The sequence below is a fragment of the Melanostigma gelatinosum genome (assembly GCF_949748355.1).
Source record: "Melanostigma gelatinosum genome assembly, chromosome: 1".
In the NCBI taxonomy this organism is placed as follows: Eukaryota; Metazoa; Chordata; class Actinopteri; order Perciformes; family Zoarcidae; genus Melanostigma; species Melanostigma gelatinosum.
In genome coordinates this window covers 1757486-1828112 of record NC_136634.1, presented here as the reverse complement: position 1 = coordinate 1828112, position 70627 = coordinate 1757486, and the positions used below count along the sequence as shown (strand labels likewise).

The 70627-nt window shown below is 44.9% G+C and overlaps 6 protein-coding genes across 6 annotated transcripts in view; all 6 read right to left on the bottom strand.

The window, feature by feature from the left end:
* Positions 1–17153: 17153 nt before the first annotated feature.
* LOC306796144 (transmembrane emp24 domain-containing protein 6-like) lies at positions 17154–18692 on the bottom strand (the record flags this gene model as incomplete). Its single annotated transcript, XM_079294924.1, has 4 exons — positions 17154–17494; positions 17822–17976; positions 18068–18194; positions 18489–18692. The coding sequence occupies 4 exons, from the start codon at positions 18690–18692 to the stop codon at positions 17273–17275; spliced, it is 708 nt and encodes a 235-aa protein (XP_079151050.1). The 3' UTR covers positions 17154–17272.
* A 2238-nt stretch (positions 18693–20930) lies between these two features.
* Positions 20931–23263, bottom strand: LOC306796218 (transmembrane emp24 domain-containing protein 6-like; the record flags this gene model as incomplete). Its single annotated transcript, XM_079295047.1, has 4 exons — positions 20931–21167; positions 21379–21554; positions 22240–22366; positions 23054–23263. The coding sequence occupies 4 exons, from the start codon at positions 23261–23263 to the stop codon at positions 20931–20933; spliced, it is 750 nt and encodes a 249-aa protein (XP_079151173.1).
* Positions 23264–23998: 735 nt separating this feature from the next.
* LOC306781043 (uncharacterized protein) lies at positions 23999–27707 on the bottom strand. Its single transcript, XM_079273680.1, has 2 exons — positions 27139–27707; positions 23999–26386 (listed from the first exon to the last, which is right to left on the bottom strand). The coding sequence occupies exons 1-2, from the start codon at positions 27329–27331 to the stop codon at positions 25443–25445; spliced, it is 1137 nt and encodes a 378-aa protein (XP_079129806.1). The 5' UTR covers positions 27332–27707; the 3' UTR covers positions 23999–25442.
* Positions 27708–29447: 1740 nt separating this feature from the next.
* LOC306792369 (palmitoyltransferase ZDHHC7-like) lies at positions 29448–35983 on the bottom strand. The gene is made up of 8 exons (XM_079289442.1): positions 35934–35983; positions 34856–34921; positions 34356–34694; positions 34136–34260; positions 33248–33344; positions 32482–32563; positions 32278–32408; positions 29448–31541 (listed from the first exon to the last, which is right to left on the bottom strand). Exons 3-8 carry the CDS (start codon positions 34686–34688, stop codon positions 31362–31364), a joined length of 948 nt encoding a protein of 315 aa, XP_079145568.1. The 5' UTR covers positions 34689–34694; positions 34856–34921; positions 35934–35983; the 3' UTR covers positions 29448–31361.
* A 406-nt stretch (positions 35984–36389) lies between these two features.
* ankrd27 (ankyrin repeat domain 27 (VPS9 domain)) lies at positions 36390–60186 on the bottom strand. The gene is made up of 28 exons (XM_079266771.1): positions 60071–60186; positions 55726–55848; positions 54135–54245; positions 51865–52173; positions 51531–51590; positions 50226–50279; positions 49885–49950; positions 49141–49217; positions 48639–48760; positions 47235–47313; positions 46538–46670; positions 46361–46453; positions 45434–45555; positions 44873–44955; positions 44656–44771; positions 44019–44111; positions 43600–43797; positions 42162–42215; positions 41668–41784; positions 41487–41531; positions 41291–41407; positions 41016–41210; positions 40616–40735; positions 40136–40309; positions 39861–39954; positions 39621–39699; positions 39479–39542; positions 36390–39149 (listed from the first exon to the last, which is right to left on the bottom strand). The coding sequence occupies exons 2-28, from the start codon at positions 55825–55827 to the stop codon at positions 38640–38642; spliced, it is 3387 nt and encodes a 1128-aa protein (XP_079122897.1). The 5' UTR covers positions 55828–55848; positions 60071–60186; the 3' UTR covers positions 36390–38639.
* A 3502-nt stretch (positions 60187–63688) lies between these two features.
* The window catches only part of tdrd12 (tudor domain containing 12), a gene marked incomplete at its 5' end in the record, with an annotated part of 19971 nt that continues 13032 nt past the window's right edge, over positions 63689–70627 (bottom strand). The window contains 8 exons of the mRNA XM_079276003.1: positions 63689–63931; positions 64050–64110; positions 64193–64346; positions 68160–68273; positions 68814–68862; positions 69070–69131; positions 70196–70423; positions 70500–70627. The exon at positions 70500–70627 is cut by the window's right edge and continues 30 nt beyond it. Of these exons, the coding sequence (XP_079132129.1) occupies positions 63858–63931; positions 64050–64110; positions 64193–64346; positions 68160–68273; positions 68814–68862; positions 69070–69131; positions 70196–70423; positions 70500–70627 (870 nt within the window). The 3' untranslated portion in view covers positions 63689–63857. The remainder of the gene's footprint in view (positions 63932–64049; positions 64111–64192; positions 64347–68159; positions 68274–68813; positions 68863–69069; positions 69132–70195; positions 70424–70499) is intronic.

The window sequence follows — 70627 nt, the reverse complement described above, 5'->3', positions numbered from 1 at the left end:
ATGGCTTTGTGACCTGACAGGGTTTGATGAGGGTTTGAGGGTTTGAGGCTCCCTCGTGGCCTTCGGTTGCCAGCGTCGTGCTGGAGGTAGGAGGCTGGTGTGTCTTCATATGTCCAAGGACGGGTCCCAGGGCGAAGAGAGCGTTTGCGTGCCTCCTGCTACCCCGGAGGGATTGGTGGAAAAAGCAAGGAGGTGTGATCTGCAGGCAGTTGTGTTGGACAGTGGTTGAACCACAGGGGTCCTGGGGTCTCTTGGCCCTCGGCCAATGAGATTGCAGCGGTGCATTCAGGTGACTTCAGGAACCATAGTTTTTTTGGGGGGGAAATTCACACCCTAGTGTGAAATTCCTTCAGAGGAGGTTTGCTCTCATCAAACTACAAATCAGGATGAAACCTTTGCTTGAAAAAGTGAAGGCCTGATTCTCTTTGTTCACAGCACATGTTGAAGCCATATGGTCAGACCCCAACACTGCATCGAGGTGGGTGGAGCTTATTGACCTGATGTCTTAAAACGTGGGCCGGCTGGGTTATTTAGGATGACTCATTCGGTCTGTCGCGCCCAGTCACGTTGACAGCAGCTCATTTTCAATAACCAGTGTAGCATTACAATCACAGTACAGTGCAAGTCTTTTCTCTCTTTTCAATGTACTTGAAATGAAGCCATCAGTACATTAAAAAATCTGGTTTATTAGTGTTAATGACAGATTTTCTAGTGATAGCAATGTGCTTTTGCCAGATAAACACAAACACTTTAAAACACAAAAATGTTTTTTAGCTGAAAAAAGTGGTTCGGGGTTTAGTTACTATTTAATGTGTGAAATGTAAAAGTACCATTCAGATTGTTATATGGACGAAGAACAAATTGGAATATTATAAATGATGTAATGACATGTAAAGGCATTTAAATGTTGTCACGGTATAGCTTATTTTAACAACTTTTTAAATTATTTGGGTCAATCTTCTATAACAATGCATCATATTTTCGTAACTCATCTTCATCTAAAATTTAACCAGTAAGCTTAGCTGTGAAAAAAATGTAGTGGAGTAAAAACCTACTTTAATTTTCTTGGACTGATCTTTGTAATTTCCCAGAATTGATTCTCTGTCACTTCAGGAATATGACGGAGATCTTTTCTGAGAGAGTGGGTGGAGTTTAAAATGAGCAAATGCAAATATTAATAACCTCCCCTGTACTTTTGTTAACTGACTTTACAAGATCTCCATGAAAAATTTAAAGTGAAAAAAAAGGTTTTCAAGTTAAGCCACATCTGAACACCGTGTCAACACAAAATGTTATATGTTAGCACAACAACCTCCAACATAATTCTTGTCGGTGCAATATGAGTTTTTATTACTAAAACCTCTTTGTGTAACTGTCACCCGATTGCAGCTCAACACAGAAACATGAGTCAATTTTGTACTAGAAAGATTGTAACTTTGGGAGGAAAATGACACATATTATGTCCTTTAAATGCTCCTTTATGTTTTTAAAAAAAGATCCTACTCCATCAGCAAAACAAACAATTAAAAAACCAACTGGATTATCTGGTGAATTTGTTTTTAAATAATACATTTATTGAAAAATAAATAAATTGTAAGAAAGCTAAAACTGTCAGTTGTTTTTTAAGCCCATAAAAATCGACACTTTAAAAATTGCCACAAGACAGCAGTGATAATGTAAGAGCTCATAAAGGAGCTTTTAGGAGTTTTAAAATATTATTTACCTGTTGACAAGCGCTCGTCTGAATCCAAGTGCGCAAGTTAAGGAAATGAAAGTATTTGTCGTTAAGCAGGAGTTTCTTCTCAGTTGCTTCACTGAAACATTCTTGGCCTCTATGATGTGCCAACACAGTGCCACATACAGAACCTTCTATTTCTTTGTTAAACCTGCTGATCCCGTTTCAAGGCTGTGAGAGTTAGAGTTAGTTAACATGTACTTAAATCAACTTACCAACACAACAAGTTAAAAATACTCCATGACAAGTAAAAGTCCTGCATTTACAATCCTACTAAGTAAAAGCACAAAAGAATCATTCAGAAAATGTACTTAAAAGTACTACTTCTGCAGAAAAATAGCCCTTGATTGGTTAATAACTATTATGTATTAGGTAATAGATTATAGGTTGTGGATTAGTTGATTAGGTTGAAGCATTAGTGCTTCTCTATGTTGTTAGGGTTCAAGAGTATGTGGATGATTTACGTCTAGATGTAAGTAGTAAGGAAATATCTGTTCTAATCTTATAATTTTTTTATATTTCTATGATCCTGCCCATCCCTCTTTGTCCTCTCATTCCAGATCATGTTTTCACTTTTTACAGCACGTTATTCTTGTTTTAGGGGAAAAACCCATAGTTTGGTGCAGATGTAGTTTGGGTTGAAAAACTCATTGGGGCCATCATGCCCATGGAGGAATTGGGGAAAGGGATGGAGGACAGGGGGCGAATGGAGTTAAACATTGCAATGGTGGGCATGGGGCTTTGTGAAGGATAAGGGGTTACTGGGGAATAAGTGGGCATGTTGCTGGGTTGGGGCATAGGGGCTGTGGTGTTGTACATGAAGGGGGGCATGCTGCTGGGTTGAGGGATAGACGCTCTGGGGTCATACACCATGGGAGGCATGCTGCTGGGTTGAGGCATAGAGGCTGTGGGGTTATACATCATGGGGGGCATGCCGCTGGGTTGAGGGATAGACGCTCTGGGGTCATACACCATGGGAGGCATGCTGCTGGGTTGAGGCATAGAGGCTGTGGGGTCATACATCATGGGGGGCATGCTGCTGGGTTGAGGCATAGAGGCTGTGGGGTTATACATCATGGGGGGCATGCTGCTGGGTTGAGGCATAGAGGCTGTGGGGTTATACATCATGGGGGGCATGCTGCTGGGTTGAGGCATAGAGGCTGTGGGGTTATACACCATGGGGGGCATGCTGCTGGGTTGAGGCATAGAGGCTGTGGGGTTATACACCATGGGGGGCATGCTGCTGGGTTGAGGCATAGAGGCTGTGGGGTCATACACCATGGGGGGCATGCTGCTGGGTTGAGGCATAGAGGCTGTGGGGTTATACATCATGGGGGGCATGCTGCTGGGTTGAGGCATAGAGGCTGTGGGGTTATACATCATGGGGGGCATGCTGCTGGGTTGAGGCATAGAGGCTGTGGGGTTATACATCATGGGGGGCATGCTGCTGGGTTGAGGCATAGAGGCTGTGGGGTTATACATCATGGGGGGCATGCTGCTGGGTTGAGGCATAGAGGCTGTGGGGTTATACACCATGGGGGGCATGCTGCTGGGTTGAGGCATAGAGGCTGTGGGGTCATACACCATGGGGGGCATGCTGCTGGGTTGAGGCATAGAGGCTGTGGGGTTATACATCATGGGGGGCATGCTGCTGGGTTGAGGCATAGAGGCTGTGGGGTTATACATCATGGGGGGCATGCTGCTGGGTTGAGGCATAGAGGCTGTGGGGTTATACATCATGGGGGGCATGCTGCTGGGTTGAGGCATAGAGGCTGTGGGGTTATACATCATGGGGGGCATGCTGCTGGGTTGAGGCATAGAGGCTGTGGGGTTATACACCATGGGGGGCATGCTGCTGGGGTTCTTCCCATGGTCAATCAGAAAAACTCCAGACAGTACCTGGAAGTTATCAATGAGCCTTTCGTCTACATTGGAGAAGTGGTCCTCATCTTTGCCGGACTTCATCAATCCCCGAAGAGTGTTATTTTGGGATAATTTCTTCATCAGCGTCTTGGCAGATTTCAGAGTGCTGCAGAGGTCCTTCAGAGCGTTCTCCACAGTGGGAGAGAATCCGTCCTGCTCTTTTCTTTTGAGGGTGAGAACCAGTCCCTCCAGTACTTTGACTCTCTGGGTGACTTGTTGGCAGTTCCTCTTGTTGGTCTTCACATTGTCAGCCATCTGGTAGATTGTTGAACATAGGCTCAAGGCCATGTCCAGTGGGGACTGGTATAGATCCCTGTTGTCCATGATTAGCTGTAGAGACAGAGAGACTGTTAGCTTAGATTGAACCGGTGCAACAGTGAAGTGAACCTAACCAGACTGACTAACTGCAAATATCACCAATTGAACTGACCTGAAGTGAATTAATGAATAAAAAAGGAAGTAAGTCTGATGAATTGGAGCTGAGGTGTGTGACTCACTACTTTGGTGTTTGACTGCAGGTAGAGGTGGGTGGAGCTCTCTGAGCTGATCTCTTGCACCTGGATAGGCTGACTTATTTAGCCTGACTCCTTTAGTCTCGTCTCTCTTACCACCTTCATCTACCTTTTTATAAATTAGTTTTCCTTTTATTTTTACCCTCACAACAACAAATACATTTGTCAAAATGAATAATTTGCTCACTATTTGATACAAACAAAGAAATATCTAGAACTCTAAAGGTGCATTCAGATTGAAAGTGAAGTAATTTTTGTTCTGCTTTGTATTATTTCTGCTTAATTAACCAGAGAGTATATTTGGAAGTGACAGATAGAGCTAATGAGTTTTCCTTCATTATTCAGCCTGACATTATTAGCGTACATGGAAGTTGTGATAGTGGTTGCTAGATAACTTAAACCTGCAACACCAGATTTTTTTGGGCTGCTTCGAGCCAACTGAAACCCAAATGCTTTGATCACAGAGTCTTCGTGTTTGTGTCACCTGATGAATGCAAGTCCAATATTCTCTCGCTCCTATCTCTGTTTTTGGTCTCCACCAACTAAGACACGCCAAGTTGATCATTTTATCGGTTCATTTTCTGCAACCAGTGTAGCATTAAAATCACAGGACAGCAGGCCTCCTCTCTCTTTTCTGTGTACTTAAAATCAAACCATCAGCACAAATCTGGTGAGTCAGCATTAATGACTGATCTGGTACAAGAGTGTGTACATGAAGCATTTCGTTGATCTTTATGGTAGTTTCAAATGAGCAAAGGCAAATATTAACAACCTCCCTTTACTGTTGTTTTGTGACTTTATAAGATCTCCGTGAACATTTTAAGTGAAAACAAAATCTGTTTTCACCTCTAACCTCTTTGTTTGCACCGTGTTGATACAAAATGGCATTTGTTTGCACAACAACCTCCAACATCTGTTTTTAACACCTGTCTACAACTGATTTATTGTACGTGTAATATAGGTCTACCTATATGTGCATTGTTTCTGTAAAACAGTCCATGACATGTATCATAGCTGTCCACAGAAAAATACATACAGTGTCTCCAAATCTGGGCATTTTAAAGGATTAAAGGAAGGCTCACATTTGATCATGACAGGTGCCCATATGGACATCCTGTAATCAATCCTCCTGTTCATAGTGGCCATTAAAAGGTCCATTCAAATCAGTTAATATGAGGCTGCAGCAGTCTGAATTACACAAATCATGTGGATATCTTCCAAAGTTACAGTCATTTTAGTCCTAAAACCTCTCTGTGTTAATGTCACTTCATCACAGCTCAACACGGAAACACAACGAGGGAATTCTGGACTAAAAAGATTGTAACTTTGGGAGGAAAAATCTTCAGATTAACTTTGGAATGTAATGCACAGAAGGAGGACTGTGTATTTTGTCCCCCATCACTTACATTATAAAGAGATCTTTAGATGTCCACCGGAGAAATAATGAAAGCAAGCATAACTAGTTTAACGTTCATATGGCCACCGGAATATTACATTACAGTCATTTAGCAGACACTTTTATCCAAAGCGACTTACAATAAGTGATTTCAAGACAGGGATTCAAGAGAACTACTCGTCACCAGAAGTCATAAGTGCGTGTCCTTTTTTAAACAAGCATCTAAGAGCATAAACCAGAGCCAACATACAGAAACAAACTAGTATGAATACAATAAGTGTTGAGTGGAAGGCTCAGGGTAGTACTTCTTGAAGAGGTGAGTTTTCAGCCGGCGCTGAAAGATAAGCAGCAACTGAAACAGAATATTGTTGACGGAGGTCAAAAGCAGTAAATCTATCCTTTATGGTTTGAGAAAATTCTACTCCCGTCAGCAAAATGAACAATTAAAAACCTACTGGATGACCTGTTAAATTGTAATATATTATTGTCTTTAGATATGACAGCAGTGACAATGTAAGAGATTATTTACCTGTTGTCGAACGGCTCGTCTGAATCCAAGTGTGCAAGTTGGTGAAAGTGAAAGTATTTGTGGTTTAGCATCAGTTCCTTCTCAGTTGTTTTACTGAAACATTCTTGGCCTCTATGATGTTGTGCCAACGCAGTGCCGCATACAGAACATTATATTTGTTTGTTGAACCTGATTGTCCCGTTCAAGGCTGTGAGAGTTGTTAATCACAGGGGAAAACTGCATTTCGGGGAATCGACTTGTTAGCTTCCTGGTGAAGAATCAGCCGAGCAGATTAATATCACTCGTATGTCTGTTCGGTAAAAACTGAAGGCAGTTAGCCTAGCTTAGCATAAAGACTGCAGTGTTGTAAAAAATATTCAAAGCCTTTCCTTAAAACAAAGTACCCGTCCAGCAATTTAAAATCACTTAAATACTTCGATACATAATAAGTAAAAAATTCTTATTGAAGTATGAAAGTATCATAAAGAAAATATACTTAACCTTTCAAAATAAAAGTACTGCCTCTGCAGAAAAACATACGAATCTTTATTCATATAGCACTTCTCTAAAAACTGTGTTTACAGAAGTGAACAAATACAATACAATCACAACAACAAACAGAGATACAATTAAGAATAGATAAAACATTACAAACACTTAGAAGTGGAACGAGAGGGATTCACATAAAAGTCTGTTTTTTTAAAAAGTGTGTATTTAGAAGGGATCTCAAAGATGAAACTCATTTGGCTCTCCTCACGTAGTTCGTTCCAAAGTTCAGGCTCCCTAATAGGGAGAGAACAGTCACCTTCAGTCTTGAGCCTGGCTTGTGGCATGACCATCAGAGCTTTGCATGAGGACCTAAGGCCGCGTTCTGGCTCATGATGAGTCAGCAATACAGCTGGATTCAATTAAATTAGAAAAATCTCACAATCGCGTGAAGTGTTAAAAGAGTTGTTGACCACATAATTTCCCACCACAGAGTTATTCTGTGGTGGGAAAGTCAGTTGGCATGACGTGTAGGACAGGCCATGACGTGTAGGACAGGCATGGGGGCCATGGTGGAGAAGAAAGGCCTGGAGGCCATGGTGGAGGAGAAAGGCCTGGAGGCCATGGTGGAGGAGAAAGGCATGGAGGCCATGGTGGAGAAGAAAGGCATGGAGGCCATGGTGGAGAAGAAAGGCCTGGAGGCCATGGTGGAGGAGAAAGGCATGGAGGCCATGGTGGAGAAGAAAGGCCTGGAGGCCATGGTGGAGGAGAAAGGCATGGAGGCCATGGTTCCTGGTAGAGGCATCAGAGCTGTGGGGGGCATGATGCTGGAGAGAGGCATAGAAGGTCTGTGGCTAGACATCGACCTGGTGCTGGAGAGAGGCATAGGTGTTGTGGGGCTAGACATTGGAGGCATAGTGCCAGTAAGAGTCTGTCCATTGAAATCTACTCCAGTCGGACTCCTTCCTGAAGAAGCTTCATAGACTGTGTGCACCATGTACAACTGCTCGATCTGCAGGGCCCCAGACAGGACCTGTAAGTTCTCAGAGAGTCTTTCGTTCAGCTCGCAAAACTTGTCTTTGTGACTTCTGGACTTCAGGAAGTTCTTAACCTTTTTAGTTTGGGAATATTTAATCAACACACCCTTGGCAAAGGTCAGAGTGCTGCAAAGTTCCCTCAGAGCATTCTCCAGAACCGCAGAGATTTGGCCCGGCCCTCTTTGTTTGATGGTGAGAACCAGTTCCTCCAGCGTTCTCACTCTGTTAGCGACTCGTTGGCAGCGCTCCTTGTTGGCCTTCATATTCTCGGCCATCTGGTGGATGCCCATGCAGAGGGACAAGATCGGGTCTACGAAATCCATGATTAAAGCTGCAGAGACAGGCAGACAACAACTTAAATGAACAAAGCTGAAACTCATTTGTGGAGAAACTGTCTTGTGAAAGCACCTCTTCAAATCTCTGTAGAGAGCCGAGTATTGTTTTCATGAGACAAGAATCAAATCGCTCAAGAAATCATTTTGGCGGCAAGCCATTTGAGTTCAAGTCATTGCCAAGTAGGCTTTCATATCCTCAATAACGAATTTACTTTGGTGTTTGGTGCACAACAATAAACAGGAGAAAATTAAAGAACAGCTAGTACTGCAAAAGTTGAAAAAACTTTTATAAAATAGAAAAGAAATTGAATTAAAAAGATATCTGTTTTTGCTCTACACCGTGTACGTAAGTCACGTGGATTCCAGTCAGATGTCTGAAGGTGTGTTCACACTGAACAGGAAGCATATTTAATAGAGATACGTGATTACATACAACGTTAACAGAAAGATAAGACTCATGCTGGTGGCATGAACTCAGGGGAATATGTGCCGATGCAAGATTAAAATGCATCTTGCACTGGTGTGGTATTTTTTCATTTCCAGATAAACCAAAGGATTAAATGGAGCTTACATTATTTTTTAAAACAACAGTCAGGTGACACTAACATCAAACCGGTTTTGTCTCTTGTAATCAGTCCTCCTGTTCATCGTGGCCATTAAGAGATTTCTTCTTAAGGCACTTCTAAATGTAATAATTATCTATAATATGAGACTTCAGCAGTCTGAATTAGACAAATCATGTAAATATCTTACAAAATTCCCTTGTGTTTCCATGTTGAGCTGCCGTGAAGTGACAGTAACACAAAGAGAGAATCTGTAACTAAAAAGGCTAATATTAGAAGACATTCCTATAAAGTCACATATTAGCTTCAGTTGTGTACAGAATGGGGGATGTGGATCTTATCATCCCGTCTTGACATTAAATTTGAAAGCATTAAGAGGAATGATTAAAGCAAGCAAAACCAGTTTCATACCTTTAAACCTATTACCTTTCTTAAATAATATATTCAATGCTCCTTAATGAAAATGATTGTACTTTAGCAAAATAAAACATCAAACCAAATTGATTTGCTGATCAATATATTAATTGTCACAAAGCCAAGAACTGTAGAGAAATAATCAAAAAAGATTATTTACCTGAACTGCTTCCTGTCTGACTCAAATCCGGAGTTTGTGAAAGAACATTTGTGTTTTAGCACGCCGTAACTTCCCTGTTCTCCTCAAGTCATTTATCTGAAACATTCATGGTATCCATGAGGCGGTGCACACACCGTGATACAGACACGCCTGTTTGATGAACCTGCTCCTCCCGTTCAGCGCTGTAGGAGTTAGAGTCCACTAGAACCAATCACGTAGATGGTTTGGAGTTTGGGCATCCCTGAGGAATGTGAGAACCCAAAACCCCACTGTGGAGGCGAGAATATCATCCGCACAAACATATGAACGTATGAAGCGCATTATTTTGGTCAGTATTTTAACAAGTAAAGGGAGTTAAAGGATATCATCACTATACTATGGTATAGTAATAATAGTATGCCGAAAAAGTGATATTATAGTATGTTGAGATTTTCTTTTTTTTTAAGTGACAGTGTAATAAGTGGAAAAAAAGTTTTAAAAAAAGTCATGCTATAGTATGCTGAAAAAAGTAATGAAACAGTCGTAGTACGGTATGTCGGAAAAAGCAACGTAGCACAAGTACAGGAAACATCACAAACATCACTCAAAGTAACTCAACACGTTGGGACACTAACGCCGGTCTCCTGGTTGAAAGTCCTGTTTGTTTTCCACCTCCTCTCTCACACGCCATGAGTAGTCTTCTCATTCTTCTTACTACGTTACTTGCTCTTAGCGTAGCATAGTCACGCAAATCGTTTACATTCCAGTCAGTGCAGACTCCATGGCACCAAACTAACGTTAATAAAACCAACACCTTTTGTTCAGCAATTTAATCTTCACAAAACAATTTTAAGCTTGAACGCAATCGGCAGAAGTAAAAAATGTAAAAAAGTTATAAACAAACTACACCACGGTCACGAGTGTGCAAGTACAGAGAACGAAGCTGTGATGTGTCATAATCTCAAATATATCACAGAATAAAACGTACGCTTGTGTTAACCACTGGCCTCATTTCAGGCGTCTAAACAGAAACCAACTCGCTTCAAGACGAGGGAACTGGAAGTGCAAAAATGCTGACTCATTAATCGGGTTTTAGAACTCCTCCAGTAGTAATCCTCCAAAGTAAAAATATTTGAACGTCCTCCTTGGCATAATTTACAACCAGATGTTACGTAGCTCTCACACAAGGAGAAAGTTGTTTAAGCTTGCAAGAGAATATTGAGAGAAAGCAGCATTTCATAGCTCCATGCATTATTAGAAGAATTACTTAAAATAGTGGACACTAATACATAGGGGTGTCACGGTACGCGTATTCGTATTGAACCGTTCAGTACGAGGCTCACAGTTCGGTACGCATGACGAACCGAACAATAAGTTTGAATTTTTTTTTTAATGTTGTTTTTTTTAAACCTTTATTTAACCAGGTAGTCCCATTGAGATTAAAATCTCTTTTGCAAGATGTAAGTAACAATACTACATAACATGAAGGAGCAGTTTTTGTTTTTATGCTGATGTGTTGCTAAGAAGACACCCCAGAAGATGAGTCACTCAGGTATAGTTCCATCATTGTTCAAAGTCAAAGAATAACTTCATGATGTTAGTTGTAATGAATAAATATATTTTAAAATCAAGTACATTTCTCTGCATTTATAGTTTTCTACTGTACCGAACCGTGGCTCCACTGTATCGTACCCAACCGTGAGTTTTGTGAACCGTTACACCCCTACTAATACACAATTATTCTTAAGTTAATAATCATTTTCAGCTATGAAACTTGAATGAATTTTATTTATATCGCGCTTTTCACAGACAGCAGTATCACAAAGTGCTTAACAGAGCAGACATTTAAAAGCATAAAAAACGAAAGTTACGGACGTAACTACGGTTCTATGAATCCTGGATGACCGCCAGAGGCAGTGCTTAACACTGGATGTATCCCGTCTCGCGCATGCGCAGGTCGAATATTTATATCAACAAAGTCACGTGTGACCTCGGATGACCACCGTCATCTATAAGTTCCGGTGTCATCCTGAGCTCAGTCCTATGGAATCTTCTCGCGAGTTCACGGGATTCCGAGTGACCAAGAACTCTGGCGGTCATCCAGGATTCATAGAACCGTAGTTACGTCCGTAACTTTCGTTCTATTTCATCCTTACTGACCGCCAGAGGCAGTGCTTAACACTGGATGACTTATACCAAAAGAGTCACGAGGAAGCACAGTAACTACCCCTTATAGCTCCGGCAGAGAAAAATTGGCCAAGAACCCTCCCCAGTGGGTGAGGGCCGGCAACGTTAACTCTGTAGTGTTTGGTGAATGTGCTCGGCGATGCCCATGAGGCCGCCGCACATGTATCCCCCACAGGCACACCACTCAGGCTTGCCCTCGGTGTGGAGACACTCTTGGTAGTGACCCTTCACCCCGGATGGCCGAGCGCAGCCGCTCGCCTTGTATGTATCGGCAATGGCCTCCACTATCCAGTGGGACAGGTGCCGTTTTTCCTTTTTCCCTTAAAAAGGAGCACAGCCCTTCTTAGGCTCACCATAACTGACTATGCAGGCGGTGGCTGCCATATAAGCTCTGAGGGCCCACACTGGGCACAGCAGCCTTGACCTCTCCTCTCCCGATGGGGGAGGGGGGGGGGTCCACTTTGCCAGCTGGATAGGCTGGTTTCTATGTGACCGTATCCACCCCCTTGGGAGAAACACTGCCTTAGGCCAGAAAGTGACACCCAAGCCATCTGAGTTCCACCTCAGACATGATTCTTCCACTGATAGGGCATGCAGCTCGCCCCCACATTGAGCTGAATTGACAGCAAGGAGAAAACCGTCTTGCTGATAGCCATCTAGGCTCCGCCTGTGCCAGGGGTTCAAAAGGACAAGCATAAGCTGTCCAGTACCAAGGGTAGGTCCCCTGCAGGGGAGACCGGCCCTTATCCAGGAGAGACTGTAGAAACTCAGTACAGCAGGCACGGGGCGCTGTCCTGGGACCTTGTTCTGAGCCGCACACTAGTCGGAGAACAGCTTCCACCTGTTTCTTGTACTGCAGGCAGGTAGACCGCGCACTGGCATTCAGAATAGTCCGTCAGACTGGTTCTATGCAGCCACTCAGCATCCGGTCGGGCCCTCCCGTGACCCCTAATTGAAGGCGGCAGGGATTGGAATGCCAAATCCGACCCTCTAGTTGCGACAGGAGATCCCTCCTGTCGGGGAAGAACTCTGACAAGCTTACAGCAAAAGCAGAGGGAATGGTGGAAAGGCATAAAGAAGATCCTCTGGCCACGTGTGAGCCAGGGCATCTTGACCCAGAGGGCTGGTCCTCCGTCAGGGAGACCCAGTGGGGGCAGTGGGTCGACACGTCTGGCTGCAGCCGCCACTCTCCCGGTGGAGGCTTGTAACGGAACAGGAAAACCACAACCTTGTTCCATTCTCCTGGTGGGTACATTGCCCACAGGCTGGTCAGGCGAGGGGCCTCCCAAGTCAGAAGGCCACGGTGATCCCCGTAGCAACTTCTGCAGATCTGGTGCCCCATCGATAGTTCATGGGAAATCACAGCAGAGGTGCTGTCCACCGGACAAGCACATGCTTTCCCTTCAACATGGAAGGAAGTGCTCGAGCGCTAGCTCTAGAACCTGGACCTGCGGTCTTTCAGCAGACAACTGCCCCCAGGCTGTCCCGTTCTGTCACCCTGCACCCGCCTTGAGAGGCAGGTAACTGTTGTGACAATCTCCTGGTGGAATGGAACCGAGCCCCTGGGGCTCGGTTCCTGGGACACTGTTCGCCAGATATGCACTCCCTCCATGGGGATAGTGAATAGATGAATAGACACTGTTTCGATAATATTATTGCCCTGTATCTGTGCCACTTGGCATCCAAGTGAAGGCTGTTCAGCCATCCGCACTGGGGCGACAGACAGGCCCTCATAGGGCCACCCTAATGAAGGTTATGCTCTGAGAAGGGCTCAGGTAGCTCCTCTCCATGTACACCTTGAGGCCTACCGGGCCACGTGAGAGAAGGCGAGCAGTGTCCTGTGGCGCCTGAAGCCGGGACGGCGCCTAGGTCAGCCAGTCGTCTAAGTACGGCAGTATGTTCACGCCCTGCGATTGCAGGGGGAAAGGACAGCAGTAACACACTGTGGACACCCATGGGGAGATGGGAGAGTCCGAATGGAAGCACCCAGGACTGAAAGTTGTGGTGACGCACCATGGGAACAGGCGTCGATAGACGTGCACCACTCTCCCTTGGAAATCCGCTGATGGGAGAAAGAACCCTGACAGCCGGCCTGGAGACATCTCCTGGCACCCCTGCCGGGGGGGACGGGGACGTAAGTAGGGTTGTATAGGTAGCGGTCCGGCCTCTCAGCAGGACGCCGAGGCCTGTTGCGCTACTAGGGTAAGCTGGAGGCTGAGAAACGGCCTTGTGGGCCAAAAATGGGACCCCTAGGTCTGGGGGTGCAGGCATGTCCCTGCAAAGACCAGAGAACTGCTGCCAGGTCTGGCTAGCTCTAACAGTCCGCTGAAGCGCCTGTACAGCAGCTGACTCGAACAGCTCACCAGGCTCCACTGGGACAGTATGGAGGGTCCTCCTACATGTCTCAGATAGGGGTGACTGCGCCAGCCAAACCTGGCGGCGAGTCTGAATCAGGGTGGACATCATCCATCCACGTTCCCTCGATATGAGCGCAAACGCCTGCAATGAAGCATCACTGAGCAGAAGCGTCGAAGTAGCCCGCTGCAGAGAATCTGCGAGGGAAAGCATAAGCATAGGCTTAGGACACAGCGCTGCTGTGTCCTAAGCCCTGGATAGCAGGTCATCTTTGACCCGACATTGGGTCGAGGGCACCTGGCATCGGGCCTCAGAGTCTCCTCAGGGGAAACTGATGGACGCCATAGTCGTCGAACTGGCTGGCATACGTGCAAGGCCAGATTTGCCACCTCCTGCATGGTCTGATGTAAGGCGGGAGAGAGCCCTGGTGTCTCCACCATGCACGCAACTCCCTCAGATATTCCTCGGAGGGAGGAACAGAAAAGGTGGTGAGGGCGGGAAGGTGCCTGAAGAAGGCACTCACAGGTGGATGCTCCAGCTGCTGTGTATGCCCGGCGTGCAAGCGCCATACCAATGACCAGGGTAGGTTGGTCTGGATTCAGCTGCCCTGACAGGGGGAGGTAGACCTCCCGCATCAGGTGTTCCACTTCGGCCAGCCTAGCAGACCTTACTGCTCAAGGCGTGATGCCGCAGGTCCTGCCTGGGTTCTCCCTGCTAGGGCAAGAGGTCAGGGCCGTCCTCCGGCTGAAGAGGAGCTATACAGGTCCTACAGCCGGGAGAGTTGAACATGGCCGCGATTCTGGTGGAACCCTTGTCCCACTAGTTTATGCGGAATTCCCAATCAGTCCGAGCGAGAGCGCTCTGCTGAAGGTTGAGAGAACAGGCAGGGGGCAGTCAGTGGCGAGTGATCCTTCGGACACTCTTCCCTTAGCCAGCCGCTGCGGATATTGGTGACCCACCAGTTAGCCTGAGCGAGAGCACTCTGCAACTGCGGAAACAGGTCAGGCAAAGTCCTTATAGTGAGAGGGGCGAGGACACTCTCTAAGCCCACTCTCTTCACTAAGATAGTTGCTGCAGATATTAGTGTCCCCCCAGTTAGCTTGAGCGAGAGCACTCTGTTACCGTAAAAACGGACAAAACAGACCACAGTCCGTACAGTGAGAGGGGAGCGAGGACACTCTTCACTAAGATAGTTGCTGCCGATATTGGTGTCCCACCAGTTAGCTTGAGCGAGAGCACTCTGCTACTGTGAAAAACGGACAAAAAGAACACAGTCCTTACAGTGAGAGGGGAGCGAGGACACTCTTCACTAAGACAGCTGCTGCAGATATTGGTGTCCCACCAGTTAGCTCGAGCGAGCGAGAGCACTCTGCTACTGTGGAACAGGTCAGGAAAACAGTTCTCCTAGTGAGAGGGGAGCGAGGACACTCTCTTCACTCGGATAGTTGCTGCAGATATTGGTGCCCCACCAGTTAGCTTGAGCGAGAGCACTCTGCTACTGTGAAAACGGACAAAAAAACCCACAGTCCTTACAGTGCGAGGACACTCTCCACTTGGACAGGTGCTGTAACTCTTGGTGTGCTACCAGTTAGCCTGAGCGAGGGCACTCTGCTAACTGATATCCGCTACCGATATGTCCATAATGTTTACAACAATCAATGGACACACAGAGTATTAGCTTAGTCTAGTTAGCCGGAGCGAACTCGACAGCCGTAATGCGTCAAAACCATCAATGGGCACAACCTCAATGTTGATTTAGTATAACTAGCATTCACCGAGTTAGCCTGAGCGAGCACATTCCGCTAACTGTGATCGTTGTAATGCTACAAAGTTGATGGCCACAGCCCCAGTACCAGCTTTGTTTATCTAGTTTCCCACTGAGTTAACCTGAGCGAGGACGCTCTGTTAACTGTGACAGCCGTAAGGATACAAAGTTGCTGGACGCAGTCCCAGTCTCAGCTTTTGTTTAGCTAGTTTCCCACTGAGTTAACCTGAGCGAGGACGCTCTGTTAACTGTGACAGCTGTAAGGATACAAAGTTGATGGCTACAGCCCCAGTATCAGCTTTGTTTAGCTAGTTTTCCACTGAGTTAACCTGAGCGAGGACGCTCTGTTAACTGTGACAGCCGTAAGGATACAAAGTTGATGGACGCAGTCCCAGTATCAGCTCTGTTTAGCTAGTTTCCCACTGAGTTAACCTGAGCGAGGACGCTCTGTTAACTGTGACAGCTCTGTTAACTGTGACAGCCGTAAGGATACAAAGTTGATGGACGCAGTCCCAGTATCAGCTTTTGTTTTAGCTAGTTTCCCACTGAGTTAACCTGAGCGAGGACGCTCTGTTAACTGTGACAGCTGTAAGGATACAAAGTTGATGGCTACAGCCCCAGTATCAGCTTTGTTTAGCTAGCCAGCTAGCATCCAAGTTAGCCTGAGTGAAGACACTGCTAACTGCGAATTACGTCAGATGTAAAGATTAAATCTCCATGTACACAACGCCAATGCGGACTAGTGTCTCACAAAGTTTGCCTGAGCAGGAACACTCTGCTAACTGTGATAGCCGTAACACTGTGAAGGGCGGGCCGACAGCGTAATTCTACGCTCTCGTTAGCGCGCCACTCGATTACTAGAGCGGAAGCGCTCTGCCAACCGTGGAACAAACAACTGTTATAGAAAACAATGTTAATCGATCTTACCGATTGCTGTCATCACGACTTAGCTGACCCTTATCAGACTGGTGACGACCGATGATAGGGGCGGCCACCAGTCCGGGGCTCGATGTCCGAACGGCGAACACACCGTTCCCTCCGAAGAGGGACAGCTCGTCGCAGCCTTTGGAGGGCGAGAGAACCGCAACTCCGACCGGTAGTCACAAGGCTACAGCGACGAGCTCTAATATGTCTTGATCGTAGACACATCCTTGTTTAAGCTACCATGGTAGCTAACCTGCGACGCGAGAAGAAAAAAAGGACTGAGCTCAGGATGACACCGGAACTTATAGATGACGGTGGTCATCCGAGGTCACACGTGACTTTGTTGATATAAATATTCGACCTGCGCATGCGCGAGACGGGATACATCCAGTGTTAAGCACTGCCTCTGGCGGTCAGTAAGGATGAAATAGAACACAATGTGACCCTAAGGTCAATAAATTATCTCCACAGAGAAAATTAAAAAATTTCATTAAAAAAAAAAAACTAAAATAAAAATAAAAATGTAAAACATATTTTAAGAGCAGGTCTAGGACATGGGTAGAACTTGACCTTGTCTAAGAAGAAGGATACGCAGTTTGTTGGCAAGTGGCCACGATATAAGTGGGATGATAATTGAATGCCTTATAACGTGTTACGCTCAGTGACAATTAGCAGTGAGTAGGACGGCATCGTCTGCAAACTGCAGAAATGATGTCTGACTTCAATGAAATCCTCCCTTTACAGCTGTTTTTTGAACACTTCCACCAGTGATATCAACAAGTAAATGTGGAGAAGGGTTTATTTTATGATTGGCATCAAAAGACATTATTTAAAACCATTATTTAAGAGCGGTTTAGTCTCTAGCTTCAGATAGTGTGCAGGATCTTTTGTCTTTTACACACAAACGTATCAATAAAAATCGAATGTGAGAAAGCAGAAATCACGTAAAAGGTCAAAGCGGCGATGCTAGCGGACGTGCGCACGTTATTCCATTTAGCATCGCGGCCGGCTGGAGTCCGTGTGGAAGAGTCTTTTGAGCATGAGGAGCTGCAAGTATCCCGACAGGAGGATGACGAGGCTTTGGGTCGCCGACCACCAGGTGACGTAGTTGAAGTTGGACAGGAGGAGGTAGTGATCCTTCCCTTTCCTCATGCGGGCAAAGTTGTAATGACGCCACATGTGGAAGATCTGATTCTGGAGCTTCTGCACACTCTCCTAAACCAGACGTAGTACGTAGTTTACATGTCAACATGCAACAAGCTACAGGTGATCGGTGCAATGTACTGAATTCATGAATTCAATGAATTCATGTTCCAGCCTCTCACAACAATTTGCCACCACTGGTCTATCACCCCATCACTTTCATTGGCACCACTTATTCTATATCTCTTCATGCCAACGACATGCTATTGTTTTTTGATGAGGCAGCCGTACTTTAAAACCCTTCATATTTTAAAGACTTTACGCAGAATGTACAGGCGGTTCTGACTGTGCTAAACATAACTAGTCTAACATCACAGAGACTTGAACCAAGACAAATACCTCAATTCCGGCCAAAGTGCTGTTGAGGACCTTCTCTGCTTCCTCCGTCTCTCTCTTTGACTCCTCAGAGCCACCGTAGATGACGCCAAAGTTCACAAAGACCCTGATGCCTCCAAACTGGTTGTTGTGGTTCCCAAGACACATCTGGTAAAAACCTGTCGGGAGGACACTGCCGTTACCTCAGAGGACGATATAGTGTATATATTAAATACTCGTATTTATGATGTGCGTTTCTGATGGTCCCACCTGTCACCTCAGTCTGGAAGGTCATCTGACCAACAGGCTGGTTCTTTGAAGCCATGAGAACGCCCTGTGGCGAGTTCACTGTCACAAACAGCCGGTGGTCATTGGCCATCCCGGTTACCCACTGAACCTGAGGTCACATGTTAAAAAGCACTCAACAAACCCCATGAGAGGACCATCAGCTACCAACAAGTATCACAGCGTCGTGGTGGAAGACGCTTCACTCATATCTAATGTCTTTTGCACACATTAGTTACATAATGATCACATGTTTAGAAGTCAAACTGGATGACCAGTCAGTGTGATAAGCCTGAGGACAAATGGCACACAGAAGCATACCGTGTTGCGCAATCATCTCATGACATCACACATATTAACCTCTGCAGACCAGATGAAGCCCGAGCCTGCAGGGGGATAAACTCACCATGTACGTCAGGTAGAAGCTCCCACTCTGGTGGGCAAAGTGCCAGAAACACTCCGTCCCTGCAGCAGGAACCTCGAGGGCGAAGTCGTACTTGTCGGATCCCCTGAACGGTCCTGCGTCGGCGGCCTCGTTGAGGACGAGCTCTGACTTTCTGCTCCAGACGAGCCGAGAGCTCAACAGGATGAGCAGAGCGTTCAGCAGCATGACCGCAGGTTCGCTTCCTTCTGTTCGTTTCAACACATCAGCGAAAATAATTATTAACCACATCTACAGCTCCGTCACTCACGCTGCACGCCTGATAACGTATCTTTGAAAACACAATCATGCTCTGTGATTGTTTCATTAAAGTCACTCAGTGATATTCAACACCAACGTTACAGGAGCTCAGAAACACATTCATCCTGTTTCATTGTTTCACTCAACTTATGGGGAATAGACTCATATCAGCAACATTTCTCTCCATCTCTCCAATAATTGAGTCAATCAGCAACATTTCAGGTATATTTAACCAAACAATCTGTTGCTACAACTTGATTGAACTCAAGTAATCTCCAATCTCATCTGAACCGATATAATATATGAATGTTAATGTTCTTAATTTAGTTGAATTTGCATAAATGTTTTTCTGTTGAAGATTGTCAAAAAAGGTAAACAATCCGCAGCAATTAAAAGTTGTACAACAATAAAACGTGAAATACATTTTTGGCATTCTAGTGGCAGAAATATTCTGCAGCAGTCACCCTGCAGACGTGACCCGATGTCACTGTAGATAAACGTTCACTCGTTCAGTCAACCATGAACCACAAAACTATTTAGAAAACCAGTCAGGCACGTCTCAATAAACCTCAAACATTCTGACTCAGATTCAAGAGACCAAGACGAGAAAAACAAACATGAACACAAAGTGACCACAGTCCACGACTCCAAACAAACCAATGGAGGAGACGAGCATACGAAATGAAAACGTTAAAAAGCATCAGAGCTCAGAGATTATTCGTCACCAATACATTGAATACCACAAAGAAAGACGCCAGTCACACGCTTCCACTGACAGCAAGTGAAGAGGAAAGATGATTTTGTTCACAAGTCCTCATGGAGGACACACGTCAGTGAACAAGGTGGAACAAAGCAAAGTACAATTACTCAAGTTCTGCAGTTAAGTTCCAATCAGAGGTAATTGACTTTGAGTATTTTCTTTTCAGGAACTATTGTATGTTTACTGCACTAACAAAAGATATGATGCATTGTTAAAATTAAACTACTCCACAATTTATACAATTAGAGCTGAAAATATCAGTAGAATAAACAATTAGCGGGTTGACCGAAATTAGATTGTCCCCTCTTTTAAACATTGTTAAAGTATGTTTTCAAGCAAAAGTAGAAGCGTTTCACAGCAGCTTCTCCAAGTGATAGTTTGGATGTTTGGTTGTATATTCCAGCTCAAAGGCTGCAGCAACAACGGGAGACCAGACGAGTGAAGAACGTTTAAAGAACGCCTTCAAATAAAATGGCTGGAGCAAACGACACTGACCAGCAGGCGTGTCAGCCAAGAAAGAGCCGGTCCATGTTTGTGAGCCTTCATAGCTGATGAACCCACCAGACTCAGGTGCGTTCATCAGACGACGGCCGGCGTCCCGCAAGACGACGACCGGCGTCCCGCAAGACGACGGCCGGCGTCCCGCAAGACGACGGCCGGCGTCCCGCAAGACGACGGCCGGCGTCCCGCAAGACGACGGCCGGCGTTGTCCGCAAGACGACGACCGGCGTCCCGCAAGACGACGACCGGCGTCCCGCAAGACGACGACCGGCGTCCCGCAAGACGACGACCGACGTCCCGCAAGACGACGTCCGACGTCCCGCAAGACGACGTCCGGCGTCCCGCAAGACGACGACCGACGTCCCGCAAGACGACGACCGGCGTCCCGCAAGACGACGACCGGCGTCCCGCAAGACGACGACCGGCGTCCCGCAAGACGACGACCGGCGTCCCGCAAGACGACGACCGACGTCCCGCAAGACGACGACCGGCGTCCCGCAAGACGACGACCGGCGTCCCGCAAGACGACGTCCGGCGTCCCGCAAGACGACGACCGACGTCCCGCAAGACGACGACCGACGTCCCGCAAGACGACGTCCGGCGTCCCGCAAGACGACGACCGACGTCCCGCAAGACGACGACCGGCGTCCCGCAAGACGACGACCGACGTCCCGCAAGACGACGTCCGGCGTCCCGCAAGACGACGACGACGGAGCGACACACAAAATCCAGCAACAATCGGCTGAACTGGAACATTTAGACCCGACGACACCCGCCTGAGGAAAGCACCACCCGCTGCTCACATCTTCATCTCGCAGTGAGGTTTTATTGACGCGGCGTGAAGAAACACAAGTACATAAAAAACACAAAACATGTGGAACATCTGTATTTCCCCCCTGAGGGCCTCAGCAGCGGGGCTTCTTCTCCTCCACGGCGCCGGTCTGGGTGACGAAGAGTCTCTGGAGGAAGAGGAGCTGCAGGTACCCGGAGGCGACGATGAGGAGGCCGAGGGCCACCGACCACCAGGTGACGTACCGCGAGTTGGACAGCAGCAGGAAGTAGTCGGCGCTCCTCCTCATGCGGCCGAAGCTGTAGTAGCGGAACACGTGGAACACGTGGTTCTCCACTTTGTGAGTCGCGTCCTGCAACAGAAATACTGCAAGTATTACTGCTACACCGTCAATACATCACGAATACTACCGTCACTGAGGCCACTGCTACGACAACAACAGAGACTTACGCGAATGTAAATGTAAGTAACACTTTCAATACAATTAGTATTTTCACAATGTCGTATTAGTAACTACACTGAGGTAAAGGATTTGACTACTTCCTGTGTGTGTGTGTGTGTACCTCTATGAAGCTCAGTGTGTTGTTCAGGTCTTTGCTGACTTCCTGTTTCTTCTTCTTCTCCTCCTCTTGGCGCGTGGCGGGGTCTTTGTAGCCGTCGTAGTAAACGCCGAAGCTGAGGAAGACCTGCATGCTGCCGAAGCGGTTGTGGAAGTTGTTGAAACACATCTGATAGAAACCTGCAGAGATGGAATACACACAGTGTACAGAATTATTGAAGTAAGAAGTAAAAGTTACACATACTCACATAAAATGACTTAAGTATTGACATCCAGAGAAACATAAAGTACCAGAAGTAAAAGTATTTGTTACAGAATCATATTATTGTTTTATGATTATTGATGCATTCATGTGTTCATCACTTTCATGTTGCAGCTGGTAAAGCTGGAGCTCATTCTAATGACTTTATATGCTGATGGTAGTTTGTGAATTTCACCAAGGTATCGATAAAGTTTTATCTTTATCCAAAGAAAACATCATTTATTCATTGATTATATTTGAATCTGTAAAGTAACTGAAGCTGTCAGATAAACGTAGCGGAGCATAAAGTAGCAGCAAATGGAAATACTCGAGTGAAGTACAAGTACCTTGACAGTTGTACATAAGTACAGTACTCAAGTGAATGTACTTAGTTACTTTTTTACCACTAAAGTATTTAACAATACACAAACGTTCTCACAATGAAGCTTCATTCACAGGAAGTGAGAAAATACAAGACAGTTTGTGACAGAGACGGACGGCCGGACAGAGAGAGACAGACGGACAGACAGACGGACAGACGGGTGGACAGACAGACAGACAGACAGACAGACAGACAGACAGACGGACAGACAGAGACAGACGGACGGACGGACAGACAGCTACCCGTTTCCTCGGCCTCAAAGTTGATCTGACCCTTGGCGTCATCGACAGTCGACACTAGTAGACCACTGGGAGTGTTGACGGTGACAGACATGTGTCTGTCATGGCCGACTCCCGTCACCCACTGGACCTACAGACGGACAGACAGACAGACAGACAGACGGGTGGATAGACAGACGGACAGACAGACAGACAGAACAACGCAGTTACACCTCGTATGTTCATATGACTCTGTAGGGAAACGTCCAGATTTTGTGGATGACGTGAAAATCTGTAATTCTGTTGTTTGTCCAAACTGAGTTGACTCTGAATATTCATGGTGCCCAGAGGATGAATCCGAATGAGTGGAAATTCAAAATGTAGCAAACTTTGTTTGGCTGAGGAGAGAACAGTTGGTGATGCGATAAAAAACAAACAAATGTAAACAGACGTAGTGAAGGTAAATGAAGCGTGACTGGAAGTGAAGCGATGGAAACATGAGAATTGCCTCCAGGAGCTGTTTCCTTATAGATCAAGTGAAATGAAAAATACATTTCCCGTTTTAATCCTGTTATTTGTTCACAGGAACTCTTGTTATGAGTCAAATACATAAATGAAATTACTCACAGCATGCGAGTCTCTATGTTCAATCTACATTTCCACGAAAACGTTCAGTATTCCGACAGCAAAGGGTTTCTTCCTTAAAAGTATGAAAACATTGTGAAAGATATTTAATCTGATAAAGAAACATATTCGATTTGAAAGCACATTCGGGGTCTTTGAGCCCAAGAGGAGCCATGAAGAGAAGCAGGTGCGGAGGCCTCGTGCTTCTTCTCACCATGAAGCTCAGGTAGAACCTCTCTCCGCGGTGAGCGAAGTGCCAGAAACACTCCAACCCCGCGGCAGGAAGCACCACGGAGAAGTCGTACTGGTCGGTGCCCCAGAACAGCTCCTGGTCCGTCATGTTGGGGTGGAGGTCCGTCAGTGGTCCGCCACGAACCGGACCCAGAAACACCAGGACGAGGGATAAGCAGAGGATCCGGAACATGTCTGGAAGCGTGAGCGGCTCTTCTGTACATGGAAGAGGTTTCAGGTCTGAGAGATCTGAGATGATTAACCGGCACCAACGTGTCGCCGCCGATGGTGGGAAAAGTGGGTCGTGATCACAGCTGGAGGAACAGCTGTTCACCCTGCACGACTGACAGGAACAAAACGGACAAATGATTTATTCATCAGTCTGGTGGTGAAGAAAGAAAACGATGGAATTGTTTTCTAGACGACTTTAACGAGATTCCAGCAGCTGCTACAGAGAAATCTGCATTTTCCACTTCCTGTTTCCTCGTCTGAAGTCAAAGTGTTTCTGGTTAAATGTCTGAAATAAAGTCTGTGTGCAACACAAGCTGAAGAGATTTAAACGTTTAGTTCTCCGATATAAAACAGGTCAGTGAACGCCCCTCCGGTGAATATAGAAGCCGCTCTGTGTCGCACACACACACACACACACACACACACACACACACACACACACACACACACACACACACACACACACACACACACACACACACACACACACACACACACACACACACACACACACACACACACACACACACACACACACACACACACACACACACAGTTTGACGTGGAGATTAACATTAAACAATCAACACAGTGCAAAAATAAAAACATTTAAATGTGCAATAAAGTGCACAAAGAGATAACAGGACTATAAAGATGTAAAAGTGTATTTAAATAAACAATCATAATCCAGAAGAAATGACACACTTTGTTTTATTAATCCCAGTGAAACACGACACTAGCTCAGTCGTACTCAACATTTATGTGAGAATTTTAGTTGCTACTACTGAAACATATGAAGAGCTTGTAAAAACGATGCATTTTAGCGATTGAACAACCTGCAAGTGTATAAAGTTAAAGCAGGAAGTTTCCTCCAGATGTTAACACACATTGTGGATACGTCTGGTGGTCAGATGGAGGTTTGTTAACAAAACATCTGTAATAAACCTCCACACCAGTCTCAGGACGAGGACACACGTTGTTTAAAATACAACGAGGTAAATCAGACGCCTCAGACTTCAGAATGAACCAAAAGAACCCAAACACTGAATGAAACGCACGTATTTCACACATGATGAGATTAGTTCCAGTAGACGCCATTGAGTTGGAAATAAACTCTGGTGTTGGAAGCAAGTCATGTTATTTATACGTCACATGACTGTATGGGGCATGCTGCTTTGACACCTGTCAGCTGAGTCTCAGGTTAACTTCAGGCTACATCGGCAACTCTGAATTCACTTTATCACCATTTTAAAAGCATCACAAGAATCCTAACAACAGACCGGACGAGAGGCAACACAACGTCCCTTTGTTTACGACGCCAATAAAGATAGTTAAAGAAAAATACATTTATGCCACTATTTGTGAGACTAGCGGGCGGTTATTGGTATCAAGCAATATGAAAGTATCAGAATATCTATTGGGAAGGATAAAACTGTATCGGAACATCTCTAGAGAACCCAGAACCGGCTTCACCTGCAGCTTCGGACCTGCAGTCGGAGCTCCGGAGGGAGGAGAGCTCAGCTCCCGGCACCGACACCTCTCTGCTGGAGACCCAGGACGTATTGCTGGACCTGCTGGAGGGAAGGGAGGCACGGGAGAACCAGAACCAGGACTCAGAGGAGCAGACTGTCACACCTGCTGCAGTAAATCAGTTGTTTTGTTTGGGGCAACCGTGGCTTACTGGGTAGAGAGGGTTGTCCGCCAACCGAAAGGTCACCGGTTCGATCCTCGGCTGCACCGTGTCCCTGAGCAAGACACTGAACCCCTAACTGCTCCCCGGGCGCCTGTGATTGGCAGCCCACTGCTCTCTATATACACAGGGATGAGTCAAATGCAGAGAATAACTTCCCCACTGTGGGACTAACAAAGCAATGTGTCTTCTTCTTCTTCTAAAGGTTTTCTAAAGAGTCTGGTGCTCAGAGACACTACCACTTTAGTCCACAGGGGGCGACATAATCACCACTACATGACAGTTCCCCATCGTGACTTTAAGTCTGACAGCTTGTAGCTGCTCAGTGTTGAACCAAGTCCCGCCTTCAGTACTTCAGTCCTGCTGAAAAGCAAAATGGCTGAAGAGGAATCTCTGCAGCTTCCTTTATTCCTGCTCGCTCACTGTTGATGAGTCGTGTAAATGTCAAACGCTACAGCTGAATGGTTTGTCCCGTGTGCGTGTGGACAGCCAGGTGTCGTCTCAGATTGCTATGCTGTGTGAATCTTTTACTACAGAACGAACAACTAAATGGTCTCTCCCCGGTGTGGACAACCAAGTGTTGTCTCAGATGTCCCTTTTGTGTGAACCTTTTACTACAAAGCGAACAACTAAACGCTTTCTCCCCCGTGTGGACCTTCAAGTGCCGTCTCAGATTTCCGTGTATCGCAAATCTTTTACTACAAACGGGACAACTAAACGGTTTCTCCCCTGTGTGGATCCTCATGTGTATGGACAATTTGCTGCTGGAACCGAAACTTGTTTTACAACGCGAGCAGGTGAAACGTTTTCCGTCTGAATGAAGTCTCATGTGAGTCAGTAAAGACGACTTTCGGGAAAACCTCTGACCACAGACGGAACAAGTGCATGACTTCTCTCCCGCGTGGACTCTCACGTGTTGAACCAAACTGCTGCTGGAACCGAAACTCGTTCTACAAAGGAAGCCACTGAAGCGTTTGCTGGTTGATGCTTTTCCAGTGTAGCGTTTAGTATCACGAGACGGTGCTTCTTTGTTTCTGAGAGGGTTTGAACCCGACCGAGGTCCCCGATTCTCCTCACACTCACTGCTGACATCAGTCTCAGGTTCAGAGGACTGTCGAGTCTCCTCGGGAGCGGCGGCTTCCTCGTCTTCTCCACTCAGCACAGGGACGGGAGCGAATGGGAACTTGATATCAGCCTCCTCCTCCAGCCCTTGAAGCAGCTCCCCCCCCTGACTGGTCCAGAGTTCCTCCTGTTCCTCTTTAATGTGTGGGGGCTCGTGGTCCTCCTGGTCCTCCTGGTCCTCCTGGTCCTCCTGGTGGTCCTGGTCCAGACTGGAGATCCACTCCTGCTGCTCAGGGAGAAACTCTTCTGTGACCACCAACAGCTGCTGGACGTCTGTGGGGGATAAAGACATACATGGCACATGTTGGAAAACTGTACTTTCATGTTAGCAGAGCTTAGCGTTTCATGTATTCATTATGTTTTATCTACATGTCTGTGTTATGGCAATTTTGAAAATGTATTTTATTGCAATATTTACACATTTGCAGTATTACAAACTGGGCGTCTGTGTCACATTTCTGGAGAAACATAAATGCTGTTTTGCTGATTTTTTCCAAAAAAATGTAGTTCTGAAAAATAGAAAGTTAATATGGAATTTTGGACGCAACCCACAAAGATTCCAGACTGTTAATAAACTCTGAGCACAAATCCTTTGACTTCACTCAAATAGACACAGATAGACATGATTCATAGATTCTTCATCATCCAGGACTCGAATGTGAAGGATTTTAAGTGCAATCTTCAAGTAAAAGTACTTGGTTACATTCCACCACTGCTTGTACCAAAGTATTTACTTTTAGTTAATTCAGTACTTTTACTTCAGTAAAGGTACTAAATACTTCCTCCAGCAGATGAAAGAGATAATTAAACAATGCAAAGTATAATAAGTACCTCTGAGATGTAGTACAGTAAAAAGTACAATATTTACATTTTAGAATGACAATAATCAAGTACAATCAATGTACTGGCGACAACTGGTTGTAACATCATTTTCACATATTTGTATAATTGACTTTACTTCAGTAAAGTACTGAATACTTCCTCCAGCAGATCAAAGAGACAACAAACAATGAAACCGTACACACCTGCTCTGTGTAACAGCACTTCCGGGTTGTAAGCGGCCTCCAGTAGCTTCCTCTGTCTGTGATTCTCTCGTGACGTGAACTCGAGCGTGTCCTCGTACTCTGCTATCGTTCGTTCAAACACGTGGAATATCTCCTCGGCAGCAGCAGTTAGTCGCTGGTTGACAAAAGCTTTCAACATTTGGACTTTAGACATTTTGTTTAATAACTTTTCCTCCAAACAAACTTCGTTAAAAAAGAGGTTCCTTCACGATGACACTGCTTCCAGCTAGCAAGCTAAGCTAACGCCATTAGCTTCAGTAGAACACCGGGGACGATTCAGACGTTTTTATTAAATAAACGTAACGGCACAGAGTCTATTCAGACACGTTTAAATATTAAGTCTGATTAACGCTGTTTTTAACGAGTTCTGTCTGGACCCACAAAAGGAAAAACACTTCAAAATAAGAGGAGAGACTTCCGGTGTCAAAGTGTACTGAGTTGTAATTTTCACGAGGATAAAGACATGTTAACTAAATAAAATGCACTGAATACATTAAAGGATAAATAAAGTCCCAAACTCTAAAACAGTCCCAAATAGTCCCAAACTCTACTTCCAGCTAGCATGCTACGCTAACTTCTCTTAGCATTCTTGGCTAACGGAGATCAGTCTGAGTGGAAACGTCCTGAAAAGGACAAGTTCCGTCAAACATACGAGCTCTGATGGTTCACTACGATGTAAATAATGAACTACGTGACAAGAGCAGGACTTACGAGGAAAACCCGGTTTAAAACAAGGACCAGGAGATAAACCTCTTAAATCAGGCTACGCATTGTTTAAGCTAGCCACGGTGAACTGCTTCCGGTACTGCTGCCAGTTCTCCTTCAAAATAAAAGTGACAATACCATTGTTTCCTGGCCATGTCTCGGTGTCTTAGCTCTGCAGCAGAACGTTGTGAATGTTATATCATACAGTTTAGTAGATTATGGGGTTATTATTGCTTAACCTTTGTTGCTGATACCTCTTTTTACACTTTTACACTGTAGACCTTTGCACATTCCTGAGATAGTGTTGCTCATTTCTGCACAAAAAACTACCACCTCTAAAACCTGCACAGCTGTTTCATTTCATATCGGATATATGTTGAACTCCTCACTCCTAACTTTCCAATATAAAATTCCATATCTGTCACAGGTACTTTGTTTTCTAGAGGGTTTATAAGTTACGTTTAAGCAACAAAAACACTTTAGGGTTAGGAAAAGATAACTACTCAATTTATTATATTTTTGTAGAGCCCAAAATCACAAATTTGCCTCAGAGGGCTTTTCAATCCGTACACATACGACATCCTCTGTCCCGGGACCCTCACATCATAACAGAAAAAAAAACCTTAACAGGGAGAAAAGAGGAAGAAACCAGAGAGCAACAGAGGAGGATCCTCTATCAGGATGAAGTGTGATAGATGTCATGTGTACAGAATTAACAACAGAGCTACGACACATTAAATATGACATAAGTGATTCATATAATAGTGACCGAGGGTCTGGATGAGACTAGTTTAATCAGCTCATTTTATTGAAGTCTTATTCCTGCTGTTACTCCTCCGCTCAATCGTGTAATGTTTATGATTCATTCAATGATTTAACACTGCTGCCCTCTAGTGGTTAAACCGTGTAATGTTTATGATTCATTAAATGATTTAACACTGCTGCCCTCTAGTGGTTAAATCGTGTAATGTTTATGACTCATTAAATGATTTAACACTGCTGCCCTCTAGTGGTTAAATCGTGTAATGTTTATGATTCATTAAATGATTTAACACTGCTGCCCTCTAGTGGTTAAATCGTGTAATATTCATGATTCATTAAATGATGTAACACTGCTGCCCTCTAGTGGTTAAATCGTGTAATGTTTATGACTCATTAATATATATATAAAATAAACGTGTATTACTTGTAAACCCCTCTGGTCCCACATGAGGATCCAGAGTAGACTGCAGTAAAATCAGGTCAGAAGCTGTTCAAGAATCTAGACGAAATAAAAACCAGAGAGAAGCTGAGATTCTTTAAAGAGGTAGAAAGAAACTCGCTTTATTTAATCAACTTGTAAAAAGGCCCCGAAATCTCTCATAACAAATATAGTACAGCCGCTCAAATACATTCTCTCTATTTCCATCAGGTTTGAATTTAGACTTAAGGATCTTTTATTTAAATATCAGAACAATTAAAAACAAATATCTGCAGCACGGCACTGATCGGCTGTTTTCTGTGTTTAAGACAATTCAAGACTGTTTTTCAGGACCTGCAGACACTCTGATTAAATTTGCAGAAGTAAAAAAATACTTTTAAAAGAGTTTGTGGAAGATAATTTATTGAAAAAACAGTAAATAAAACTCCCCTGAGCAGCAGCAGCAGGAGGAGGAAGCATGACGTAACCAGAGAAACACTTTGAAACCAGCCGGCCGGTCCTGATTGGTGGTTGTAGTTTGAGACAGATTGTACCGACGTCACATACAGAACAAAGCATTTCCTGTTCTCCACAAACATCAAACAGCAGTTTACATTTTCCAAACAGTAGAAGTGTCAGAGAGAGCTGAGCCTTCAGGAAGGAACCGTTCGTTTGTTCTTAAGTGGCACCAACAAGTGATTGAAGATCATTCATCAACAGAGCAGATAGTCCACTGTTACATATTTGTAGTTCTGATGAGTTTCTGAAAGTAAACAAGACTCAGAGTCAGCAACCATGCTAGCAGCTCTGTGAGGCTGTTAGCATCACTGTGCCTGCTTTGAGCTAAATGCTAACCTGCTGCTATTACGTTCACCAGGGTCTCGGTTTAGCGTGTTAGCATGTTGCTATTTACAAATTCACACTAAACACGAAGTACAGCTGAGGGTGAAGGTTGGACAGGATGTTAGTTCAGCATTTACGACATTCACGAGTTCAGGAACGACAACCTTTACGATCACTTCTCTGTGAATGAAACCTTTAGAGGGCTCGGGTGGTTTTCAGCGAGTTGTAACGAGACATTTGAGACACGTTTGTGCCGTCGAGAAGACTCACAAAAAACAAACAGGAAAAGGTAAAAGAGGTTTGTGAGTGAGCCCAAAATATGTTGTGTATTCTGAGGAAACATCCAAAGAGACTTTGATTTAAATGTTTGTGTCGTGACCATTTGTCCAATAAATAAAACAATCAAAGGCCACCGACGCTCCGTGGTTTGTAGTTCACGCAGAAGAAACAACCAATGAGCTGCACCAGCACATTGCAAAGCCTCTGGTGGTTCCATCGTTGTGTCTCATTTGAACTGAACTTGATATTAATTGATAATTGATAAATTCCCTCCAAATAAATAAAGTCCACATTTATTAGTTATTAATAAAAAGACAACTGCACGCTAAACTCAACCAAACTGCTGAGCCGGTCAAAATAACGCTGACATCTCATAATCTGTAGTTAGCATCGGCTGAATTTGAGCTAACTGGAGTTAGCGACATCTACTCCAATAGAAACACTCACAACTGAGAAGTACTTTTGGTCTCAATCGACTAACATTTATTGAGTCGATTGGTCATTTTCTTATTTCCAAATAAATGAAGAGCACATCTCTGGTAAACATTTAAAGCGGTGCTTCAGTTTGATTCTTTGTGGAGAAATTTTGCAGATCTGACGATTAAATCGTCAAAGTCGAATGTTAGTCGACTAAGAACCCGAACCGTCACCTTCAGCGACTCTCTACCGGTACAGGTGGTATTAAACAGGCAGCCGGGCTGACGCTAGCTGGTTAGCATGCTAATCTCAGTAGATGTCTCTGCAACACATTACGTAGACGTCAACACTGTAAATCTTCACATTCTCATGATGTTCGTTCATGTTTTGATTGTTTTAAACTAAAATTGCACCTTTAAGGAAAGAAAAAAAAGAGGAATGTTTGGGATTGAAAACATCTAAATGTTGAACGTGTTGATGGAAGAATTCAGACATGATTTCTTTAAAAGGTTCCTGTTGAGTTTCAGAGCTCCAGTGGCATCATGTGGGTCCTTGTTTTGTTGGTCTTAAGTACCAGGATGTACATCCCCCCCCACCCAGCTGACAGGAAGGAGGTAAAACATTTAAAGATGGAGACCAAACATCTTGTAGTCTGAACCTGGTTCTTCTCTCCGGCTCAGAGGTCTCTGCAGAACCCATCTGGACTCTTTGGGTTCTTCACCAGCGCTGTGGTTGGTCGGTCGATTTGAATGACAGCTCGTCAGACGGAGAACTCCGCCCCGCCCCTCCAGCTGCGTCTGGGGAGCAGGGTTGGTAGTTTGAGTCCAGCGAAGGGACTGACCCACAGCAGAGAGGGGCGGCCTCCAAACACGGACCTCAGACCAGCCCAGCGAGTCTGGCGCTCCCACGTGGGCTTCTCGTTCTTCAGACGCTCGATCTCCTGAAACATAGATACACAATAATGTTACACACACACAGACACACACGCAACCACGCCACACACACACAACCGCAACCTCGTTACACACACGCACGCACGCAACCACGTCACACACGCAACCGCGCCACACACACACACACACACGCAACCGCAACCTCGTTACACACGCACGCAACCACGTCACACACACACAACCGCAACCTCGTTACACACACACACGCACGCAACCACGTCACACACGCAACCGCGCCACACACACACGCACGCACGCAACCACGTCACACACGCAACCGCGCCACACACACACACACAACCGCAACCTCGTTACACACACACACGCACGCAACCACGTCACACACGCAACCGCGCCACACACACACGCACGCACGCAACCACGTCACACACGCAACCGCGCCACACACACACACACAACCGCAACCTCGTTACACACACACACGCACGCAACCACGTCACACACGCAACCGCGCCACACACACACGCACGCACGCAACCACGTCACACACGCAACCGCGCCACACACACACACACAACCGCAACCTCGTTACACACACACACGCACGCAACCACGTCACACACGCAACCGCGCCACACACACACACACGCAACCACGTCACGCACGCAACCACGTCACACACACGCAAATACACACAACCTTGTTCATGTGATGAAACCTCTCATTATTCATAATCCAGTATTAAATGTACGACGTCCTCACCGTCTCGTCGTTGCAGATGGAGTGGAGCTGAGTGCTGAACATCACAGATGTGAAGGTGAAGAAGAGGAGGGCTTCCATGCAGAGGAAGATCATCAGCATCATGGTCACCGGCGGGGAGAAGTCACTGCACTCTGTTGCACAGAAACACAACACCGTGAAGTACAGCTGAGATGAATGGAGTTCAAATCCTCCGTCAGGACTCACCTCTCCACTGGACTCTGACGCAGGTGATGAACTGGTACCCACAGAGAGCCAGAGCGTGACTGGAGATCATAGAGATGTACATCTGTGGAGGAAGAGAAGACCTCTTCACTCTGTGGGTGGGTTAACGCCTCAGAGTCGAACAGGGAACACTGCTCTCAGCTTCAGCCTGTTGTGGTGCCGAACGTGTCTAACACGAGTACTAATGAGTATCCTCCATGAACAACACACACACACACACACACACACACACACACACACACACACACACACACACACACACACACACACACACACACACACACACACACACACACACACACACACACACACACACACACACACACACACACACACACACACACACACACACACACACACGCACACACACGCTGGTTCCAGACGTCAAGAAAAGGACAACATGTCACTGAACCACGCAGCAAAATAACCTTTTTGTTATTGACAACAAACCCTGCTGTCTCTCACGTTTACATTCCACCAGTGGCGGCTGCTGGAACATGTTCTAGGGCCGTCCTATCAATGTCAAACATCCCAGTATGATTTAATGCAAAACAAATGTATCAAACACGCATTATTACTTGGCAGTTAAATATTTAACATGTATTCCAACACGAAAACAATCAGTAAATAACACTTATATAATATAATATAACATGTTCATTTATTGAGATGCAACATCTGGAGTTTCCCTTAAATCGTTAACGCGAGTGGACGTCTGATTGGTTCGATTGGTTGTGAATGAGCTCACAGTGAAGAGCACGAAGAAGCGCTGGTTCTTCTCCCCGACACAGTTGTTGACCCAGGGACAGTGGTGGTCCATCTTACGGATGCAGCGCTTACAGATACTGTAGAAGAAGAAGAGAACATGGAAGTGTTACCACCGAGCTACAGGAACTCATTTACAGCTTCAACACCTCAGCACCTTTGTTTACATCTCTAACAGATGAAACAAGTTTAAGACGAGGAGTTTGATTCTTTCAAATCAAAAACAAGACGGTAAGCAGATCCTCAGGTTCTGTTTCTTGCTCCCCTTAATTCAAGTCTTCCTTTGACAAACAAAACATTTTCGACATCCAGTCACTTTTGCCATGAATGTAAATATTGAGCTTATAATTAAAGACTAAAATGGAATCATGGATTTAGAGATAAAAAGTTCATCTCTGCTTCATAGCAGGAACATTTTTAATGGTCTCCATTGTTGGCGCTTCTTCTCTCGCTGCGTTTCATATAAATGTCAAAAAAAGCCAAAGTGTTCCTGACCTTTGATGCCCTCGTTTTTAAAGCTGACGCGTACAAGAAGTCCAAACAACGGATCCTCAGCGCTCTGTGATATATGGTAGAAAGCTCCAGATGAAGCTCGTAAGTGGACCCTTGAGTTAAAAGGAATTCATTATACTCACCAAATGTAAACTACGGTATGTAATATCTTCAAGAACAGAAGAGATTTGTTTTTTGTGTCTTTTCCTCAAACCAGAAGATAAAGTATCAGAACAAATACATGATATTCATATAAATAGACATTTAAAGCCTCTTTTATTTCAGAGTTTAGACTTTTACTGTCTCGTGTTCAGAGTCTCGTTCTGCTTCAGATTCAGAATAAAACTCCCAAATCAGTGAAAGGTTGCGACGGTCTGACCTGCAGTGATGAGCCCTCTCTGGTTTGATGCTGCAGCATTTTGGACATTTGTAGATGACCTCTCCGGGCTTCAGCTGCAGACTCTCCATGTACTTCTTCGTGGCGTTTCCTTTAGGAACGGCTCCCTGAGGAGAGGAGAGGAGGAGACTCGATGAAAACATTTCATTGTTATATATTTTAAATCAAACTCCTCCAGCTGGCGTCCCGTCAGCTTCCTCACCGGGTCGGTCAGCATGGTGCGGAGGTGCGAGGCCAGCGCCAGCACCGCCAGGCTGTTGAACAGCACCCCGTTGACCACGGCGTACCAGAAGCTCCTGGAGGGCAGCAGCATGACGAAGGTGACCACGAAGTCGGCGAAGAAGACCAGGAACCAGGTGATGAAGGCGCACACCATGCCGCAGCAGTCCTGGATGAACCAGAGCCGTCGCTCGTCCTCACCGCGGGAACTCCTCTCCAACGCCACCGCCGCCTTCTCCTCCTCCTCCTCCTCCTCCTCCCCGTCCAGCAGGGGGCGCTGCGGATCTACGTCCCGCTGCCTGTGGCCCGAGGACATTCTGCCCTGATGGACACGAGCCAGTTAAAGTAAAATAATCATTTCGTATATTTATATCGTATATTTTTTGGTTTCTTTCCTATTTATGTGAAAGTCTTGCATAATAACATTAAAGGGACGATACATCTCAGAGACGTCTAGCTTGAGTGAGGAGGATCTTTACTTACTTAGAAGTTCCTCGACTTTATCTCATCTCCTCTCCTCCGTGGAGTCACTTCACATCAGTCACATCGCTGCAGACAGCAGAGACAAAAGTATTCAGATCCTTTACTGAACTCAAAGTATCAATACCACACTGTACAAAAGGTACAATATGTACCTCTGAGATGTATTACTGTAAAAAGTACAATATGTACCTCTGAGATGTAATGGACTAGGAGTATAAAATAGAGATAGTGAAGTAAAGTACAAGTATCTCTAAATATACGTCGCTAGATTCAAACTCACTCTAACTCACATTGACGTTTTTATGCTCCGTGTGTAAAACACACCAACACAATATTTAGCTAACCTAGCATGAGCTAACACGTTAGCATAACAAACCTAGCAACCAGCTAACCTACCGTTAGCTATTTAGCCGTGTGTGTTAGCCACATCTAGCTACCCTTTAGATACACGTTATAACTTCATTAAAATACACCCGGTTACAAACAGGGACGATATAACGACATCAGTAGCAGTAGACTACTGAGCTAGCTAGCTAGCTACATTAGCGTTAGCTTGTGTTAGCTGTTAGCTAGCTTGTGTTTTAGCTTCAGATGCTTCCCGTTTTTAGATATCTAACGTTATCACCAGGAAGGTGAACCGGCACAACACCCGTAGTCCACGCTACTAGACGGTTCATAGTGTGGGCGACACATTATTTACTACACGTTAATTAACAGCAGCATCATCACGAGGCCAAACAGAGCTTTAGCATAACATATTCATCTTTAGCTCTGGGAGTTCATTCATTTATTCTGCGCTAAATTCAGTCAGATAACTCACCAAAATCGGTTCCTGGTAAAAAGAAAAAGTTAAATGAATTGAATGTGATATCTTGTGTTTTATTTTGGCTTCATTCTGGACTCACGTCACCACAGAAGAAAACACGGAAGCAGCTGTGAGCTGCTCTTTAAGCGGTGAACCAAACTGACATCTGTCAAAACAACCCGCTACTCTTCATCCTTCAAGTGTTTCATCTTGTCAACCAGAAGAAATAACGTTTGAAAACGCTTCTGATGAATAATAAACCATAAATCTCACCTTCGTGTCTCCGGTGGAAGTTTGTTCATGTGAGGAGTGGGCTCATTGTTGCCCCCTGGTGGCCGTTTGAGGGAAAACACCCACTCAAATATTCCATTATTGTACTTTTTGGACTCAAATAAACAGAAAAAAACTCTTAAAAACAAATTGCAAGAAAAAAAATCAATGTGTAGAGATTCTCTTGAACTTAAACGTTATACACTTTTACTTCTGGTGTAATGCCTCTAGAAACAGCTCTGGTAAAAATGAAGAGACTGCTCCAAACTGTTCTTAAATGTATAGAAGCCAATATAAATAAATATATATAAATATATATATAAACAAATCAATATATAAATAAATATTTATATATACACACACCTTTCTTTGAGCTTATTTTGGATTTTCTTATCAACACTGCAAATCTTTTTGGTGAAATATTATTGAAGCTTCTTCATTGAAACACGACAGATGAAACATAATCAATGAGTTTATTGTTATTTGGGTGTGAATTAAATAAGGCATATTCACATCATTTTAAAAACATCAAAACCTAGAAAATAAAATCAGTGGTACAAAAATAATTAAGACTTGTGATCAAGTTCGACATCCTTTCATGTGAAAACACAGAAAGCTGAAGAACCGGTGGACGTCTCCGTGTGACGAAACAAAAAAGAGTTGAAAGTGAAGCAGTGAGCATCGACAGAAGCATTCGTAGTAAAACAAGTGAACGTGTGACGTGTGAACGTGTGAACATGTGAACAGTGAGGACCACATACGCTCCCGTTTCATTGCGTTGAGAAGTCTCCGTATTAAACATCTTATAATGTTAAAAAGACCAAACTGGTGGTTTTGCATATTTAATATGTTTTACGTCTTCAGTACGTTTGTGAAGACATGAAACTTGCTTACAGGCTGATTCGAATCATTCTGATGAAGAATCTTTATTTCATATCATGATGTGGAAGAAACACATGTGACATTATGATGTTGATCAATACGTCTTCTGTGAATTATGTTTGACCAGAATCATTTTTTTATTAATAATTAAAAAGTAAAAATGTGTTTTTTAAGCAGAGCTGCAACTAAACAACGATCAATCAATCCAGCAATTATTTTCTCTGATTATAAATGATTTCTTTGGTCTGTTTGTTCTCCGGGCTGATGGACTCTAAATGAATGGATTTAAGAAAACTGCTCCTGAACGCAGCATTAACAGACAACACTGTTCATCTTTCTGCAGCAAGTTTCACGTCTTCAAAGATCTTCACAGAAACAAACTAAAACCAGCGAGTTGTAAGAAAGGGAATCAAATCTAAAATCTGAAAATAAGATTTGTTATTAACGGGATTAAAAACCATTAAAAACCTGCTCTTTGTCTGAGGAGGAAACACTTTGAACGTCTCTGCACACGACGGGAGTTAGAAACTACAGACCCTGATGAAATGGAAGTGGAGGAGCACGACGTTAAACTGTGCAAACATTTCTTCACACTGAAAACAAACCAACGTCGAGGATTCAAGTAACACAAGTGAAGCCCGGTGGTCGGATCAGAGCGTGAACTAAACTAAACTAAAGCAACGTCAGCTTGCATCCTGTTTTCCTTGTTGTTGTTGTAAAGGCTAGAAGAAGAAAGTGCTTCAAACTCAAGAGAGAGAGGAGGAAGAGGAGGAAGAGGAGGATGAAGACCTCTTCAGACTGGAGGAGTTCAGGAAGGAAAGATTCTGTTCATGTAACCGACAACATCTGATCCGTTAAAGTCACAATGCAATGATGTTTTGCAGCGTTGCATGTATTTGCTGCGGTTACAAAAAGCAGGAAATGATCATTCAACCAAAATGTTCACTTTTAAAGGTAAAGTTATGCTCCAGACAGTCATTCTACCGTCAGATCACAGGCGCTGCTGGTCCGGTCGTTCGTTGGTGTTGCGTGTTTCGTGTTTTAAAGGGTTCGTTCGGATTCATTAAAGTCTCACAACAACTGAAACTAACGAGCCGACCAGCAGCTCTGTGTTCTGAGGTCACGTGTTTGGTGTCTCTGAAGAGAGCAGGTCGTTTGGAGTCAGTTAAATATAAGAACTGACCGATATTTAACATTTGGAAGTAGGTATTGTGGAGTTAATTCGAGAGATTTTCCGATACTATTTATTTATTCCCGATGCTTATTGGCCGACAGCAGTTAAATTAATAATAATTATTATAATCAGCTGCTTAGATCTAGTGTTTGGAAGTTAAAAGGTCATCATTTCTCTTTAATATCTATTTTATATCGCTGTGAAAACCTTCAAACAACTCCTTCACCAAAGAAAACAGGAGGCGTCGAACACTGGAACGAGTTTGCACATGCTCAGTGACGATCGGGCAGGACGTACAAGTGACACGTGTTGTTGTTGTTGTTGTTGTGTAGCAGCGTAAATGAGCTGAGAAAAAATATGATAACGTGATCTGGGAGTCGGTGCGTAGACTCGCGTACTCGTCGATACCCGATCCAGCATTTCAGAGCCGTATCGGAGGCCTTTCTGATACCGGTCTCGTTAATTCCCGTCCCTGCTAGAAAAGCCGGTGTTCCCCAACTGGGCAGCGTCCTGCTTTTTTTAGCTTCCTCAGACGTCCTTTCTACCAGATACAGGACGAGTCAGAGAGTCAGCGTCACATCTGACCTCAACGTGTGTGCTTTTCCATTTTTGGTGTTTGTGTTGCATCGAGAGAAACCAAACGTCTGGCCCCCTCACGACGTCTCCGTGACCGGACTCTCCCCTCTGCTCTCTGGTAGTTGGTCGGCGTCTCTCTCGTCGCCTCCCTCGGTCTGGATCGCGGCGTGGAGGTCAGCGGGGCAGGCGGGACTCGAACCCGCGTCCTCGCTCTGGACGTCGGCGTGAGTCTGGTCGTCGGCAGACTCCGTCTCTCCGCTCGGAGGGCCGGGACTCTGGCTGTTGGTGTCGCGTGAAGCGGAGTTGGGGCTCGAGGTGCGAGCGGGACGCGGTTCAAACGGGTCATCGGCGTGTGTTTCTCTGGACGTCTGAGCATCTGCTGACTCGGTGTGTGTGTCACCCGTGTGATCACCCTCCTGTGGAGTGTATTCAGTCGTGTTCGGCCCAAGCGGTTGTTCTCCAGAGTCCAGGGTGTGACAGCGACCCAGGGGCCGCTCTCTGAGCCGGGGCCCGGCGTCGAGGCTCGCCGAGGGGCAGCTGACCTCCACCGTCTCCCCTCGCCTCAACCGCCTCCTGTCTGGATTCCCCTGGGACGAAAAATGAAGATCAGGGCTGAAAACTTTGAAATTTTCTCATGAAAAGTACGAGTCGAGAATCAGGAACACTTGATCCTACATTTCCCACAATGCAACTAATGGCATATGCATGATAAATCCATCTTCCCAACTCCACATTTTACATTTCTATAGAGCTTCTATTGCAATTTGCCACTCATTCATCCACACAGACTATTTTAACCTGTTGGTGGCGCTACAGGAAAGGTCATTCGGGTTCATCCTCTGAGGATACCGAATGTCTGAATCTTCACTGTGGAGCAACACTAAAAAGCAGCCGGTGAGGATGTGCACACGTGTACCTGGTTCAGGTTTGTTGAGCACCTGGAGGGGGGACCAGAGGAACCCTTCTTCATCTGCTGAACCCTGAATCGTTCAAACACACGTTATTACTTCACAGTCGAGGTCTCTTGTGAGAGCTGGCGCTCGGTGCGAGGAGGATACCTGCCGATGGACTGGGCCAGCTTCTGTCTCCTGCCGTTGTTGTGATCCTGCAGCCTCAGACGCTGCACGAACGAATGAGCTGCAGCGACAACAAGTAGCGAATTAAAATCATATCAATAACGACTGAAAGAGTGACACTTTAAGTACTTTTGACAAAACATCTGAAAATTCAGTACAGATAAATAATTGAGTGCCAAAGCGGCGTCTTGTCTTGTAGACAGAGTTCTGATATTACTTTACCCAGAGCTCCTTTGGGCACAGACAGGAGTTTGATTGGTTCGGCATCGGGAGAAAGCCCCGACGCTTTCTGCAGAGCTCTCAGGATCTCCGTGTTCTGCAGAAGAAAACGGTGAAAAACAGTTCCGGCTCATATTGTTGATGTGATTATCATCACCACCAATGCTTCTTTAATCTTTAATGCTGATGAGCGTGCGTGAAAAGATGGTGACTAACTGATGAGACATTTAAACATTAGTGCACATGAATATGTGACAGGAATGACACTCTCTCTCCACCTTGCCGCCCAGCTCGTAGGCGCAGTCCAGCGGCGTCCTCTGCCTCTTGTTCCTGAGGCCGGCCGAGGCTCCGCCCCTCAGCAGCAGCTCCACCAGCGCCTGGTGGCCCCCCCGCACCGCCTCGTGGAGCGCCGTGTTGCCCTGAAGGTTCACCACGTTCACCAGCGCGTCGCTCTGCTCGGAGACACGCCACGAGTTATTCTCAGCACGCCTTTAAGAAACCGATGCTGTGAGGAAGCTTTTCATCGCTGGTTTCAAATGACAAGTACTGGACTGAAGTACAGTACAAGTACCTTTAATATGTACCAGAGTATTTCTATTTTCTGCTGCATTCTACTTCTCCTCCATCACAGATACATATTGTACTTGTTACTGTACTACAGCTCAGAGGCCGTTTTTCTTTTCAGAGATACGTGGTTCTCACAGGACATCAGATCCAAGAGTAAAGCATCTGATCCATCAACACGTGACGGTGTTCACCTGCAACAAGGTGGAGGCTGCCTCCAGGTTCCCACAGAGACAGGCCTGTGTCAGAGGCGTGTTGCCATAGTGATCCTTCTTGTTCAGTTTGGCGTTGCACTCAAGCAGAAATCTCACCACCTAACACACACACACACACACACACACACACACACACACACACACACACACACACACACACACACACACACACACACACACACACACACACACACACACACACACACACACACACACACACACACACACACACACACACACACACACACACACACACCTTAGCTCCCATGAACGATATTTGTAGCATCCACGGTGACAGAGCTGCTAATATTAGTACGAACGACTAATTGATTCATCTAGAGACTAATCTATGCTGATAAATAAGCCCCGCCCCTCCCACCTGGACGTGGCTGTTCTGGCTGGCCAGGTGAAGCGCCGTGGCGCTCTGGTTGGTGCGGGCGTTGACGTTGGCTCCGTGGCGGATCAGCAGGCCGGCCAGCGCAGAGCGGCCGTGCAGCGCGGCGACGTGCAGCGACGTGAAGCCGCCGGCGTTGCAGCTGTTGACCCCGAGGGCTCCGGCCTGCAGGACGGACATCTGAGGGACACAAAGAGGACAACGAGGTCAAACTCCTCCCGTCCACGCGTCCCGTGCACAGTCGGCCTCCGATACCTTACCTTCTGAGTGGGGGCGCAGGTCGGACACTGACACAGCGGGTGGCACAGCGGAGCCTCGGGCCGAAGTTCTCCTTCCTCCTCCTCTTCCTCATCCGTCCACTCCAACAGGTAACGCACCTGAAACACACACACATGGATGAAAGAGCTCTCATTGTTGAGTCCACTGCCACAGAAGACGGAGAAACGTTGTCCTCACCATCTCCACGTCGCCGTCCGCAACGGCACGCAGCAGCTTCTCCACCTGTCAATCACACACAGCGTCAGTCACCATGGAGGACATCTCAAGGAGCCTCAGTTTATATCCAGCTTCTACTGCAGTGAACGCTACGGATATCACCACCACCAGACGAGCGGCGCTCTGATGGTTTCTCTGTTACCTCTCGGTGTCGGACCCGTTGCTCCTCCGGTTTGACCTCTGAGCCCAGAGAGGAGGTGCTGGAGACGGAGGAGCGACGGCTGCTGCAGCCTGAGGCCTGAGGAGAGCGACGGGGAGACTGAGGAGATGGACACAGAGGAAACACAGATAGGTTGTTTCCACTGAGGCTCGAAACCAACAACAGGTGCACAAAGTACAGCAATGCTGAGGAACAGTGATCTGAATCAAGTGTGTTTCTATAGGAAGCAATGCTGGTCCATTCAGAGTCACAGACCATGAAGCAGGGGATGCTTTAGGGCGGGGCTACACAGTGATTGACAGGTCTCTACCAGACACGTATACGGCGTCTCGACGTCACTCCTCCTCAGTCCAAATATGGTCACTTCCTGTTCACTGGTTGCAAAAATCCAAGATGGCGACGGCCAAATCGCTAAACTCGAGGCTTCATAACATCAGTCAACAAACTCGACAGACATGAGAGGAGATCAGACTCACATAGACTCCGCCGCGCTGACGGCTGTTCTGACTCGACTGCAACAACACGAGGATCTGCAACAAGACAACACACGTGCACGCACACACACACACACACACACACACACACACTATTTTTTAGGCAGGCGGCTGCTGAAAGACGATGTTTTTAGAATCCACGATCACTTCAGCTGATCTGAGGTCAGGTTCTCTGCAGCCTGAGAGGATCAGCCTCAAACTGCTTCACTTCCTGTAAACAGCAGCAGCTGATGGGATGAGAGAAACTACTGAGCTCTGAAACATGAAAACACAGTTTAGATGAAGTCAACTCTGCTTTTGTTTTTTCTCCTTTCATGATCTGTGAGCAGCAGCTTGTATTGAATCTCTCCGTCGGTTCACTTCTCAACATGTAGAGACGCAGCAAACAGCTTCAACGAGTGATGGTGAGACAAGAAAGAGAAAATGTTTTCAGGGCCATAAGAGCTTCAAGCAATCGTTTAATAATTACAAAGAATAATCTTTTAAATCATAGAGAAGTAAAGAAATAGATGTAGATAGGCTTAGACTGCACCGCGATAGAAACAATACTGGAAATTATATACGAACTACATCGTCAAAATGATGTAAACAAGTACAGCAACACACTGAAACTAATTCATCAACCGTTCTCTTCAGAGTTAACAGGTGTTCATCAGGTGTTCATCCGAAGCTCGTCATTACTGTGAGCTTTGAAGTCAGACAGCAGCTTCAGGAGACGCCCGAGCTGGAAGACGTCGACACGTTTAGACGGAACGTTTGAAAGTTAAGACGAGACTTCTGCCTCCGAGCTCAGGATGTAGCAGGACAGCATCCTGCAAACGCCTGCCTCAGCGTTTCCTTCTCCCCACTGAACAGCTCAATCCATCATGGGACAAACATCTGGTTGCGTGTGCGTGTGTGTGTGTCTGTATCTGCGTGTGGGTGCGTCTGTGTGTGTGTGCGTGTCTGTCTGTGTCTGTGTGTGCGTGTGTGTGTGCGTGCGTCTGTGTGTGCGTGTGTGTGTGTGTCTGTGTCTGTGTGTGCGTGTGTGTGCGTGTGTCTGTGTGTGCGTGTGTGTGTGCGTGTGTCTGTGTCTGTGTGTGCGTGTGTGTGTGTGTCTGTGTGTGCGTGTGTGTGCGTCTGTGTGTGCGTGTGTGTCTGTGTGTGTGTGCGTGTCTGTCTGTGTCTGTGTGTGCGTGTGTGTGTGCGTGTGTCTGTGTGTGCGTGTGTGTGTGCGTGTGTCTGTGTGTGCGTGTGTGCGTGTGTCTGTGTGTGCGTGTGTGCGTGTGTCTGTGTGTGCGTGTGTGTGCGTCTGTGTGTGCGTCTGTGTGCGTGTGTGTGCGTCTGTGCGTGTGCCTGTGTCTGTGCGTGTGCCTGTGCGTGCGTGCGTGCGTGCGTGCGTGCGTGCGTGCGTGCGTGCGTGCGTGCGTGCGTGGCTGACCTTAGAGTTGAGCGCACAGTGCAGCGGCGAGTCCTTGCTCTTGTTGAGGACGTCGGTGCTCGCTCCGTTCTCCAGCAGCACCTGGATGATTCCCTCGTAGCCCCAGCGAGCCGCCATGTGCAGCGCCGCGTCGCCTTTGTCGTTCTGCAGGTCCAGGCGGCACGTTAGGAGGTCGTAGTACACCAGAGCCTTCACACACTGACACACACACACACACACACACACACAATGAAGGACTACCATCAGAGATACAGACATCTGCAGCGAACAGCTGAACATGTCCATCTGCATTCACTGATTCATTGTTTGGTCTGTTAAAGGGACCGTTGGGTTAGTTCGGGACTAATTGACAATAATAATACGTCTAATAATAAGACGGGATCTGGACCGAACAACTTGTAACAAAGTGAGTGACTTACGTCCTCGTGTCCGTACATGCAGGCGAGGTGCAGCGGTGTGTTGCCGCTGTTGTCCTGAGCGTCCGTGTTGGCCGTGTAGTGCAGCAGCAGCAGCTACAGGACAACACGGACTATTCATCAAGTTCAACGCCAGATATCAGAGATATCTAGAAATATATATATATATATATATATATATATATATATATATATATATATATATATATATATATATGTGTGTAGGACTGTGAGTGTGTGTGTGTAGGACTGTGTAGTGAGTGTGTGTGTGTGTAGGACTGTGTGTAGTGTGTGTGTGTGTGTGTGTGCGTGTAGGACTGTGTGTAGGACTGTGTGTAGGACTGTGTAGTGAGTGTGTGTGTGTGTAGGACTGTGTGTAGTGTGTGTGTGTGTGTGTGTGTGCGTGTAGGACTGTGTGTAGGACTGTGTGTAGGAGTGTGTAGTGAGTGTGTGTGTGTAGGACTGTGTGTAGTGAGTGTGTGTGTGTAGGACTGTGTGTAGTGAGTGTGTGTGTGCGTGTCTAGGACTGTGTGTAGTGTGTGTGTGTAGGACTGTGTGTAGTGTGTGTGTGTAGGACTGTGTGTAGTGTGTGTGTGTAGGACTGTGTGTAGTGTGTGTGTGTAGGACTGTGTGTGTTCACCGTGACTCCCTGGTATCCCCTCTGACAGGCCAGGTGCAGCGGTGTGAGGGCGTGGTAGTCTGTGGCGTTGACCGGCGCTCCTTTACACACCAGCAGGTCGATCAGCTTGGCCTGACCTGTCACACACACACACACACACACACACACACACACGTAAACTGTCGTCACAATTAAAGAAGTTGAAATATCTGTATGCGTGTGTTTTACAGCTGCTCACCACAGATCGCAGCGGCGTGCAGCGGAGTGTAACCGCGGTCGTCTCTGGAGAACGGCGTGACGATGGACGGGTCGTTCAACCGCCTGCCGACAGGAAGTCAGGTTACTTTGCGGTGGTGGTGAACAGGTTAGTTAGAGGTGCGTTCAAGTTCATCAAAAGCAGTAAAGATCACATCCTGCTCAGCTTCCTCAGGTAGATGTCAAGTGTTTTGCTGCAGATCTGACCCATGTCCCCTGTGGGCCACCGTAGATGACTGAAGAGTTTACAGCCACGAGCAGTTAAACGTATGAACTGTTCTGAGTTACACTAATCAGATGTTAGTGTGTGTGTGTGTGTGTGTGTGTGTGTGTAGGGGGTTCAAGTAAGAAGTGAAACAGCAGACAGCTTTTTGTTCCTGATTCTGAGTCTCTGATGCAACAACAGAATAAAAAGAGAGGAAATGACTTCCAGTAAAAACATGACTCTTACAGCAGTTGCATTAATACATTTTACTTGCAGTGTGTGTGTGTGTGTGTGTGTGTGTGTGTGTGTGTATATATATATGTGTGTGTGGACACTGACCCAGACAGCTGGAGGTCACAGAGGTCACAGGAGCAGAGGGGATGACACATCTTGACGTCCTCGCTGCTCTCTCCTTCACTCAGCAGACGTTTCACCTCCGCTTCGTTTCCATTGGCAATGTGCTGCAACACACACACACACACACACACACAGTAGATTATGATGCATTTAGATAAAACTGACCATACAGCAGGGTCTGCTTTAGGGGCGGGGCTACACGGTGATTGACAGGTCTCGTATACGGCGTCTGTACGTCACTCCTCTGCACTGTAACTGTAACTTCTGTTCATTGGTCTCTGTGCAGAAGTGCTGACCCGGTTACTGAAGAGGATCCTGAAGAGATCTTGTTGTGAGCAGCTTCATGTACAAACTACGGTTGAAGGAAATGTGCAGCATTACCAGAGAGTTGTGTCCTTTTGAGGACTCATGGAAATCCAAACACAACTATTATATATATATATATATATATATATATATATATATATATATATATATATATATATATATATATATATATATATATATATATATATATATATATATATATATATATATATATATATAATATATATATACACACACACTACTACACACACACACACACAGTCCTACATCCATGGTGGTCCAGGATCAAGCTGGACTCTGGTGCACCAGAGGAGCTGGATGTTTACTGTGAAGACGTCGGCCATGTTCTCTGCCCAGAGAATAGTTGTTGTTGCTGCTGTTTACATTCATTGAGATGCAGTCCAGGAGTGTTGTTGTGTTCCATGAAGACATCACTGATCCTTGAATCCTGGAGATTATCTTTGCTTCTGATTCATTAAAGGAATTTCAACCTCAACATTCAGCCACATGACTCTCTTACACTTGTTTGTGACGGTGTGTTTGTTTGGTAAAGCGGTGAGCATGCAGGTTCCCTGAGCTCACCTCAAACAGACAGTGGATGGGCGCGGCAGCGCTCTGAGACAGCAGACTCATCCTCTCTTTGAACAGCGCCTTGTCATTCAGCTCACCCGAGCCCTGCGGGGAACACAGACGAGCCGTGAGCAGACGTCTGGACGACTGGAATAAAAACAGAGCCCTGCTGCCGGGCGAGTGACTCACGGAGCGCGTGTCCTGCAGCTTCCCCAGGTTGATGTACTCCACCGCAGCCTCGAAGGTGCTCAGACAGTAGCTGAGCTCGTCTTTACTGGAGTGGCTGAAGCAGAAGTTCCTGATGTAGCTCAGGTTGGCCATCCTGAGGACACACGACGACATAACTCAGTGATTAATAAACCGCACGGCTGGAAGGCATTTCCTCCAGCCGACGAGAAAACAAAAGACCAGATTCAAGCTCTGTGGAGTACAATGACCAGCCGCTGGTTAAATGGTGACATTCAACGTGCAGATTAACTGGTCGTCTCGTTGTCTTTGACGCTTTGAAAGTAAAGCATTTTATTGCTCAGTATTCGTTGTGTCTGTCTGAGTGACACGATGTCTTTAAGCCACTGAGGAGACAGAAATATAAATCACTCTCGACTGGTGCTGTTGACCGATTGGATCTTCTATTTTGTGCCATTAATTCAGCCAACAAGTGTTTCTCTACTGAGCCGAACTTCTCATCCTCCTCTACCGAGTCATCGCGGGCGACGTTTTACTTCTTCTTCCGACGTCTGTTCACGAACAACGTAACATCTCGTTCATGAATACAGAGCAGCCCGAAGTCAAAGCCTCACAGGACGCACATATTAAATGCATTTGATTCATTTGGGTCAGCAAGCGTCATGTTGATGAAACTCTACGCCACGTTTTCCACACTCACCAGTTGGGGATTTCCGTCTTCACCAGCAGATAGAGGACGACGGAGAGCAGGTCGTCTGCAGACACGGCCTCTATGCTCACTGCACACACACACACACACACACACACACACACACACACACACACACACACACACACACACACACACACACACACACACACACACACACACACACACACACACACACACACACACACACACACACACACACACACACACACACACACACACACACACTTCAGTAATTAGGATACAGGGGGAATTATTAGCAGGAGAACAATTCCAAGGCTCACAGAATAGCCTAAGAAAAGCTTTCACTCAGTGCAACATCGGCGCACAGTGCAAGTTGCAGCAAAGCAGGACGGTTTGCACACTTTGCAGTTCTTCATTGTTTTTGCAGAGAGGCATCGTGAGGAAATCACAGGAAACCGCCAGCAGCAAACAGGACAGACAGGGTTCATTGGGATGGATGGATACGGGTGAGAGCAGCATGGAACTGTCCTGTGATATAGTTACACACGAAATGATCTCAGCAGTTTTCTCTTCACTTGTCTTTATTTGCACGTTTTGTATTCAGTACTCTAAAACTGACGGAGAGTAATCAAGTGATGTGTGATACTCGGATGATGTGACCGATTGTATCTGAATACATGTTTAAAGTAACCGTCCCAACTCATCGAGGACAAACGCACAAACACACGAGGTCCTGACACACACGCTCCGTTGGTCCAAACCAAATGACTCAACCGGTCGCTTGACAAACATGAACTCGGAGCGGACCGTACCACGACAGCGGGGGTTGTTGTTGTGGTCAACAGGCTCAGATTTCCAAAGCAAACTGGACAAACCCATCAGAGGGCGTCAGAGGGAGCGACTGTCCCGACAGCTGATCCGATTACAGACAGTCAGAGGAACGCTCGGAGACCACGGAGAGTTCAGGCCTCTGGACTGGACCAGCGTTGACTCAAGACTTCATCTACGCACCGTGTCGTGGTGCTCCTGATGTCTGATGAACATGATCAGCAATAAGAGGAAACAACATCTTGTTTCCTCGTGATAACGGATCCATTATCTCCAGATAACAGAAATAATTAAACTTGTGATTTGAAATGTAAGCTTCCGTATAAAACTACAAATAGAACACTTTTCTTTTCTTTAAAATGACCGCAGAGTTCATCATTTCCCTCTTTTTTACTTACTGTTGTCAACATATGAATGTGAATCATATTGTGACTGATAAGAGTTAAAATGCAGTTGAAATTAAGTTACAGTCTCTGATCTAATTAAGTTCAACGAAATAAATGTAACCACATTTATCAGCAAAACATCAGGAGGGAACACACACACACACACACACACACACACACACACACACACACACACACACACACACACACAGCGTACCGGTGCCTCGGGGGCTCTGGGTGGCGGTCAGGGCGACTCTGCGGAGGCAGAGCAGCTTGAGGAGGGGGGAGGTCTGCTGGTTGAGCTGACTCAGCTCTCGCTTTGCCCGAGACAAGTTCATACTGCAGAAACACGACGACAGCAGCGAAAAAATACAAAAACACATCGTAAGTGTGAGGCGAGACACTACAGGGAGAAAACGTAGTTTTTCATGTGCAGGTCAACATAAACATTTTGGCCCTAAAGCATCCGCTGCTTTATGGTCTGTGTGACTCTAAATGGACCATAATGTACTAAATGAACATCATGCTGTATTGAAGAAGACTTGAAACTAGAGATTGAGACATAAACTCATGTTTACAATGTTTACTGAGGGAATAAATCAAGAGAGAAGTAGAGTCATTTTCTATAGACTTCTATACAACCAGAGGAGTCGCCCCCTGGTGGCCACTAGAGAGAATGCAGCTTTAAGACAACCGTTAACAAACACAGCTGAACTGACCTGAACTCAGGCTTCACTCCCAGCTCGTTCTGCTGCAGCTCCTGCAGACTTCTGGCGGTTTTGTTGAAGGCAGCGTCCTGTTGACGCGACGGACACATTTCATCAGCACATCAAGTCCATCAACAGTCCGGTCTCACTGCATCTCTGACTCATCAACGGGACGTTTCCGTAGTCGTAGTAAATCATTGTCTTTTGATTTTAGAGGGTCTGAAAGCTATACTGTACTAATCATTAGTCTCGTCGATACATTGATTTTTTGTTTATTTGAAACATGCTGCATTAAATACAGGAAAACAGGAATTATCACGTAAGAAAGAACATAATCACAGTATTTTTTTATTTATCCTTTATTTATGCACGGACACTGAAAATTACTTTATTTTAGATTTGTTTGTTTTGCACACAAAAAAAGAAGAAATTAATATTTGTTTCTCAACGAAGGTAAAGTGATCGCTGTACTTCTTAAGCCATTTTGAAGAGTTGTGATCATATTTTCGATGATTATCGGGTTAATATTGTGAATCGAAATGATTTTTTCGAGGATAATCGTGACATTAAACTTTAATATAATCCTCTATCAGTAGAAAGTGTCCACAGTGGAACTAAAGGGCATCAAGAGAAACCACAACACTGTTTCCAGAAACTAAAGCTGCCTAAGAGTTTAAAAAATAAAGAAGAAGCATTTTTCAAAAGGTTGGAGCACCACAAATAAAACAAAATATCTCCATCACAGTTCAGACATACCTGGCTGGCTTCAAGCGTTCCCACAAAGTTAAACATTAAATCATGGATACCATGATGAACGTACATCTGGAAAGAGAAGAAGACTTTGTGAGTGAACAGCTGTGGGTCGGTTTTCACACAACAGTGAGTCAGAAACCGAAACGTAGTGATGAGGATGTGGCCTCAATGAAGCCGTGTTTGAACATCGTCTACTTCACTTTATACTCGTTTTAAAATACGTGAAATCAAAAGCTGAGTTGAGCTCAAGTTTCTGCTCCGGAAACAAACTTTAACTTTAGCTTCAATCCACGAACGCGTGCGAGCGTCTTCACTGAAACTGGAGAAGTCGGTGGTGATGTTACCTCCACCGCCTGTTTGAGGAGAGTCATCTGAAGCGCCTGCTTCGCCAGAAGTTTCTGTCGGAGAAATACGAACACATTTATGAGAGCAGAGATCAGGATGTGATGCAGAAAACACGGATCTCCGTCATGAAGCTCCTTTGAGCCGCTTTCACACAACGTTCCCAGTGAATTACTGAAGTAACGGCTCAGGCACAGCTTGTGTTTTTCACTGAACACATTCAGAAACGTTTCCGTCTGTCGCCTTTGGAGGAAGACACAGTGTCACTTATGGAAGCCGACCGCCATAAAAACCCAACAGAAGAAGAACAACAACAACAATGGGGCGTGTCCGGGGCTGCGGTCGAAAAGTTGAAAAAATTACCTCCCCCCTAACGTCCGTCCCTAACGTCGGTTCCTAACGTCCGGAGCTGCTTCCTTCTGTCACGCTGAACAACCAACACACTTCAGCAGAAACAACTCACTCGTTTAACATCAATGTAACGGTTCAACATCTATCATTGAGAACGAGAGTTAGTTCATTGACAGTTTGTTATCGTTACTGTTTTTTAAATACGTGTAAAACTAAATAAATGGTCGTCACTGTCTGTTCATATCCATCAACATGAATACGAGTAGAATTGTTAAACCTGTGTCAGGTGAGCATGTCCTTTGTTTTCATGGACGGAATGATCTCCGTTCCTTTGGTGAAGGATGGTCCCGTGTCTCCTATGCTAAAGGAGCTAGGAAAGGAAGCATTGCAGCACCTTTCCTCATTATTTAGAGAATTTGGACCGCAGCCTGGACGAGCATTTAAGACGTCTTTTTTTTAATGTTCAGCAACGTGACGGGTGAGGAGCTGTTTTTGAAGTCACCAATGTTCTTGTGACGTATTGATACGACATTCAGAGCAAGAATACAGCAGCTACGTGAAGACATCGTGGAGTGATGTCGCTGCTGTCGCCATACACGACCGAACACAACCTGCCCGGCTGGTCCTGACATTTACAGAAGTTGACAAGCGTCACCTGAACGCTTCATTCAGGACTTCCTGGTTCACGCGGACTTAACAGCTGATATTTAAGTTTCTTCTTGACCTCTTTTCAACCGACGTGGACAGAAAGTTGAGGACGATCATGTGACGCGATCGAAAGCTACGGAGCAGCGACCGAGTGGAGCTCGTGGGAGGATTGTTTATGTAGAAATGTATTACAAGAGGACAAGAAGAGTCCTCGCTGAACTTTCATGTCACATTCAGTGCAGAGTTTCCCCGAGAATCACTTCCCTATAACCTCCATCGGTCAGAGCGGCGGGTCAGGTCCTACTCACCAGACGAGAGTCTCTCAGCAGACACTGAAGACATTTAGTGTAAAGACCGTTCACCGAGTCCTGAGAGGAGACAGGACGGCAGTCAGGAACACTCCAACCTCATGAAAGGGTTTGAATCACCGTTAAAACAAATGTATCACGATGCAGCGTCTGTGTGTACGACCACAACATTATGAATAAATAAATATTATATGAGATGGAATAAAAAGATGAAGGAATGAAGCAGAAGGGACAAACACAGGAAGAGGAAGACGTGAGGAAAGGAAGTGGCAGAAGGAAAGAGGACAGGAGACGAAAAAGGTGACGAAGAGGACGGAGAGTGTTTTGTTCCTACTATGTGGTGTCGGAGTCCCTTCCTCTCCTGCTCCCTGAAGGCCTGACAGAAGCTCTGGATGAATTTGTCCAGTTTCTGTCCGTGGGGTCCCAGGAACTCCCTCACGTCCTCCAGGCTCTTCAGGCAGTAAGGGGCCGGCGGGCCGAGCTCGGCCGGGCTCGGGTCCACCTCCACGGGCCGGGAGATGCACAGGATGCTGTAGCTCTGCTCCCGGTCGTTGTAGAAGGTTTCCTCAAACAGGATGGGGACCGACGAGGGAGCCGGGAAGCCGGACCCCAGCAGGACCCGCCTGTCCTGGATCCGGACCTCCTGCAACACGCAGCAAAGAAAAACAACACCTCTGGTAAGCAGGTACGCGCTGGTTATTACCAAGTCTGGGTTATTAATTCTATGTTTTCTCAGGATGATCAGATGTTAAAAGATCCAAACCAACAGCGTGTTAGTCCGTCTCTCTAAACCAGGAGTTCTTATTCAGAGCAGAGAGGAGCCAGCTCCACAAACATGGAAATTATGATGACGCTTCATAATAACTCATAATAATAAATGAGCTTCTTGTTGAATTATTCTAGCAGTTTGCTGCTATAGATTAGATTTCTGATACACCGCGATAGCTTTTTCTTTTGTTAATATTTGTTTGGTTTCATGATGTTTTTTGGTTTGTTTGTTTATGAATTGGCTAACACTGAGGACACGTGTGGTTACATGTATGAGTCAGCAGGATGTCATGGGACGTGCTCATAATCAGGAAAAATATTGAATATCGACAGCCCGTCAGCTTATGCTCATTAAAGCCTTTGGAGAAGCCAATTGCTTCAAAAGCATTTTGTTGTAGAAAAGTCACATGATTCTGGATCACAAAACAAGAGTATGACTATTTTAATTCAGACTTTAAAAATAGTTTTCAACTGAATAGAAACTGGACTTTTGAGCGTAAAACTCCACTCGATGACAGGATGTAGAAACCAGGAGACAACCTCCGGTTCTTTAAAGTGGATCCATTGCTTCATGTGTTAAAGCTGCATTCTCTCTAGTGTCCACCAGGGGGCGACTCCTCTGGTTGTATAGAAGTCTATAGAAAATGACTCTACTTCTCTCTTGATTTATTCCCTCAGTAAACATTGTAAACATGAGTTTATGTCTCAATCTCTAGTTTCAAGTCTTCTTCAATACAGCATGATGTTCATTTAGTACATTATGGTCCATTTAGAGCAGGGGTCCCGCCACGTCATTTTATGTGGCCCGCGAATCCGCCAACACAAAAATATATTTATATATATATATATATATATATTTTTTTTTTTAAGTTAGAATTGATAATAAAAATATCCCCATCGTCGAAGTTATGAGCTAGAAAGTCATAACTATGATAGAAAGACATGATGATGAGATACTTAAACACAGAAGCAGCTCTGGCTGGTTACTGTACATTTGAAATGGAAATGTATTGTGAGTACATTGAAGACTACTTCAAACGTGGCTTTAAAAACACATGAAATACTTCATGTGGGATTGTGCAAACGCACCCTTGAAAGGATTTTAAGCTTTGAACAAAGTTATTGTAATAACTTGTTTGATATTTGTCTTTGATATTTTCTTTAATAGTAATAATCTTTGATAGAGTAATGTGGGTTTCTTAACCCTAAATTAAAAGGATTTAAGTTATAATGACAGAAATGTGCTTAAATATATGTTTACATTTATATAACTACATATACAATATTTTTACACTTGAATAAACAATAATCAAATGCAAAGACAGTTATTTACCAATATGTTAGGAGACGTTACATTTACACCGTCTTACATTTACAACCGGCCCTTTGAGGCCGACCGTGATGCTGATGTGGCCCAGAGTGGAGATGAGTTTGAGACCCCTGATTTAGAGTCACACAGACCATAAAGCAGGGGATGCTTTAGGGCGGGGCTACTGTGATTGACAGGTCTCTACCAGAGACGTATACGGCGTCTCTACGTCACTGCTCCTCAGACCTGATATGGTCACTTCCTGTTCACTGGTTGCAAAAAACCACATGGTGATGGCCGTAATCCAAGATGGCGGAGTCACGATGACTACGGCCACCGCTTGTATACCGTCGATGGTAGAAACCTTTTCTTAACGAGACTCAGCAGGTTTCATTACAGGGTAAGCACATAAAACACAGACGTTTGTCCGTTGTTGTCGTCCTGTCAGACGACTCATTTCTTCGTATTTCTTTAAGTTTGAAGTGCCTCTGATGCAGCTGATGAGTATGAAGTGAAGCGGGACAAACCTTTCCGTCCACAGTCTGGTATCCGTCCTCCGCCGGCTGCAGGACATAGCTGTCGAACTGAGAGTCTGAGTAGCTGCTGTCGGTCAAACTTCCACAACACGGCACCAGAACCTGCAGACAGAAAACACTTCACTGACCGCTCGACAGATTTAAACACGACCTCTCTGAACCAAATACAGTCTTCCTGAGCTGTTGCAGCACAGTTCACGACTTTTAGTTCACTCCGAGCTGCAAATTCTCTCTTTTGGCTGGAAGTTTGGGGATTTAGTCCAGACTTCAAACTCACTCAAGGATTCAAGGAAGTGTAGCGTCGAGTGCGAGTGCTTGAGCTCTACGGGACATATTTATTAGTGTTGAGAGGGGACCCTATTAACTGTTACACCACAGAACGGCATGCTGGGTACAGCTCGCGCTCCGTCGCTCGCTACAATACTAACTGTTACACCACAGAACTGCATGCTGGGTACAGCTCGCTCTCCGACGCTCGCTACAATACTAACTGTTACAATGCAGAACTGCATGCTGGGTACAGCTCGCTCTCCGTCGCTCGCTACAATACTAACTGTTACAATGCAGAACGGCATGCTGGGTACAGGCTGATATAAGACCAATGTTTCACATAATTGAAACAAAAATGTGTTTTTTGGGGAGTGGTTTGAGTTCATACACTTGAAACTGGAAAACAATGGCCAGTCTATTTGGAGGGGGTCATTTAAGGATCTAGGAACATGATCACATGATTAGACCGCCGTCCTGCATCAGTGGGTGTTCAGGGTCAGCTGTCTGCTTCTGCAATATCACAAGTTTTAAATCCAGCTCAGATGCATTTTCCTGTGTTCAGCTTTGATGATCAGAGTTTCCAGATGAGTCCCGATACGTCGGAGCTGCAGTCAAGACATCCGATCCTCATCTGCTGAGGTTTCAGGCGTCCTGACGAGCTAAAAACACGTTTCAGGTCGTCTGATTTCTGCAGGATCTTCACAGCGGTCGTTTCACTCGTTGGGCTTCTAAAGTTTCGTCTGACTGAGAAAACTCATTTATCAAATCACACGAACAACTCCTGACAGACTTAAATAAATGTTCATCTGATTCTGTCACCTACCCCGATTCAAGATATATATATATATATATATATATATATATATATATATATATATATATATATATATATATATATATATATATAGCTCATCTGTCAGCTCATCTTTGTGGCCGTTATTCTGGTATTCAGAGGCCCCCCCACTCAAGTCCCAGAGACCCCGACTGCTGCTGGAAATCCCACCCAACCAGGAAATGTGTCATCCCAAACCCACGTTCATTAAAGCTCATAGTCGACAGAAACGACACAAAAAGAAGACAACCGCTGACATCGGATAGCCAGCGGGTTTCCTTGATTCTGGGAAGCCAGGTCTAATAAAAATCTGGATGGATGATACAATTGTAAAACACAGAAAAAGAGATGAAAACAGATTTCCTACACCACTTTGAAAACCCTTCTCAGGAATGCTCCTCCAGCAGAGAAACCACCCGTCCTTCTGTTGTCCCGACTCCTTCAGACAAACAAACACAAGCGGTAAGCAGAGCGACTCACGATGCCGTGGAGCTCCGCCACTCGGCTGCAGAGGTCCGGTCTCTGCTTCTCCAGCGCCAAGTAGAAGCGGTTCTTCAGGATGTTCTCATCATAAACAGCCATAAGGAGCCGCAGGTCTGGACCCTGGAGAGGAAGGCAGGAAGGTTCTGATCAACGCGATCAAACGAAGCTTCAAAGAGGAACTGCTGAGACCTTTAACCCTCTGAACGACCAAAACCCTCGATAAACAATCGCCAAAACTATCAGCCAGAAGCTGGAAAAACTGTCACAATCGTCAGAAGTTTATCTTTCCGACGGTCCTTGAACACATGATTTGTGACGAACGCTTCCGTCAGAAAAAAACGACCGAAATAAAACTAAGATTGAAATTCTGATATTTCATCAAAAACATCATATAATATAAAATGTCTCCTCTAATAAAGCGTTCACTTTAACCAGCTCCTCAGTGAAACGATGAGTTGATTCATCTGAGACCAACAGTCATGTGACAACAAGGAGGAGACTCTTTGACTGAACTACAGGAAGTGAACACAGAGCAGAGAGGAGAGAGAGGAGAGAGGAGAGAGAGGAGAGGAGAGAGGAGAGGAGAGAGGAGAGAGAGGAGAGGAGAGGAGAGGAGAGAGAGGAGAGAGGAGAGAGGAGAGAGGAGAGAGGAGAGAGAGGAGAGGAGAGGAGAGGAGAGAGAGGAGAGAGGAGAGAGAGGAGAGGAGAGAGGAGAGGAGAGAGGAGAGAGAGGAGAGGAGAGGAGAGGAGAGAGAGGAGAGAGGAGAGAGGAGAGAGGAGAGGAGAGAGGAGAGAGAGGAGAGGAGAGGAGAGGAGAGGAGAGAGAGGAGAGAGGAGAGAGGAGCGAGGAGGATCAAAAACTCGTGTAACTCCTGAACAAGTTACAGAAGATAAACGGATCATAAGACTCCTTCAAGGCTCCGGATTTATTTATTACAATAATATTATGAACCACTTTATTGGATAATCAGCTGAGACTGAGAACAAAGTCCCTTTCAGGCTGTTTTCCACAATTATTACGAGTTCAAGTCTTCACAGTTTTCTGCCGATTGAAGTGATTGAAGTGAGGAAAGGTGTGATCAGTCAGCTGAGAACCTCGTCTGGAGCACATTGCTCTTCTATCATGCGCTTTAGGTTTCAATACTCCACTTGTATGTGTCGACCACAGATGGTAAATGTGTTCCCATCCGTGTTCTGTTTGTAACACGTGAAGGATCAAAGCTTTGGTTGCCTTGTATTTTGAGTAATTAAGATACGATGCAGTTATACGTCAGCTCAAGATTTAGTTTGGTCAAATCTTTGCACAATTGTTTTGTTCATTTAATATTATTCTATTTTATTATATATATTGTGCATTTTATATTTCATATTTTTTACTCTGTTATTTTTATTGCTTCACCTTCATCTATAAATGCTGCTGGAGCGAAAAAAATGTCCCCTTGCGGAATGAATAAAGTAACAATCTAACTCTCTCTCTCTCATCTATCTATCCATCAATTATGGAAATGTGGAATAAAAGCTTTGTTACAGTAACCAAACTAAATTATTTGCAGTAGAATTTTTTCGTCCAGCTCATAAATGACGAGATACTTTGTCTCGTAACAATTCACAAATTTCCCTTTTTGTTTTTTTTGCTCAGGTTTACATTTGTTTGTGATGTTGCCGAGTTAGACTTTGCATCCAACAGTCAAACAACTAAAATCTGCTTCACTGTCGTCTCTAAAACAGACGCGTGCAGCGTCGTCTTCTTCCCGTTTTCTGCACATTTTGCCGTCTGTCTTTCTTACACGTTAAAAAATAGACCAAGAATTGTTTTCCAATATCTTAAAAAACTTGTCAAGCTGCTCTCGTATGAACGGACGCTAACGTCACTCTGCCTCAGAGGTTTTCTTAAATGTCACGCAGAGTCCAATTCACAAAATTTGATCCGTAAAATAACTACGATTCATCCTCTGGGGAACATGAACGTCCGTACAAAATGTTATGACAACCCATCCAACATGTGTTTCACTCTGAACTACGAATGTCAACCTCAAGATGGGGCTCGAAGAAAAGTCAGAGGATCAACAAAGTCATGAGGATTCATCCTCTGGGGAACATGAACGTCATCCAACAGGTGATGAGATAATTCAGTGTAGCCATGCAGCTAGCATGACAAAACAACAGCTAACAACACACATTTAACACTTTATCCAATCAGCTGTTTTTACCACAAACCAACAAACTAAATTCCAAATTTAAAATATACTTAATTTATCCATAAAGAAGCAAATACGCAACTAAGTCTGAAACAACACATCAACTAGTATAAATCCTACATAAACAAGAAAAAACACAAAGAAACAGAAACATTAACATAATGACAAGTCCTGAAACAACAAGATGTTTGCATTCACCGTTCATCTGAATAATAATAACAATAATTATAATTATTATCTTCAAAACTCTTCATCTCATCCACTCACTTCATGGCTCTGCTCAGAGATCAGCTTCATCCTCCTTCAGCTCCTCCAGTACAGACAAACTGGGAACAAGTGCCCCCCCAACACACACTTTCACACACACACACAAACCTCGTGAGCTCCAGAAGCTCGATGCTAACAGCGAAGTTCAGCGGGGGTGAAGAATGTGTCCGCCCCCCGACGCGGCGTGACATTACACGCTTAGATCGCCAGCTGACATCTTAGCCTGAAGCTTAAAATGTGTGTGTGTGTGTGTGTGTGTGTGTGTGTGTGAGAACAGAGGAACCGCCTCAGCAGCAGCAAAAGAAAACATCAGTGTTTGATCTAGGTCAAACACTGTCTCCTGATCAGAGCGGATACAAATAAATAAATTGCACAAATAAAATAAGCTCATAAGCAAAAATTAAAAGTTAGAAAAAAGGCTTCAGATAGACGTAGGAGCCATTTAAAAAGGTACTGTGTGGGGGGTTTGCAGATTGCAACCAAAGGAAACTTCTTCTGTGTGTCAGTGTATTTTGCAGCCAAATCAAATTGTTTACAGGATATTCAACCTTTGTTTGTTTATGCTTTTAATTCTTAACTTCTACGATAAAGTAGTCCATGAATACGAGATTACAGATGATTATATTTCCTCCTCCTCATTGTGGTTATTTTATGGCATTTTGCTGGTTACACTCGTCTTCTTCACAGAACATTTTTGTATTTTGGAGAATAAAGCAACGAACAGCGCATCGAGTATAACTAAAACTTCAGTTTCACGGTGAGGATTTTAAGTACAGTTTGAAGTTGCAGATTGTGCAGAAATAAACGCTGCAGCTCCTCAAGACCAACAGATGGGTTCCTGTGGTTTTTTTGTCCGTTCTGGACTCATATAAACAAACGGCTCATAAAAAATATTCTCAAAATAATTTATGATTTGAAAGCTAAAACCACCAGAGGTTTCCCAGCCTGAAGGAGAGTTTCCCATCACAGCCTGAACAAACACACCATAACTCTCCAGACACTAAGTTATTATTATTACATAATAAACAGGAAGCAAAGCTAACCTCTGACCGATATATGACTTTAAAAACAAGCACAGTGCAGCACTTCAACCAAAGAAAACAAAGTCAACTGTTCCTTTAAGACACAACAAGCTACAGCCACAGCTAACTATGGGATTTCCGGGCATATTTTCAAAATAAATTCGTTATTGACAAACACCTTGCGACATGTTCCAGTGTCATAAAACAGATGTACATGTTAGATATGACTGAAACAGACCCTCCAAAGTGCTACACATAAATAACAGTGTTCAGGTTGAACCTTCTTCTCTATTTTAGCCGACAGCGTATTTCTTTTGTCAAACCAAACGTCGTTTTAAAAACCTGGACCTTTAATGTTTCTTTGTTTGACAGCAGCAGTGAACAAATAATACAATTTAGGATTATTTTATGACACATTTTGACAAAATTAATTCCTCATTTCTGGTTTTGTGTTTATAAACTGTTCGGTCTCTCCTTTTATTGTGGATTCAAATGTAACGTTAACTCAACATTAAATTCACATTTTTTTTGAATGGAGTCTGGTGTGAAGTGTTCGGTTTCTCGAGGCTTTTTTTGTATGAATTATCTAACTTTAGCTCTTTGAACAGGTGTCAGGCGATATTTAAATAATATGAACTGCTCACCAACCTCCGGACTGAAGATTTAGATATTAGGCTTCATCAGAACTGGAGAACCGGAAGTGTTACAATTAGCCTGCTAGCTAACAACAGACAACAACACCCGTTTTAACTCGTAGCCTAGAGCTAGCATATCTAACGTTAGCTCGTTAGCTTGTTAGCATGAGCAGCTGGTACTCCGAGCTAACAGAAGCCGTAGTTAGAAGACATGTTGTACCTGTTATCAGTGAGTCGCATGGCAGTGAAGAAACACCCACAGCCGCCTGTCAGAAGCTGTTCACGGGGATCAGCTGGCTAACCAGCCGCAGTGGTCCGGGTTGCCAGACTTCAGAGAGGCAAACACGTAAAACAAGCTGTGAAAAAAGGAGTCGCTTTTACTGTGAAAGGTCATTTCCGCCGATGTGACGGAGAGAAAAATAAGATCCTGAGTCTTTATAATGAGCAAATATCAAAACAATGAAGCAAGTATGTCAAAATCATTAATATCTTAAAATAATTTGTATATTAAAATATTTAGTAGCTTCAAATAAGAGAAACCTTCTCAAAATAACTAAGTATTTCAAAATAAAAGCAACGCTCATAATCATGAATGTCTCAAGATAAGAGAAGCTCTTTCAAAATAAGAAAATATGGAAACAATCACCAAGTATTTTTAAATAATTAGTATCATAAAATAAAAGCTAACTATCAAAATAATGACTCACAATATCAAAATATTGAGTTTGAGGTTTTGAGATACTAAGTCATCTTTTGAGGAAGTTTCTCAATATTTTCAAACTATTGAGAACAATGTTTTTCTTCTTAGTTATACATCATTATTTTGAGAAAGTTTGCTGTTATTTTGAGATACAAACCCATAAAACTCATTGTGAGATGCTAATTATTATGAGATACGTCGTCATAATTTCCAAAAGGTTTCTCATTATAACGACTTACAGGATCTTTTTCCTTTTAGTGGCGTCTACGGGCTTCCATACTAGTTTTGTAGTGGTGTGTGTATCATAATAAATTCATTATAAATCTCTCCAGTCTTACTTTATCGGTAACTTCTCGTAGGAAACCAGTAGCCTTGTTTGATTGTCACTGTTATTCTAAAACAAAATGGTCCACACTGCCCCCTACTGACCAGCACGGTGTATTACACTAGAGGGCTGATCATCACGAGATAATCAATTAAAACATATTCAGTAAAATAAGATTAATTCATGTTTACACATCACTTCAATGTTGCAGCTGGTGAAGGTGGAGCTGATTCTGTATCTATATTTATTTTAACTTAATCTATAACTTATTATTTTGTAGTAATCATGTAAATATGTAAAGTAACTTAAGTTCATAAACTAAGAAGTGCAGTAAAAAGTACAATTATTTCCTGTGAAGTTGAAAATCACAAACTTATAAAATACTTTATCACAGAAACGACAAATCAAAAGTACGTAAAAAAGTTAAATAATCTCCATCTTGATCCACTGCAACATTAAAATTATATTTACTCTTTAATGCTTCAGTAATAATCATCCAACATAAGCAGTATTTTTTACTCACGATACTTTAAGAACATTTAGCTGATAATACTAAATGTACTTTTGTTTAACATTGTGAATGCAGGATTGTTTCTCACACAGAAGTACTTGTACACTAGTATTTTTGCTAGAAAGTACAGCAGAGAAACAAGGACACCTTAAGTGAGCAAATAACTTCATTTTATTTTCAAAGCAACAGTAAGTAACCGATTACAGTAAATCAAACACACACAGTTGTGTTAAAGAGGTTCAAATCAACTCTCTGGATCCATCTGATGACGTCTGATGGTCCGTCTGGTATTTAATCCTTTTAGTCACCAGTTCAGTCTAAAACATAAACATCCTCAAAACAAACGTCAGCCTGTCAAACTTCTCTTACAATTGATTACAAAAGTATTTAAAGCCCTTAAACTATTTACACTCTTGTACCACCAAATACATTTCAAACAAAGTTACATTTAGTTTCCCCTTTAACGTTAAATCAGTTTTTTTCCCACCCAATAGTTTTTAAAACACTATTTATATAAACATAGCATAAAAAATAAGGACATTGGTGTTCGGTAGATTATTTCTTTGTTGTAACAAAGCTTCTTGGCAATAAATCTCATACAGTTTGAAAGCCTAACACCGATGTGAACAGGTTTAACTCAAAAACAAGCCGTGACGTACAATCTTGCCAAAAACCAAATTAAAGTCGCAGAGTGCTCTGCATCCTGGTAGTTCTGTTAGCCGTTAGCCAAACACACCAAACACACTGAACAAAGCAATACAAATGAGCCAACTTACACCCAGCGACGTACGCAACCAGCGAGCTGCCATGAAACTGACTTTGTTCAAAATCAAAAACAAGCCGTGACGGCCACACGTCCTACAGACCGTCCAAAACTAAAACAAACTCACAAAAGCTGTTGGCGCGCTCCAAGTACTGTTACAGTATTATCTAGAAAGAATAATCACCAGCAGAGGATTTCTTTCACAACCTGGCAACCCAGAAGTAGCTATTATAAATGGCTTATAACTGATCTATAGTACATTATTAATTAAACATAATAAAGCCATTAGTTAACACTCATTAACCTTTTTATAAACTACTGTTAATAACGAAGTACCTTATTAGAAACACTACCAAAGAGGGTGCAACACTAAATGTGTGTTTCTATCTTACTAGAGAAACATCAACACAAGTCATTTTATTAAAGGGTTGAACCAAATGTTCCTTAATATCTGAAGCTTCTATTGTTGTTTTCAGCATTTACTTTGACGTCATCACTCTAACGAATAGATTGTGTTGAAGTTAAATGAATGTAATTTGTGGTTCTGTTGAACTGCTGCTCGACAGCCCGTTCATACTGATGCGCTCCTCTTGAAGGCGGAACGCAAACAAAGATCGACGGAAGCAGAATAGTTGGTAGATTTGCCTCTGAGGCAAATTTGTGATTTTGGACTGTACAAAATAAATTGAACATTTTGTGAATATCTTTCTATTTTCAATCAATTTAGACTTCATGAAACTCTGGAGTTAACGGAAATGTTTGGATCACACGAGTCGGAAACTGGGATCTAATTCTACAAATAGTATAAAACTAAGAATACTTGATGTTGCTCTGTGGTTTTCTCCAAATATATATGAATTCTGGCAGATCAGTGTGTAGTTTTACTCTCTGGTTGTAGTTTGTGAGCTCAGTAAATGTGACGTAATGTTTGGGACATGTTCTAGAACGGAGTATTTTATTGCATGTTTAATGGAAGTTAATGTCGAAGTTGTCGTTAAATTATTCAATCATGAGCTTGGGTGCCTGGGACACACTGGATTTTAATTTAATACAACATACTACACAAAATACCCCGAGATCTTGTGGTACAAGAATTTAAAAAGTCTGGAGGGTTAATATATTTTTGTAACAGACAGTAAGTTTGGCTGAAAACACAAATATAACACAAACTTACTCAAATACCTCATCACAAAACAAGCCCCCCCCCCCCCCCCCCGAAGCTGGATCAGATAACAGATTATATATATATATATTATATATATATATATATATATATGTGTTTACTACGTTATGATGGTTCCGGTATATAGTATAGTATAATAGTTACATTGTAATTTAAATGAGACCGTACGACTAGTGTGGAACATTCCCATAAACATATGGCGGCTACGCGACACTTGATACAGTGTATCTATTAAAGTAAATACGAACAGCTGTCAGGGCACAAAAACAAAGATCCTTTGATCTTTGCCAATCAAGACTCCAGAGACCAACAATGAAACAGTTTGAAGCAGAAATCAAATCAAATCGTGACCGCGAGTCGCGGGTTTGGAGAATCGAGACATTCCGACTGTGCAGACCGTGAATCACCTTCAGCGTATTTAGGATTTAAATATCGGGCAATGTAAGTTTTGTAAAGGTCTTATTCCATCTGAGGACATTAAACGTAAACCTGAACAGTTGAAGTTCAGTGGTTTGTCGTTCATCTTCAGTCGCTCTCACTGCCGCTCACAGCGTTCACGTACCGGTTGTCCTTTCCCGGGTCCTCGACAAAACACGGTCCTGAAAAGTACAGACGTCACTTCCACACAGCTGGACAGCAGACATCAAAGACGACGCGTTCTCTTTCATCATCACACGCGACATCGTTAAATGTTCAGGTTCTCCGTGTGGTTCTCACCATTCGCGGTTCCGTCTTCGTCCTCTTCAAAGTGTTCCATGTCGTAACTCACAAAGATGTTCTGAGGAAAGAAATGAACTTGAGTTAATGTTGGACTTTAAAATCTATCTCTGCTGGTCTGGAACATAAAGTGAGTCCAGTACCCTGTTCTTCACGAGTCTCTCCCAGCAGCCCTGCTGCTGTTTCACCAGTTTGAGGACCGGCTCATTGGACTTCATCTCCCAGCAGCACCGCTCAGCAGAGATGTGACCGTGGAGCTGGAGGTCGGCTCTGTAGGTCCGACCGTTCACTCTGCAACTGAAGAGACAGAGAGAGCGAGAGAGAGAGAGAGACAGAGAGAGAGAGAGACAGAGAGAGAGAGCGAGAGAGAGAGAGAGACAGAGAGAGAGAGCGAGAGAGACAGAGAGAGCAAGAGAGAGAGGGTGTGAGTGTGTGAGAGAGAGAATAGATAACAGCTTCAGTTCAGTCAGAAAGGTCTGTGTGACATCAAGGTGAAGATATTCTAAATACAGTTCACTTGAACTGATGTAGATTATTTCCCCCTGTACCTCTGGTACTCTGAATGAGTCCAGGGTCTGTGTGTGGTGAATTCAGGCCGCTTTGGAGGCTCTGACAGGCGGACAGATTGGCAGCGAGGACCCGCTGTCTCCCCCCTGGTTCTCTGCTGGAATACCAGGGGCACGAAACCAAATTTGATGAGTGGCGAGTGGCGGGGTGTTGTGGAGGTATGTTTTATTTATTTTCTTCCGCTTTTTCGGCCTGCATCAAGCAGAGGCGGTGGTTGAGAGGGAGAATCAGTTGGAGTTCCTGTTGCTGGGCATGCACGTGCTCATTCCTGGCGGCTCCAGGCTGAGGGTTGCAGGGGTATTGTGGCCGACAATTCGGCGTGGTGTGTGGTCATTTCGGGCGGAGATTGGCCGAGTAGTTTGGCCGTATTTCGCCGCGTAATCGGCGTGGTGGAGGTAGCAGGAGGGTTAGGCTAGGTTCGGGTTGTAAGCCGGGCAAGAGCGCACCTCATCGGGTTAGCCAGAGACCGACGTGCTGTCAGATAATGCCCCGGAAGAGTGGCTGGAAGCCGGGTAGAGGGAAAGAGTTCGCTGGCTATCCGGAGCTCCAGCCTGAGGCTGTCTGGCTGTCAGATAATGCCCAGGAAGAGCTGCATGTGCTGGGATGAGGAGGGAGGGAGGGAGGGAGCCCCTGGAGCTGGACTAATGTTGCGATATCGGGGACTTCACCACACGTTCATCACTTCTGCCCCAGCTAAGGCTGCTCTGGCTAGGCTTAGTGACAGCCAGTCTCTTCCTGGAGCTTCATCCTCCAAGCTCTCTGTGTGTCACTTCTCCCCCAGCCCTGGAGCACACACACTGGGTGGAGGTGTGGGACTAGTGGGACTCTGTGAGAGGCTTGTACGGTGCTGTGAGGGACCCTGGAAGAAGTCCGCTATGACAGCGGCCCTTTGTGTGATGCATCAGAATTGAGCATTTTCATTCACACACAGACGCATTCCTCTGATGTAGGATGTGGTGGACAGCTCTCTGGATAAGAAGCTCCTCTGATGTAGGATGTGGTGGACTGATCTCTGGATAAGAAGCTCCTCTGATGTAGGATGTGGTGGACAGCTCTCTGGATAAGAAGCTCCTCTGATGTAGGATGTGGTGGACAGCTCTCTGGATAAGAAGCTCCTCTGATGTAGGATGTGGTGGAGAGCTCTCTGGATAAGAAGCTCCTCTGATGTAGGATGTGGTGGACTGATCTCTGGATAAGAAGCTCCTCTGATGTAGGATGTGGTGGACAGCTCTCTGGATAAGAAGCTCCTCTGATGTAGGATGTGGTGGACTGATCTCTGGATAAGAAGCTCCTCTGATGTAGGATGTGGTGGACAGCTCTCTGGATAAGAAGCTCCTCTGATGTAGGATGTGGTGGAGAGCTCTCTGGATAAGAAGCTCCTCTGATGTAGGATGTGGTGGAGAGCTCTCTGGATAAGAAGCTCCTCTGATGTAGGATGTGGTGGACAGCTCTCTGGATAAGAAGCTCCTCTGATGTAGGATGTGGTGGAGAGCTCTCTGGATAAGAAGCTCCTCTGATGTAGGATGTGGTGGACATCTCTCTGGATAAGAAGCTCCTCTGATGTAGGATGTGGTGGAGAGCTCTCTGGATAAGAAGCTCCTCTGATGTAGGATGTGGTGGACATCTCTCTGGATAAGAAGCTCCTCTGATGTAGGATGTGGTGGACATCTCTCTGGATAAGAAGCTCCTCTGATGTAGGATGTGGTGGAGAGCTCTCTGGATAAGAAGCTCCTCTGATGTAGGATGTGGTGGACATCTCTCTGGATAAGAAGCTCCTCTGATGTAGGATGTGGTGGAGAGCTCTCTGGATAAGAAGCTCCTCTGATGTAGGATGTGGTGGAGAGCTCTCTGGATAAGAAGCTCCTCTGATGTAGGATGTGGTGGAGAGCTCTCTGGATAAGAAGCTCCTCTGATGTAGGATGTGGTGGACAGCTCTCTGGATAAGAAGCTCCTCTGATGTAGGATGTGGTGGACAGCTCTCTGGATAAGAAGCTCCTCTGATGTAGGATGTGGTGGACATCTCTCTGGATAAGAAGCTCCTCTGATGTAGGATGTGGTGGAGAGCTCTCTGGATAAGAAGCTCCTCTGATGTAGGATGTGGTGGACAGCTCTGTGGATAAGAAGCTCCTCTGATGTAGGATGTGGTGGACATCTCTCTGGATAAGAAGCTCCTCTGATGTAGGATGTGGTGGACAGCTCTGTGGATAAGAAGCTCCTCTGATGTAGGATGTGGTGGACATCTCTCTGGATAAGAAGCTCCTCTGATGTAGGATGTGGTGGACATCTCTCTGGATAAGAAGCTCCTCTGATGTAGGATGTGGTGGACATCTCTCTGGATAAGAAGCTCCTCTGATGTAGGATGTGGTGGAGAGCTCTCTGGATAAGAAGCTCCTCTGATGTAGGATGTGGTGGACAGCTCTGTGGATAAGAAGCTCCTCTGATGTAGGATGTGGTGGACATCTCTCTGGATAAGAAGCTCCTCTGATGTAGGATGTGGTGGACATCTCTCTGGATAAGAAGCTCCTCTGATGTAGGATGTGGTGGACATCTCTCTGGATAAGAAGCTCCTCTGATGTAGGATGTGGTGGACATCTCTCTGGATAAGAAGCTCCTCTGATGTAGGATGTGGTGGAGAGCTCTCTGGATAAGAAGCTCCTCTGATGTAGGATGTGGTGGACAGCTCTGTGGATAAGAAGCTCCTCTGATGTAGGATGTGGTGGACATCTCTCTGGATAAGAAGCTCCTCTGATGTAGGATGTGGTGGACATCTCTCTGGATAAGAAGCTCCTCTGATGTAGGATGTGGTGGACAGCTCTCTGGATAAGAAGCTCCTCTGATGTAGGATGTGGTGGAGAGCTCTCTGGATAAGAAGCTCCTCTGATGTAGGATGTGGTGGACAGCTCTCTGGATAAGAAGCTCCTCTGATGTAGGATGTGGTGGACAGCTCTCTGGATAAGAAGCTCCTCTGATGTAGGATGTGGTGGACAGCTCTCTGGATAAGAAGCTCCTCTGATGTAGGATGTGGTGGACATCTCTCTGGATAAGAAGCTCCTCTGATGTAGGATGTGGTGGACAGCTCTCTGGATAAGAAGCTCCTCTGATGTAGGATGTGGTGGACAGCTCTCTGGATAAGAAGCTCCTCTGATGTAGGATGTGGTGGACAGCTCTCTGGATAAGAAGCTCCTCTGATGTAGGATGTGGTGGACAGCTCTCTGGATAAGAAGCTCCTCTGATGTAGGATGTGGTGGACAGCTCTGTGGATAAGAAGCTCCTCTGATGTAGGATGTGGTGGACATCTCTCTGGATAAGAAGCTCCTCTGATGTAGGATGTGGTGGACATCTCTCTGGATAAGAAGCTCCTCTGATGTAGGATGTGGTGGACAGCTCTCTGGATAAGAAGCTCCTCTGATGTAGGATGTGGTGGACATCTCTCTGGATAAGAAGCTCCTCTGATGTAGGATGTGGTGGCGAGCTCTCTGGATAAGAAGCTCCTCTGATGTAGGATGTGGTGTGACGTGAGCGATCGCTCGGCTCCTCACAGACCTGTAGACGACTCTGTCGGGGTAGAAGTCACAGCGCTGGCTCTCTGGGTTCCTCAGCTTCACCGTCACGATGACGCAGTCGGACGTCTGGTACCAACGGGCCAGAGGGTGGAAACTAAAACAAAAACACAGACGGTTAACATCTAAAGGAGTATCGTGCTCATTCTGCTGTGTGGAGGCTCAGAAAAATCAAACCTGCGCTGCGAAAAACTAAATATATTGACGTGCAATAAAAGTTATTTCTCTCCAGTCTCACGTGTGGCAGCAGAGCTCAGCTTCAGCCTTCAGAACTAAATAAAGACGACCAGGACAAGTCGTCTGAGGCAAATATGGAAGAAATAAATCACAGATCTGCTTCGTGTGTGTTGACATGAAAAGTGTCCGTACGGTCGGTGACGTCTGTCTGTTCTCTCATAGACGATCCATCAGCAGGTTCTGTGTATTAATGATTCATGTACAGTGAAGAGAGAGAGCTACCGCCGCCTGTGAGTCAGTCAAAAGATAATTATATTACAACACAGATGTAATCATTTCTCACGAGTAGACTCCTCCTTCAAACATCTTTAGCCTCTGTATTATAATAGAAACATAAAGTGACGGTTAACAACAGATTATGACTGAATGTTTAACGCAAGTAGTTGAATGTTCATTGGACCTTTTGGTGGAGTCGTCACAGTCCTGCTGATCGTCTCCTGCAGGAACACCTGAGCACAGATACACGGTCCAGATCATCAACACAACGTGAGACTCCGGTTCAGAAACCGCATTCTCTTTTCACTTTAAATGTGGAATCAGAAACAATCAACGCAATCTCTCCGTCTCTTTATATTTCATATTCTACGTGATCAACAAGCTTCTCTGTGACCGTCTATGACTCATACTGAAGTTAAGACTCATTATGTTATCTTCACCTCCGGGGTTGAGATGAGCAGCCCGTCTGGTCTTTGGGAGAAGTTCTCCTCCGTCTCCGATCCTGAGAGTCACAAATAAAACCGGCTTCGGTTCAGTTCTACACGTGGACCAAAACCATGTGAATCCACTGAGGGAGTTCCAGCTGAAGGTCCCGATACCTTTAACATCTGTGACTGTGAGCCTGAGAACTGTGTGACTAAGCGGGAGAGACCGAGTGGTCAGAAGATTAGAGTTATGTGAGTCAGAAGTTATTTCATAAAAAGAGGAAAGTGGTCACGAGACCAGAGACTTCAACCAACAATAAACACTCTGAAATGTTCATTCCTCCTACGGGCAGTTTAAACCAGTGTCTCGTGTGTTCAGAGACCGTGAGGATTAATAACAGGTAATGTGAAGCGTCACGAGACAAAGAGCTCTTTAGATCAAACGTACAGACTCAATGCGATCACAATAATTCACTCCAAGCTGTGAACAGAGAGGATAGAGCTGAAACAAGAGGTTCAATAAACAGATCTCTCAACACTTATCTTTTTAGAAGATGAGAATATTATATTCCAGCTTTGTTGAGACATCACTTCACACCTGCATGAACTGAATGTAAAGCTGCAGGTCAGTTTACTAGATGACTTTATGTGAAGATGCACATTTTTAAAAGCTTTCTGTTCTGTCATTTGTTCTTTAATACAGTTCTTATGTTACTTGAAACAAGAGAAGAACATTTGTATTATTTATAATTCATCCAGTTCAGTTTGAATTCTGACAATCAATATTGTTGAGATATTGTTCAATTTGAACTTTCTTTATTTGATTTGACAGTCAGTCGTTGACATACAGACGTCAACACAACTGTTGGCTAATTAAAGATATATGGAACTAAATCACAGCTGAACAATATTCTGATGTTCCGGACCTTTGCATGAAGACATTCTCTCGTTGAACTGTAATTGAATCCTCTGCTCTACGGCATGGGCTAGATTCACAACGGCATTAAGAAGAGAAACTTAAATATTAAATAGGATGAAAGCGAAGACTCATGCAGGTTAAACGATTGTCGGAACATGTGATCCTAAATATCTGAAGCCTAAATAATGACCAACTTATTTCTTTCAGTATGAAGACACTGACTTCAGATCGGCTGTGTGGGCGTCCAGCAGGGGTTTCTGATCACACACTGGAACCAGGCGGAGTTCAGGTCCCGGCGGCGCCGGGACCGGAGACCGGATCGTCGGAGACCGGATCGTCGGAGACACCGGACTCAGCGGCTCGAGGAGAGGAAGCGCTCTGACGGCTTCGGCCAGAACCTCCACCTCGGCTTTGATCCGGACCTCCAGAGACGCCGGCCCATCCCCCGACCTACGAACAACAGAGTAGCGCTTCGTTGGTCTCGTGGCCGACATGTTGCGTACCCACCGCTCCAGTGTTTCCTTACCCAGAGATGTGAGCCGCCTCCTCGTCCTCCTGGCAGAGCGCCCTCAGCGGGTCCAGATGCTCCTGGTTGCTGGTTCCCATCCCAGTGTTCAGGATCTCTGACTGCACGCTGTACTCATTGATCACAGT

What these genes read in the sequence shown, in the direction of transcription:
- LOC306781043 (XM_079273680.1), bottom strand. Translation starts at nt 27,331, where the DNA reads ATGTCTAAAGTCCAAATGTTGAAAGCTTTTGTCAACCAGCGACTAACT. An exon ending in AGTGCTGTTACACAGAGCAG is followed by an intron (nt 26,387 to 27,138) that starts GTGTGTACGGTT and finishes TATCCCCCACAG; the next exon opens with ACGTCCAGCAGCTGTTGGTG.
- ankrd27 (XM_079266771.1), bottom strand. Translation starts at nt 55,827, where the DNA reads ATGGCTGTTTATGATGAGAACATCCTGAAGAACCGCTTCTACTTGGCG. An exon ending in CCAGAGCCCCCGAGGCACCG is followed by an intron (nt 47,314 to 48,638) that starts GTACGCTGTGTG and finishes GTGTGTGTGCAG; the next exon opens with TGAGCATAGAGGCCGTGTCT. An exon ending in AACGGGTCCGACACCGAGAG is followed by an intron (nt 41,532 to 41,667) that starts GTAACAGAGAAA and finishes TGTGATTGACAG; the next exon opens with GTGGAGAAGCTGCTGCGTGC.
- LOC306792369 (XM_079289442.1), bottom strand. Translation starts at nt 34,688, where the DNA reads ATGTCCTCGGGCCACAGGCAGCGGGACGTAGATCCGCAGCGCCCCCTG. An exon ending in CGTCAGAGTCCAGTGGAGAG is followed by an intron (nt 32,409 to 32,481) that starts GTGAGTCCTGAC and finishes TCTGTGCAACAG; the next exon opens with AGTGCAGTGACTTCTCCCCG. An exon ending in CCATCTGCAACGACGAGACG is followed by an intron (nt 31,542 to 32,277) that starts GTGAGGACGTCG and finishes TCTATGTTTCAG; the next exon opens with GAGATCGAGCGTCTGAAGAA.